The 69347-nt window shown below is 47.7% G+C and overlaps 6 protein-coding genes across 13 annotated transcripts; 1 reads left to right on the top strand and 5 right to left on the bottom strand.

Moving 5' to 3' along the window:
- Nucleotides 1-469: 469 nt before the first annotated feature.
- Nucleotides 470-4129, bottom strand: LOC147256714 (toll-like receptor 7). The gene is made up of 3 exons (XM_086212507.1): nt 4045-4129; nt 780-3743; nt 470-685 (listed from the first exon to the last, which is right to left on the bottom strand). The coding sequence occupies exons 1-3, from the start codon at nt 4045-4047 to the stop codon at nt 470-472; spliced, it is 3183 nt and encodes a 1060-aa protein (XP_086068633.1). The 5' UTR covers nt 4048-4129.
- Nucleotides 4130-12002: 7873 nt separating this feature from the next.
- On the bottom strand, nt 12003-16148 carry LOC147256715 (toll-like receptor 7). 2 transcript variants are annotated; one of them, XM_086214939.1, is made up of 3 exons: nt 15976-16148; nt 12650-15528; nt 12003-12555 (listed from the first exon to the last, which is right to left on the bottom strand). In XM_086214939.1, exons 2-3 carry the CDS (start codon nt 15368-15370, stop codon nt 12349-12351), a joined length of 2928 nt encoding a protein of 975 aa, XP_086071065.1. In that variant the 5' UTR covers nt 15371-15528; nt 15976-16148; the 3' UTR covers nt 12003-12348. The 2 variants fall into 2 exon arrangements, with proteins under 2 accessions (XP_086071065.1, XP_086071064.1); XM_086214938.1 differs by having other exon boundaries at nt 12650-15613.
- Nucleotides 16149-16306: 158 nt separating this feature from the next.
- On the bottom strand, nt 16307-25406 carry LOC147256716 (acylamino-acid-releasing enzyme-like). Of its 3 annotated transcripts, none has more exons than XM_086214941.1 (23): nt 25257-25406; nt 24124-24253; nt 23924-24050; nt 23744-23831; nt 23549-23624; nt 23143-23234; nt 22463-22537; nt 22214-22351; nt 22026-22117; nt 21896-21936; nt 21227-21348; nt 21034-21094; nt 20852-20949; nt 19807-19858; nt 19607-19695; nt 19355-19493; nt 19004-19087; nt 18783-18863; nt 17787-17875; nt 17375-17565; nt 17037-17139; nt 16861-16967; nt 16307-16778 (listed from the first exon to the last, which is right to left on the bottom strand). In XM_086214941.1, the coding sequence occupies exons 1-23, from the start codon at nt 25263-25265 to the stop codon at nt 16673-16675; spliced, it is 2190 nt and encodes a 729-aa protein (XP_086071067.1). In that variant the 5' UTR covers nt 25266-25406; the 3' UTR covers nt 16307-16672. The 3 variants fall into 3 exon arrangements, with proteins under 3 accessions (XP_086071067.1, XP_086071068.1, XP_086071066.1); XM_086214942.1 differs by lacking the exon at nt 25257-25406 and adding an exon at nt 24895-25084; XM_086214940.1 differs by lacking the exon at nt 25257-25406 and adding an exon at nt 24636-24783.
- capza1b (capping actin protein of muscle Z-line subunit alpha 1b) lies at nt 24987-29724 on the top strand. Its single transcript, XM_086214948.1, has 10 exons — nt 24987-25231; nt 26525-26588; nt 26684-26735; nt 26885-26948; nt 27030-27236; nt 27311-27390; nt 27537-27615; nt 28007-28078; nt 28195-28257; nt 28381-29724. The coding sequence occupies exons 1-10, from the start codon at nt 25193-25195 to the stop codon at nt 28519-28521; spliced, it is 861 nt and encodes a 286-aa protein (XP_086071074.1). The 5' UTR covers nt 24987-25192; the 3' UTR covers nt 28522-29724.
- On the bottom strand, nt 29408-41433 carry cttnbp2nlb (CTTNBP2 N-terminal like b). Of its 5 annotated transcripts, none has more exons than XM_086214943.1 (6): nt 40125-40498; nt 39486-39593; nt 39226-39312; nt 33399-33650; nt 33003-33110; nt 29408-32023 (listed from the first exon to the last, which is right to left on the bottom strand). In XM_086214943.1, exons 1-6 carry the CDS (start codon nt 40233-40235, stop codon nt 30737-30739), a joined length of 1953 nt encoding a protein of 650 aa, XP_086071069.1. In that variant the 5' UTR covers nt 40236-40498; the 3' UTR covers nt 29408-30736. The 5 variants fall into 5 exon arrangements, with proteins under 5 accessions (XP_086071069.1, XP_086071071.1, XP_086071070.1 ...); XM_086214945.1 differs by lacking the exon at nt 40125-40498 and adding an exon at nt 40976-41433 and having other exon boundaries at nt 29409-32023; XM_086214944.1 differs by lacking the exon at nt 39226-39312 and having other exon boundaries at nt 29410-32023; nt 40125-40496.
- A 603-nt stretch (nt 41434-42036) lies between these two features.
- On the bottom strand, nt 42037-47785 carry LOC147256719 (cytochrome P450 3A27-like). Its single transcript, XM_086214949.1, has 13 exons — nt 47631-47785; nt 46070-46163; nt 45928-45980; nt 45460-45559; nt 45274-45387; nt 45094-45182; nt 44692-44840; nt 44477-44604; nt 44015-44093; nt 43335-43495; nt 43038-43264; nt 42796-42958; nt 42037-42715 (listed from the first exon to the last, which is right to left on the bottom strand). Exons 1-13 carry the CDS (start codon nt 47699-47701, stop codon nt 42626-42628), a joined length of 1518 nt encoding a protein of 505 aa, XP_086071075.1. The 5' UTR covers nt 47702-47785; the 3' UTR covers nt 42037-42625.
- Between the last annotated feature and the right edge of the window lie 21562 nt (nt 47786-69347).

The raw sequence follows: 69347 nt of genomic DNA on the forward strand, positions 1-69347 counted from the left end.
AGACTGGGAGGAGGCCTCGCTGCCAACCCAGGACATGCTAGAGGGATTTTACCTCTCGGCTGGCCTCGGGCTGCAGACCCCGATAGGGGGAGGAAGACTGATGGACGGATGGATGGAGAAGTGAAATATTAGAGCTTAATCAACAGGTACACAAATTGTCAGTGAAAAGGGCCTTACGTACAATATGTTTGAGTTGCCTCCAAATCAAGTCCAACATCTCCATAAAGACAAGACTTTACTTATTACAAATCCTTCAAAGTCATGTAATAAAAATGGAGGGAGGCCAAAAACATGTTGAACAACTGCAATTTCAGACTGAAAAAAAAACACAGTCAATTAAGTAAAATATGAATCACATGAGTTTTAATTTTTGACATGGCAAAATATTTGTCACTATATATCAGATTAAGATAACAATTATGGATGTATCATCAATATGAAATGGTTTTAAAAAGCCTGGTGCTTTGTGTTAAGTATTTAATATGAAACTTTGACTCATGTTACTGTCATAGAACATGAGGTTATCTGATGATAGTGCGATTCTGAACTGGTTCCAGAAAAGAGGCTGAGCCCTGGGGTTTCTCGGCCAGGACAGCACAGACTTCCTGCACAGCCTCTTCCTCAGCTGGAGGTACTTCAGTTTGGGAAACATCTCATCCAAAAGAATCAGCACAGCTACATCCACCTGGTTGGGACAGAATCACATGGGATTTGTTTTGTTTTGTTTTCGCCAAAAAGGGGGAATAAGATACATCTTCAGAAAGTTTAAAGTAACAAACCTTCTCATCTAGAAGCCTCTGCTGCACCATGAAGAAAGCCTGGCGAATCACACCGTTCACTGCCTCCCCCCCAGGAACACCACTAGACAGCACAAACACCGTCTTCACACTGTTGTAGACGGCACTATGTAGATTTTCAATGCATGGCAGTCCAGGAACCCAATCCCTCTCTTCCAAACAGAGACAGAACCTCCTGTGACCGGAGTTCTCCAGGTGGATAGTTAACTCGTTGTAGATCCAATCTCTCACCGCCTGGTTGCTGGTGTCAAACACCACAAAAGCATCATAGCGATAAGGTGAATCGCTACCAGCCAGCTGGGAGTAGCCTTGATGTCCTGCCCACAGCACCTGTAGGCAGTACCACAAATCCCAGCCGTAGAGATGCTTTAGCAGGGGCAGAGCAGTGAAGAACACAACGGCCAGGGAGCTGACCAGGAGGGCTAAGCTACCATATATATCCTGGCAGGAGCGCTGGTCCATGGACAGTATACTCTTGCCCAGTTGGGACTCTGGGTACTGACAGTGTACCTGTGTGAACAGATAAGGAATCTGCACAGGTGTAGTTCGCAAGAAGTCGGCAAACCAAGATGTGTCACAATCACACCTTAAGGGGTTGGCATGCAAAGTTAGTTTCTTAAGGGCAGGACTATTTTTAAAAGGGGTGGGAAAAAACTGTTGGTTCAGCTCTTTAATCTGATTGTTGTTCAGATACAGATATTGCAAAGACGGCGCCTTGTTGAAGAAATCCTCTGGAATCAAGTGAAGTCGATTGTAACTGAGGTCCAACAGGGAAAAGTTGGCTCCAAATTTGATAACTGTATTGGGCAAAAAATACAGGGAGTTATGACTTAAGTTCAGGTGAATTAAATTGGTGAGTGCTGAAATGTTCCGCCATGGGAAATATTTCAGCATATTGTCACTGATTCTGAGGGACTCAACACTTCCTGGGAGGTTACACAGAACCTCCGCGGTGATCGATTTTAGGCCGTTCCTGGAGATGTCCAGGTAGATGAGGCTTGAGAGGTTTTGGAAAAAATGAGTGTATTTGTCGTGACCGGAATCCCACATGATATCCAGGCGATTTCCATAGAAGTAGAGGCACTTCAAGGAGCTGCTAAACAACCTCTGATTAATACGCATTCCAATGTCATTGTTTGCCAGACTTAAAACTTCCAAGTTGATCAGGTTTTGGAGGAAATCAAAATGATGGCCCATCCCCCACATTTTGAAGTGAAACTCGTTGTTACTCATGTCCAATACTTTCAGAGTCTTTCTAAGCTCAATGAAAGCTTCTTTGTGATAAAGGTCAAATCTATTGTATGACAATTTGAGGAAGACTAATTTATTCATACCCTCAAACAACCCACGATTCACCGTCTGGCTCATATAATTGAAGGACAGGTCCAGACAAACAACGTTTTCCATGCCTTCCAACAAATCTTTGCTCAGGGACATAATCTCGTTTTGAGACAGGTCAAATGTCAGTTTATGTTGGCAGAAGAGACTTTTAAATTCCCATAGATGTGGAAATGGCGATGAATCGTCCTCTGACATTTCCTGCACGTTCGATTCCCAGATGTTATTTCCAGGTGCAACGTTCCGATCCATTAGAATAAGGGGTGCGTCATAAAATTCATGCGTATACAAATTCTGGCTCTGACAACTGTGCTGTGACCTCATCTCAGACGAAGGACTCGCGCAGCATGGAAGGAAACTGAGCATGTTCTGGGAAAGGTCAATGGAGACGAGGGACGGGGAGTGACCCAGGGCTGTCAAGTTAAGGGTATTAATGAAGTTCATTCTTAGTTCTAATCTACTTAGATCTGGAAGTTTGGACAGAACCTCAAAGCTCTCCTTGGAAAGTGTGTGGAAAAAGTTCCCACTCAGAAGAAGAGTTTGTAGACCAGATATATTGCCAATAAATGGGGAAAGGTTCAGTTCTGGAAAACTCATCAGTGGTTCATAGTTGTAGATGAGGCTGATCCAAGTGAGGCCATTCAGCTCTGCGAAGAAGGTACCATTACTTATGGCGTAAGCCAGGAGGTTGTCAGAGAGGTCCAGTCTCTTTAACTTCTTCAAAGGTCTGAAAAGCCCCTCTGGAAAGGTTCTTAGAGAGTTTCCCCTCAAGCTTAGATGGACCAGGGAGCTGTTCTCTGAGTAGAAGGAGTTTGAGTGGAGGTACATTGGGAGATTTTGTGGACAAGGAAAGCAGGGCCTGGCTGCGTGGTCACAACGCTGGCAATTCCACTCTAAATCCAAATATTTTAAGAGAATCAGATGAGCAAATGCTCTGTCTGGGATCGCTGTGATTGTATTCTCTCTTAAATCCAGTGTCTCCAGGGAAGGTGGCAACCCTTTTGGGACAGCTGTGAAATTATTATAGCCCAAATTGAGATTCTTGAGTTTTGGCAGCTGTCTGAAAACCCTCTCGCTGATGTAAAACGTCTGGTTGCAGGGGTTTGCATAAAAGCAGTTCTTGGTGAGAAGGAGCGTCTCCAGATGAGGAGTGTTCAAAGGGCGCGTGATGGTGAAGATGTGATTATTCTGGAGATCGAGAACATGCAAGCTTTCAGGTAACCAGGGTATGGAGGTCAGACTGTTTCCTGCCAGGTACAGACACTGAAGCTTCTCTAGGCTCTTGAAGGCGTAATAGTGGATCTGTATTTTGCACAAGTGGTTCTCCAAAGTTCTCTGTTTATCAGGTCGGCAATTTCCTGTCATTTTCAGAGTGAGAAGGTTTGGTACTCCTGAGAAAGCATGTGGACCCACTTGCTTGATTTTGGTCCAGCTGACATCAAGTGACTCAACAGTGGAGGACTCAATGAAAGGGACATGGCTGAGTGGCCTGTCAGAGCAGTCGACTGTAGTGGTGTTCACATCTGTGTCACATGGGAAGAAAACGGTATTTATGGTCCTCACAAATGGGAGAAGCTGAATAAGAACCAGGATATTTTTCACAAGAGCCTGAAAAAAGGAAACCAACACATTTCAGTGGTTATTAGTCATCTGAGCTGAAGCGACGAGTTTTATGTGATCAGTTATTACACACATACAACTTTCACGAATGTTACTCAAACAGCTCAAAATGTGACTGCTGCTTTGGTCAGGCTCCCTGTAATGAAACTCTTTTGTTACAACCATGAATTCCTGCAATGAGCAACTCTGTAAATTTCAATTCAGCTGCTTAATCAAATTGCCTCCTTTCATACAAATATTTTTAGTTGATTCATGCATGATAAATCTGAAAAAATGTAATATTACTTACCATTACGGCTGTTGTAGTATGTTGAAATTTCTGTTTTAATCCAGTGTAGGAGACGATAATTTCAGACTAGCAGCTGGATGGACTTTTGCAGAAGTGAAAGAGTGCGGTGGTGCGAATGACTCCATGATGCACATCATGTGACACACTAAAAAACACAAGCAGCTGGATGACTTTCTTTCCTCAGTGACTGACAATATATATACCTCATATGCAACTTCATTATGCGCAAAGATTCTGTTCGATCTAACACAGGTAGAGCTGGGTATCACCACTGACCTCCCGATACGATACGATTTCGATACACTAGGTCCCAAGTCAATACGATTTCCGATACGATTCGATACAAGATACAATACGATATTTTAGTTACAATACCAATTTTGCTTTGGTAATGGAAGAGATTCTCAAAGGACTAATGCTGTAAATTCAATTGTAAAAATAACCCTCTAACCTGCTGCATCATTAAATATTAATATTTACATTGAGAACTGACCATTAAACAATAGTTATACAACATCATGCACTTTTTATTTAAATATACGACCGTCATTCAAAACAAAAGGGCAACTAAGACTTCCACAAACCGTCAGCAGCTCAGCAGGATGACTCGCAGTGTGGTGAGCTTCAATCGCCTGCGTTTGTCAACCTGGGACATGAGGGACCAGTGACTGTCAGTGGACTGAGAGGTGATGGTCAAGTAGGAATCGTAGCTCTGCTTGTCCAGCTGTCACCAGCGATGGCAACTCTCTCTGCTGATTTCATTGCAGTTGCGACGTTGTGTTTAACTTCTCTGAACATCTTTGGGATTGTGACTTGACTCAGTTGTTTCCGTGTCAGTAGCACATAGCGTGATTCCAGTGTGGACGGGGGTCTGAAGCCTACATTTTCTACCTCACAGGATGGTCTGAGGTCCTTGCAGATCAAAATTGCCAGAGCCGAAGTGATGTTCTCTGCACGTGGAGGCGTGGACGGAAACTTGGTCCCAAATGCTGTCTCCAGCGAGGGTTGTTGCAGTGACTTGTAGTTTCCTGGTTGCTGAGTGTCCTCTGGGTGATGCCTTGTCACATGGCTCCAGAGATTAGTAGTATTTCCGTTGTACTTAACTTCTTCTTTGCACATTTTGCGCACAGCATTATTTTTGTCAAGTTGGGCGCAGTTTTCTCGCTTCTTAAAGCTGAAGTGCTGCCAGACTTCGGCTCTTAAATTTGCCGCAGATTAAAGTTGCGCTTCCGCCATCTTGTTGTTCTCTGGTTGGAGGCACATGGCCTGGATCTCGCAAGATCTGATCATCTGACTGCAGTAACGTTGCACTAAGCACTAAATCACGCCAGACTAAAGGGGCAAAAAAATACAAAAAAATAAACGGGGAAAATCGAATGCATTTTAAAAGATATATACTGGGATTTATGTATCGATAATCTAATATCTAATATCGGAATATAGACATTTTTAACCCACCTCTAAACACAGGTAATATTTTCACCATCACTTTGTGTGATGCATTCTGAAATCCATCATGTCAAGAGAATTTCTTTTTCAGTCAACAAAAAAATAATGTGGTGAGCAACAACAGTTTGTAAAATTAATTTGAATGAATCCTTTGCTTTTGTAAATGGACTCAGTTTTATAGAGCGCTTTTCTACCTTAGCAGCACTCCAAGCTCTTTACAGTGTCGTCTCATTCACCCATTCACACACACACACACACTGATGGTGGAGGCTGCCATGCAAGGCGCCAACCTACTCATCAGGAGCAATTATCGGTTCAGTATCTTGCTCAAGGACACTTCGACATGGTCACCGGGGTCAAGGATCGAACCAGCGACCCTTTGGTTGCTAGACAGCCACTCTACCCCTGAGCCATGCTGCCCATGTTTGTTCCAGTTTTGGTCTTTGAACTTCGTCGCTATGCTGACCTTTGACCTCATGTCGATTTAGACATGGTGCAGGTAAACCCCCGACTCTGAGCCGGCTCTAGTCCTGAGCAGCAGACTCATGTCCCTGCAGCCAACTATAGGCCGATATCCAACCTCCCCTACATCTCCAAGATCCTTGAGAAGGTTGTCCTGGAGCAGCTCCATGAACATCTGCACAGCAACGAGCTCTTTGAAGCCTTCCAGTCTGGATTCAGGGAACACCATAGCACGGAACCAGCACTGGTCAGAGTCTCTAATGATCTTCTCATAGCTTCAGACAGAGGTCTTGTCTCTGTGCTTGTCCTTTTGGACCTCAGTGCTGCATTTGACACCATTGACCACAGCATCCTGCTACAGAGACTAGACCATGACATTGGGATTAAGGACCTGTCCTAAAATGGTTTAAGTCCTACTTATCTGACAGGTTTCAGTTTGTTCATGTTAATAATGACCATTCAGAGTACAGCAGAGTTACATATGGTGGACCACAGGGTTCAGTTTTAGGACCGATTCTCTTCACTCTTTACATGCTCCCATTAGGTGACATAATCCGGAAGCACTAGATCAACTTTCACTGTTATGCAGATGACACACAACTTTACTGGTCGATGGAGCCAGACGACACAAGCCAGCTTACTCATCTGCAAGACTGCCTGAAAGACATTAAATCCTGGATGTCTTCTAACTTCTTAATGCTAAATTCAGATAAAACTGAGGTAATCATTTTTGGACCTAAACACCTCAGGGACACACTCTTGAATCGGATCTCTACTCTAGATGGCATCACCTTGACTCTGAGTACAACTGCAAGGAACCTTGGGGTCATTTTTGACCAGGACCTTTCCTTCAGCTCCCACATAAAGCATGTGACCAGGACCGCCTTCTTCCATCTGCAGTATCGCTAAGATTAGGAACATCCTTTCCCAGAGTGATGCTGAGAAACTGGTGCATGCATTTATCACTTCTCGGCTGGACCACTGCAACTCTCTCCTGTCAGGATGTCCCAACAACTCCCTAAAGAGTCTCCAGCTGGTCCAGAACGCTGCAGCCAGGGTTTTGACGGGAGTTAAGAAGAGAGAACACATCTCTTCACTTTAGCTTCTCTCCACTGGCTTCCTGTAGGATCTAGAATCCACTTCAAAATCCTTCTGCTGACTTATAAGGCTCTCAGTGATGAAGCTCCATCCTATTTGAAAGAGCTCATTAGTCTCTACTGTCCGACCAGAGCACTCCGCTCCCAGAATGCAGGTCTTTTAGTGACTCCCAGTATCTCTAAAAACAGACTGGGAGGTAGAGCCTTCAGGTACCGGTTCCTCTACTGTGGAACCAGCTCTCTCCATGGGTCAGAGAGGCAGACACTTTAACTACGTTTAAGTCCAGGCTTAAGACCTTCCTCTATGACAGAGCCTTCAGTCAGGACTGGTTCAGGTAGCTCTGAACCATTGATAGCTATGCTGCTACAGGCTGAGACTGCTGGGGGACACATCAGGTTACATGGAGCCCTTCCCTCCTCCCCTCTCCTCCCCCCTCTCTCCTCCTCTCCTCTCCCCCTCTCTCCTCCTCTCCTCCCTGCACATTTTTGGAACTGTCACTACCACTACTTGTTGCACTTTGCAGTTTGGCCTTGGTGTCTCGCAGTCTCTCTGTGTTTCCACAGATCCACCAGAGCTCCAACCGCCGCCTGCATCACCCCCCCACCCCCAGCTTTTATTCCCAACTGTTACACCGGCCTGCGCTCCCCTCCTATGAACCAGTCTTCCATCCAGTCCCCCATCAAGCTGGCTTGCTCTCCCTGCCTCCCCTCCCATGAACCAGTCTACCATCCAGTCCCCCATCAAGCTGGCTTGCTCTCCCTGCCTCCCCTTCCAGAAGCTTCCTTCTTCAACTGTTATTAACATTTCCATGTTTCCTCCATTCTGTGTTATAAACTGTTTTCTTGTCTGTACCAACATCTCCTGCACGTTTGTCCCTCCTGGTGAGGGATCCTCCTCTGTTGCTCACCCTGAGGTTTCTCCCATTTTTCCCTGTAAAGGTTTTCTATGGAGTTTCTCCTCAGTCGATGTGAGGCTCTGAGGGCAGAGGATGTTGTTATGATGCCATGAAGCCTGGAGACAAACTGGTGGGGAAAACAGGCTACAAATAAAATTGCCTTGCCTTACCTTGCCTTGCAGACGGACTTTGCTGGTGCTAGTTTGGTGATTTCCACAAATCTGGAAACATGGTCCACTTCTAATATCTGGTTGTGGCCATGGGGAGTGAACATGTCTTCTCCCAGGTTTGCCAGCAGCCCCACGGAATCGGCTCGCTCCTTCTTGTTTTTCCTACAGTTGCCGTTTAACTTTTCGCTTAACCCTGGCCACCAAACTGAATTTCTGGCACACACACTCCCTGCACCTAACTTCCCTGTGGTATCCTAGAGTAGTTTCTTAAAGAGGTAGTTCACCCGAAAATTTAAAATTCAGTCACTATCTACCGACCATTATGCTGATGAAGTGCTACCAAAATTATAACATTAAACTTAGAGAGGAGCATTATTTCTTGCCACAAAGAATTTTTCAAGCGTGTCTCTTATGACACGCCTCTCTGCCTCTGCTGCTTGTCCCAGCAGTACATCGCCTGTTCTTACCTCCATGCATTAAATAGTCACCTCATTAGCTTCAGAGCTAACACGTAGAACGCTGGCTTGCCAGACTCTCTTGAACATTGTGCCATGTCATTCTTAAACATATCATTCAAAAGAACAAGTATTTCGGGTGATTGGACTGAAGTGACTCACTTACTCAACAGTGGGTTCATTTCTCAGTCCTGCAGTCTCAGGACTCAGACTCCCAGTCTCAGTGGTGGGTGAGGCAGTGAGCATGCAGTGTTGGTGTGATCCACCAGGATTTATTCTTGTGAACGAATTAGTCAAGTCACTCACTGAATGAATGCGTCCCCTGAGCAAACGGAAAATGCAGCCGGAGGTTAGATGGGCACTTATGGGGGTTAGTGTTCATGAGCTGAATCCTGATGTGTTCAGCTATGTTGCTGTTCAGTGTGGACGACGACACCGTTGGAGCTCTGCTCAAGCCCTGACAGATTTGGTGAACAAATATTTGGAAAATATCATTTAATGAACTGATAGTGATTTGAGACAGTGAAAAATACAGCTTGACACGTCACGACTTAAGCTTGGTTTATGCTTCAGCGTCGACAGCGTCATTGGGCATTCGAAGGTCTGCGTCGAAGGAACGTGTTGCTCTGCAATTCACCGCCAAGCCGCTGGGGGGTGGGGTGGGGGGGGGTGGCTGTGTCTTTGTATGGCTTCGGGGGCTCTTGTCGGATTCCAAAACATAACTATTTACAACAGAATGTCCAGTGCTTTTCTTTGTATGACTGTTTGCTTTCATGAATCAAACTGTAAACTTTGAACATGACAAACTTGACTTCTTGTGGCCATTTTCTTCCGGAGACACACATATTTGTCGTGGAGGTTCGGTGACCTCCTCTGAGCGGACCAATCACAGTTCTTGACGTTCACGTCAGGATTTTTTGGAGGTGCACCTCAGGCTACGCCGTGGAGTCCGCGTCGACAGCGTGGGTACGGCGTGGGTACGGCGTCGCTGCGACGGAAAAAAATGGTATATTTTTCCACCCTTTAGGCCTGGAAAAGTTGAAATGTTCAGGTGGCTGAGTTTTGATTGGGTGGCCATTGCTAAGTTTGTAAATCATAAAGTGCAGGTACAAACGAACCAACGTAAACAGAAGACATGTTGAGAACAACATACAAATGCCAACTGGCCATGCTGGGGGACTCACAAGCCTCAATTTCAAATCATATCCATGGTATAAAGGTTATGACGATAATTTACAATTATTTTAGGCTGCTAAGCGAAACGCAGGCGAATGCCCGCATCACCACAGGTGGAACTTAGAGTCTACAGTCAGCAACTCATGTCAACAGGTCCAACTTGGAACACAAACAAAAAAGAGCTCACAATAAATCACACGAATCTTCCGATATTATTACGGTATTTAGAGATCATCCCATCCCTGACCTGTCACTGGACGTCCCACACTCTTCTCCCTCAATGCACTCTCCTCTCCTTCTGAATCCAGCTGTCAGCGACCTGATGTCGCCATTCCCGCTACTTGTACCGGCTATTATCGCGGGCTAGTTGATGCTGGGCTACCTGCTGTTGCTCCGGCCGTTGGTGGTCCACCTGGCTGACTGCTAGCGCTGGAGCTGGCTCCTGCTGCCACTGGCGGTGAACCTGACCAGCTGCTGCCACGGTGCCAGCCTCCTGCCCCGGCTAGGCTAGCTGTAGGTGAACCTGGTGAACCTAGCTAGCTGTAGGTGAACCTGGCTAGCTGTTGGTGAACCTGGCTAGCTGTAGGTGAACCAGGTGAACCTGACTAGCTGGAGGTGAACCTGGCTAGCTGTAGGGGAACCAGGTGAACCTGACTAGCTGTAGGTGAACCAGGTGAACCTGACTAGCTGTAGGTGAACCTGGTTAGCTGTAGGTGAACCTGGCTAGCTGTCGGGGAACCAGGTGAACCTGAGTACCTGGAGGTGAACCTGGTTAGCTGTAGGTGAACCTGGCTAGCTGTCGGGGAACCAGGTGAACCTGAGTACCTGGAGGTGAACCTGGCTAGCTGTAGATGAACCAGGTGAACCTGGCTCGCTGGAGGTGAACCTGGCTAGCTGTGGCAGTGCTAGCCTCCTGCTGCAGCTGATTTTGATCATCGTGGCCACTGCAGCTGCCCATGTCGCCGCTTGTGGAGGCTTTTCTGCCTCGTTTTAAGCGTCATGCAACTCTTCCTTCTTTTTCAATAAAGACAGCGAATATAATTGTCTTTGACATGTTGGCGTTGCAACAGTAACAATTTTTCCTCTCTGCTTCCTCCACAGATGCGGCAAATTTTAAGTTTGTTAGTTTGTTTTTCCTGTGTCAGGGTGTGGTTTGTTGGCATCAGTGCATCAACAGATCTCCGACTCTTTCAAATGATGTTAATTCTTAAACAGCATGAAATTCTTTGGATTTCTTCTGTAAATTAATATGTGCACATTATTGTTTTATTTTTACATTCTAAAATTTTTATTCATATATATATATATATATACACATACATACATATATATGTATATATGTGTGTTTGTATATATATGTGTGTGTGTGTGTGTGTGTGTATATATATATATAAAAATATATATATATATAAATATATATATATATGTAAAATTTATTTATTTATTTCAACACGAGAGGTACTGGATCTGCCCAAATAAGTATCGGAACACAGGGAGGCCAAGACCCAGCAGTGCTGGATCTTGTTCCAGCAGGATCTACCTCAAATTAACCCCTGGTGGCGCCCTTCAAGGCAGACAAGGCTGTCCAGGCTGCTGCTGCAGCTTCCTCCATGCCTGGCTAGCTGCGTTACTCCTGCTAACATTAGCTTTGCTAATGCCGCTGCTGCGTCTTACTTGCTTACTTTACATGATTCTGTCCCCAATATCAGCAAGTCACACGTTGCTATGTCAATGTCTCTTAATACTTCTCATACGTTTTGCATAATGCTGTAGACAGACAGACAGACAGACAGACAGAGAGGCAGACAGACAGACAGACAGACGCCTCCTTGGAGGAATTCATCATCAACAAGGAAACACGTGGTTCAGATGAACTCCCTTTAACTGTGCACGCTTGCTTACTGATGGCTCATTGGAATCATTGTTATTAAAAATCTTTTCCATATTTGTATCTCAGGAAAGCTTTTAGTTTTATCCAGCTAGAACTGAGTTACAATAGTGGATAAAGTTCTGGACAGCAGGGTCCTGTAGCCGTGTGAAATAAATGGTGGTCTGGCCTGAAGCATTGGAGAGCTTTGTAACAGCTGCAGCCTTCTTTGTTTCGCGTGATAGACCCAACCACCAGAATCATTATTTCTGTGAGAGTTTCCACTCTCAGAAGAGGCACCTTTCTGTCTTTGAATGCACCAGCAGATGTAGATGAACTCATGATCAGTTTCATTTTCTCACCAAAGGGAAGTGAAACATCAGGAGGAAACCAAAAGGTACATAACATCATTTGTTGTGCATTTACTTCGTAAAATCAAGTTTGTTCATATATTCCATCATCAGTCGTCAGTGTGTACAACAACACACTTCTGTGTTGAGACCCTAACACCTCTATGGAGTTGATTAACCCACTAAAAACTTTAAATACAAAAAAACTGAAGGAAACCTCAAGACGTTGGAAACAGAGTGACATATAATCAACAGATTTTCATAAAATTGAAATACAAACACCAAGAGTTATAAAGTCAAATTACAGATATCTCATCAAATATTCATCAGGTATTGTGACATCGTAAAAAGAGTGTTGAAAAGGGGGGAATGTTGAATGGGCTTAAATGAAACTTTGACTCATGTTACTGTCATAGAACATGAGGTTATCTGATGATAGTGCGATTCTGAACTGGTTCCAGAAAAGAGGCTGAGCCCTGGGGTTTCTCGGCCAGGACAGCACAGACTTCCTGCACAGCCTCTTCCTCAGCTGGAGGTACTTCAGTTTGGGAAACATCTCATCCAAAAGAATCAGCACAGCTACATCCACCTGGTTGGGACAGAATCACATGGGATTTGTTTTGTTTTGTTTTGGCCAAAAAGGGGGAATAAGATACATCTTCAGAAAGTTTAAAGTAACAAACCTTCTCATCTAGAAGCCTCTGCTGCACCATGAAGAAAGCCTGGCGAATCACACCGTTCACTGCCTCCCCCCCAGGAACACCTCTAGACAGCACAAACACCGTCTTCACACTGTTGTAGACGGCACTATGTAGATTTTCAATGCATGGCAGTCCAGGAACCCAATCCCTCTCTTCCAAACAGAGACAGAACCTCCTGTGACCGGAGTTCTCCAGGTGGACAGTTAACTCGTTGTAGATCCAATCTCTCACCGCCTGGTTGCTGGTGTCAAACACCACAAAAGCATCATAGCGATAAGGTGAATCGCTACCAGCCAGCTGGGAGTAGCCTTGATGTCCTGCCCACAGCACCTGTAGGCAGTACCACAAATCCCAGCCGTAGAGATGCTTTAGCAGGGGCAGAGCAGTGAAGAACACAACGGCCAGGGAGCTGACCAGGAGGGCTAAGCTACCATATATATCCTGGCAGGAGCGCTGGTCCATGGACAGTATACTCTTGCCCAGTTGGGACTCTGGGTACTGACAGTGTACCTGTGTGAACAGATAAGGAATCTGCACAGGTGTAGTTCGCAAGAAGTCGGCAAACCAAGATGTGTCACAATCACACCTTAAGGGGTTGGCATGCAAAGTTAGTTTCTTAAGGGCAGGACTATTTTTAAAAGGGGTGGGAAAAAACTGTTGGTTCAGCTCTTTAATCTGATTGTTGTTCAGATACAGATATTGCAAAGATGGCGCCTTGTTGAAGAAATCCTCTGGAATCAAGTGAAGTCGATTGTAACTGAGGTCCAACAGGGAAAAGTTGGCTCCAAATTTGATAACTGTATTGGGCAAAAAATACAGGGAGTTATGACTTAAGTTCAGGTGAATTAAATTGGTGAGTGCTGAAATGTTCCGCCATGGGAAATATTTCAGCATATTGTCACTGATTCTGAGGGACTCAACACTTCCTGGGAGGTTACACAGAACCTCCGCGGTGATCGATTTTAGGCCGTTCCTGGAGATGTCCAGGTAGATGAGGCTTGAGAGGTTTTGGAAAAAATGAGTGTATTTGTCGTGACCGGAATCCCACATGATATCCAGGCGATTTCCATAGAAGTAGAGGCACTTCAAGGAGCTGCTAAACAACCTCTGATTAATACGCATTCCAATGTCATTGTTTGCCAGACTTAAAACTTCCAAGTTGATCAGGTTTTGGAGGAAATCAAAATGATGGCCCATCCCCCACATTTTGAAGTGAAACTCGTTGTTACTCATGTCCAATACTTTCAGAGTCTTTCTAAGCTCAATGAAAGCTTCTTTGTGATAAAGGTCAAATCTATTGTATGACAATTTGAGGAAGACTAATTTATTCATACCCTCAAACAACCCACGATTCACCGTCTGGCTCATATAATTGAAGGACAGGTCCAGACAAACAACGTTTTCCATGCCTTCCAACAAATCTTTGCTCAGGGACATAATCTCGTTTTGAGACAGGTCAAATGTCAGTTTATGTTGGCAGAAGAGACTTTTAAATTCCCATAGATGTGGAAATGGCGATGAATCGTCCTCTGACATTTCCTGCACGTTCGATTCCCAGATGTTACTTCCAGGTGCAACGTTCCGATCCATTAGAATAAGGGGTGCGTCATAAAATTCATGCGTATACAAATTCTGGCTCTGACAACTGTGCTGTGACCTCATCTCAGACGAAGGACTCGCGCAGCATGGAAGGAAACTGAGCATGTTCTGGGAAAGGTCAATGGAGACGAGGGACGGGGAGTGACCCAGGGCTGTCAAGTTAAGGGTATTAATGAAGTTCATTCTTAGTTCTAATCTACTTAGATCTGGAAGTTTGGACAGAACCTCAAAGCTCTCCTTGGAAAGTGTGTGGAAAAAGTTCCCACTCAGAAGAAGAGTTTGTAGACCAGATATATTGCCAATAAATGGGGAGAGGTTCAGTTCTGGAAAACTCATCAGTGGTTCATAGTTGTAGATGAGGCTGATCCAAGTGAGGCCATTCAGCTCTGCGAAGAAGGTACCATTACTTATGGCGTAAGCCAGGAGGTTGTCAGAGAGGTCCAGTCTCTTTAACTTCTTCAAAGGTCTGAAAAGCCCCTCTGGAAAGGTTCTTAGAGAGTTTCCCCTCAAGCTTAGATGGACCAGGGAGCTGTTCTCTGAGTAGAAGGAGTTTGGGTGGAGGTACATTGGGAGATTTTGTGGACAAGGAAAGCAGGGCCTGGCTGCGTGGTCACAACGCTGGCAATTCCACTCTAAATCCAAATATTTTAAGAGAATCAGATGAGCAAATGCTCTGTCTGGGATCGCTGTGATTGTATTATCTCTTAAATTCAGTGTCTCCAGGGAAGGTGGCAACCCTTTTGGGACAGCTGTGAAATTATTATAGCCCAAATTGAGATTCTTGAGTTTTGGCAGCTGTCTGAAAACCCTCTCGCTGATGTAAAACGTCTGGTTGCAGGGGTTTGCATAAAAGCAGTTCTTGGTGAGAAGGAGCATCTCCAGATGAGGAGTGTTCAAAGGGCGCGTGATGGTGAAGATGTGATTATTCTGGAGATCGAGAACATGCAAGCTTTCAGGTAACCAGGGTATGGAGGTCAGACTGTTTCCTGCCAGGTACAGACACTGAAGCTTCTCTAGGCTCTTGAAGGCGTAATAGTGGATCTGTATTTTGCACAAGTGGTTCTCCAAAGTTCTCTGTTTATCAGGTCGGCAATTTCCTGTCATTTTCAGAGTGAGAAGGTTTGGTACTCCTGAGAAAGCATGTGGACCCACTTGCTTGATTTTGGTCCAGCTGACATCAAGTGACTCAACAGTGGAGGACTCAATGAAAGGGACATGGCTGAGTGGCCTGTCAGAGCAGTCGACTGTAGTGGTGTTCACATCTGTGTCACATGGGAAGAAAACGGTATTTATGGTCCTCACAAATGGGAGAAGCTGAATAAGAACCAGGATATTTTTCACAAGAGCCTGAAAAAAGGAAACCAACACATTTCAGTGGTTATCAGTCATCTGAGCTGAAGCGACGAGTTTTATGTGATCAGTTATTCCACACATACAACTTTCACGAATGTTACTCAAACAGCTCAAAATGTGACTGCTGCTTTGGTCAGGCTCCCTGTAATGAAACTCTTTTGTTACAACCATGAATTCCTGCAATGAGCAACTCTGTAAATTTCAATTCAGCTGCTTAATCAAATTGCCTCCTTTCATACAAATATTTTTAGTTGATTTGATCGAATTCTATTTGCAGCCTTGAACGGTCTCAAATATTTCATTTCAGCAGCTGCACTCCATGTATGATGAATCTAAAAAAATGTGATTCTACTTACCATGACTGATGCTGTAGAACTAGGAAATTGGTGTCTGGGATTAAAGGAAGCAATCTTTAATCCATTTGAGGAGCTCAATGGTGACCAGTGTGGAAAAACTCCAGGAGAAGTGAAAGGGTGGCCAGATGCAAATCATGGGCCCCTTCTCACAGTGCCAGCAGCATCAGAAACAAATCGGCACCTGGACTTTCGAGTCAGTTCCTTTTTTACCCATTAGGTCCTAATAAAGGACATACATACGTCATGCATGGCCTCCTCAAATTTTCTTTTGAATCCTCAAAAAACAAAACTGACACTCATCTTGAATGTATTCACAATCACTTTATTGTGAGACCCATTTTTAAAGAGAGTAATTTAGAGAAAACAAACCTGTGATAATTCGCAGACATGAGTGATTCTCATCCTATAATTGTGGTTACGCAGTGCAAGAGAACAGTGGCAATGAAAATAATCAGAGGAATCAAAACTGCCTTTCTTTAAGTCGTGTTAAAATTGTGATCAAGTGTTGCAGCTCATCCTGTACTCACTTTTGTAATAGATAACCAGAGACAGACGCACAGTTACACAGAGCACATTCTGGCTGGAGAGCACCTTCAATGCTTTGGCTTGGACCTGACAGCCTTGGACAGATAACAAGGACCCTTCAGTAGCATCCTGGTATCTGTGGCTTGCATCAGCATTGTGCCTTGGAGCAAGATCAGGAATCCAAGTGCTGAGTGAGCCACAGGGCGATGTTCATGAAGCCATCAGACTCAGCATCCACCTTGGAGAGGGAGTGGTTGTTCCCTGGGTACCACAGCAAACTACACAGCAAACATCAGAGCATTGGTGAGTGAACAATCAGAGTTGAGCAGTGCACAGCTGACATGAACGCGAGCTGCTTACCGGACCGGGACCTGCTTAGCTTTCAGGGCTCGGTAGTATTCGATGCCTTGTTTGTTTGGTACGCGCTTGTCATCTTCGCCAAGAGTGAGCAGTACAGGTGTCTGTACCTGGATGAGCCACCCATGTTAGTACATGGACCAGTAACACAGGGAGTCAAGAGAGTGGCATACTGATACCTGTGTGACGTGTTTGATGGGGGACTTGTTCAACATCTGTTCCCAAACAGCAGGATCGGGCAGACTCTCTGTGCTGTAGTCGTAACCAGCCTCAACCATGCACCTGCACAAAAAGCAGCAATATCAGTCTTTTCTTCTTGCAGTATTTCCCACTTCCTTCCCTCACAATGACGAAGACACACACTCGTAATCCCACTCACTCGCTCCCAGCTGTCAAGGCAGGAAGTCACGGGTGCCAATCATGATCAGCCACAGATGTGGAGCTGAGCCATACTGTCAGTCTCGAATTTGAAAACAAACATCAGCAAAACCAGCAAAGCATTCAATCCAGTAAGTACCAGTCTGGGATGTCTGTGCTACCCATCATGGAGGCCAAATTGATGACAGGGTTGCGAGCAACGCAGGCCTTGTAGAAGCCTGGATACTGGCCAATGAGATGACAGGCCAGGAAACCACCGTGGGAGCCCCCAACAACTGCCACCTTCTGCATGTCAAAGTCGCCACCATTGAGAACATTTTCCACAGCAAACTAGTGGAAGAACACATGGAAGATAATCAGATGACATTCATAGTTTGCAGGATAGAAAATCAGAAGTTAGGAGTAAAAAAACTTCAAATGAATTCACTGGAGCGCTTCAGTCGCTGCTGCCTGGTGTAGGTCTTGTGTGAGGATGAAGACTTCACCAAAGACCTCCCTGAGCTCCTCCAGAGGAGACAACATGATAATCATCATAAGTACGGTGCATTTACTTGAACATCTTTGACATCCTGTGTGCCGACGTTGCCAGGCAGTGAGAGGATACTGTCCTGGCCATATCCCAGAGAGCCGCGGTAGTTCACTGACAACACACAGACAAAAGTCTTACTCCCAGCGCAGAGTCAGTCAGGCTTCGTCAAAGAAACACAGAGCAAGAAGATCGCAGCAACACCATCTCAGGCACTTGACAACTGAAGCTTTGATTGACAGCCTTTATGTATGTTGCTAGATATTCAGTGTGTATGGAATGATAAATGGACGCAATCTATATGGCGCCTTTCTACCTTTGCGTCACTCAAAGCGCTTTACAGTGTCGTCTCATTCACCTGTTCACACACACACTCACACACTGACGGTGAGGGCTGCCACACAAGGCCCCCCCCGCTCATCAGGAGCAATTATGCGTTCAGTATCTTGCTCAAGGACACTTCAACGTTGTCACCGGGGTCGAGGATCGAACCAGCGACCCTTCTTTACCCATTTCTTTAAAGCTTGCAGTGCCAAAGAAATTATCAAAACTGACTGTGTTGTTGGTTCAATTCCCAAGTCAAGTGGAGAAAAATAATGAGGAGCAAAGAATAAGAGAAAAGCCCAAGCAGCTCCATCCCAATCAAAGTACACAAATCAAAGATGACTTGTGGATCTGGTGGAGAACAAAGAATGTAGAGGCTGCAAACCAAGAACCAGCAAGCCTGAACTCCTGATTCATGACAACCAGGATGAAAGTTTCAAGCTGACGCACACTTGAGTAATAGTTCTCTGGGCAGTGAGCAGGTAACACAACATTGTGATCACATATGCATGAGAGTGTAAAGTCAAAAATTCCTGCTCTCAGAGAGGAAGTCAAAACATTTACCACATGACAAACATCGGGAAGTGGCAAAAAATATTTGATCCTTACTTTTCCTGGTCTAACAGCCAAGCAGAGAACTGCCCTCTGTCCTCTAAGCAGGTGACACATCAACAAATCCTGTGAACACTGTACTTACCCAGTAATATGGCGAAGCCCATCCTACAGAGCACAGAGGAGGGCAGAAGCCACTCGGCTACTGTCACCGAGTGAGGACCCCCTACAGCAAAGACAAACATACTGCTGGGTCATCGCTGGCAGCTTCACGTGGGCTTACATTTAAAAAATTAACATGTCTGTTGAACGGAAACGTGATGTCACACAAACAATGACTACACAACAGTGGTGAGAGGAACCAACCATGAGGAATCACAACAAGAGGCAACTTCACACCGTCCTTCACCTCCTTTGGTTTAATCAGCAAAGCTTCAAAATCAAGGCCAGCTAGAATAAAAAAAGTCGACAGTCACTTTAACATGACACGCACTTTCCTACCGTCAAGTCTACAATCGATCAAATGACCGCTTGTCGATTAAAAGCAGCACATTTCACTGAAAGGGGGCAGGTGTTTCCCCTCAATTATTGCTAACAAAGCCAGGTGGCTGTCAAACTTAGAAAAGTTTTAAATATAAAGTCATTAATCAGTTTAGTCCACATGTCCAAGTAAATACAACCCATTTCATTAGATGCTTTGTAATTTCTTGTTCTTACGGTACTGAGGGTTGTCTTGTTCTGGGGGAGGGGTGAACTTCATGATCTGCCAATCAATATCCGGCAACTTCTGAGAATCTTCCAGGGTCACCCAGACCACCTCCTCCTGAGAATCCCTGGCTGGAAGGAAACCCACCCTCTGGACGGAGTAAAGAGAGGAGAGGTTAGACATTGTTTCCTCCATCACATCGAGTTCCTACCACATGTACAATACAAGAAAGAAAAGAAGAACCTCTCTGGCACTAAACCTACCAGACTTGGGGGGCAGTGAGGAGAGGAACAGCTGACCACCATCAGATCCCTCTCTATGGTCAGCAGGCACCAGCTACCGACGTCAGACTCTACACACACACAACTTGACTTTAGAGCAGAAGACATCAGCGACGCAAATATGAGTAAGCCAGACAGCGTTGACCTGAGCGCCACAGACGGCACACACACGTAGGACTCACTCGCAGTCAGAGAGGTGACGCTCCCCACGCTGATATCGACCATCAACAGATCCTTGCAGAGACACAGGGACAAACCTCCTCAGTCCAAGCATTTCACAGGGACACTTCAAGTGTATCAGGAATGTTGCCTTTGCGTTTTATTGGAGGGGAAATAGACCCTCCTGACCTTTTATCGTTATGTTGCAGTCAAAAATCTGGGTTGAAAAAAATTGGTATTTGATCTGCCAATGACAAAATGTGTGAAAAATATCACCATTGGGTGAAAAAGTCATGTTGCAATTATTGTGTCCATTATTCATGATTGAGTCGGACCAAATGAACGCTGTCATGAGTCCACTTGCTTGGTTACCATGTAAAAGGCACAGATTGCTGATCCTTTTGAAATGTGCTTTTCTCACATAAGCATCTTAGTTGTGCAGTTTTCAAAATACCATTTTCTTATACATGAAATGGACAGGAATTTATTTTATATATATATATATACACATATATATACACATATATATATATATATATATATATATATATACACATATATACATATATATATACACACACATATATATATATATACATATATACATATATATATACACACACACATATATATATATACATATATACATATATATATACACACACACATATATATATATATATATATACATATATACATATATATATATATACATATATATATACACACACACACATATATATATACATATATATATATATATATATATATATATATATATATATATATATATATATATATATATATATATATATATATATATATATATACATACACACATACACACACTACAGTGTGTGTGTGTATACTTTTACAAAAAAAGCAGTTCCTGCTGGATTTTGGCAGCTACTGTTCAAAAATACTAATTGCATGGGATCGTTTGGTGGTTATGTAATTGCACAGGCTGACATTGCAGTTGTGATGTCTCCAAACATTATGAGGGGTTTTATAGTAGGAATGTTCAATTGTAAAAGCCCTGGTATTAAGCCATTCTCCAGGATTTTTTACCTTGCGGCTGCACTGAGGACACGCAACGATAATCCTCTGACTATCAGCTGACCAGCACTGAGGGGACAGCTGAGCGCTGTAGACACCAGTGAAACCATCTGGAGAGACAACACAACACACTGATACGTCCAGCAGTCACATACAGAGGAAAGGTGGAGATTAAAAGTCCCAGCAGTCCTTACCCTGTCCAGGTCGCTTCACTACATCCACCACCACCGAGGTCTTCTTGGTGTACCAGTCATACTACCGTTTCATGGGTGGAGCAGAGGAAAGAAGGGGCAGACATGCTGCTGTTGACTGCTGTATTTTTGCTTGAACGAACCTACAGCACCAAGAACCCCCAGTACCCTCATTCCAACAACAAGCCTGGCTCACCATGCACAGCCTGCTGCACTGCATGTGTGGTCCATAGACGGAGCACTCCAGGTAGACAATCCGACACTGATCTGGGCTCAGCCGGGGAGAGCACACTCCACTGGTGCCTGCTGACAACTGCTCTGAGGGACACAACAAACACAATCCATGTGGATACGTGGGACTGTGCAGTAGACAGGAGGCAGGGCCTCATGTCTCACTCCCTTCAGGTTGGAATAGAAATGGCAGTGGATGTCGTGACAGAGTCGCGCCGGGATGAATACTTCCAAAAAGAGAAAGGTTGGAGGGGACTGTTCATGTTTTGCCTCGAGATTCGGTTCAAAAATGTACATGAACACAAATCACAGTGTTCTGCCGATGTGCAGCCCTTTGATTAAGTTATCTGAGTCAGTCCGGCCCTCTGGGAACAAATGCTGCCTGTAACTGCAGTCCATTTTACACCTACACACTGGTTATGCAGCAGGAAATAAGTGAGTCTGAGGGGACAGTTGGATCACAGTTCTGAGAGCGCGACTCTTCGTGTCTCGCTGCTGTTTGAGCCGATACCTCATCAATAGTTCAGTCACAGCTCCCTGTACTTGGTGTGTAACGTCTGCTGTGCAGGATCGAAAACGGATGTTTGGGGAAAAAGGTATTACACATCTGATTTAAACAGAAGTCTCCTCTTACCACATTTCCCACCAGTTAGATCCACATAGAACAAAGAAGACCTGACGGAGAAAGAAGAAGCGTGATGACACACGGGGGGCTCAACAACACCATTTCTAGTCAAACGTAACGTCTGTGCTGGGTCAGTCACCTCCTGTTGGGGCAGTACTGCAGGCCGAGTCTGAAAGGCTCGTGCCACCAGCCCACAAACACCACACCCGTGTCATTTGGCGCCCAAAATGCCTGCAGAGCCACAGAGAGGAGAAGCAAGCACATGAGCCACCGACAGGTGCACAAATGATCACATGAATCCCATCCATCATTGCACACTGCACCAACCTGTCCTGGGGAGATATTTTCAGGCACTCCCTCCAACACAGAGACGTTGTCACCCTCGATGTCTAAAACACAAAGCACCGGGCTGCTCTTAGAGACGAGTGCCTCTCCCCAGTCCTCATGGAAGACAAACTGCTCCCCCTGCAGGCCCCCGAAAACACAACAGCTTCAGACAGACAGAAACAACACCAAAGTCCATCAAATCTTTGACCAGCGAAACTGCGGCATTCCAAGAAGATTAGTTGCATTCACTTTTACAGCCTCCTTTCTCTCTGATCTAAGAGTGTCGTCCTCATCCGCAGCAGAAGACAACTCCGGCGATTCAGTCTGCCATCACAAAAACAGACAAGGAAGAACCGTAGTTATTACTGGGCCGGCTCGGTACACCACGCCCACAGCACTCACTCACGCCTGGAGTTTGGGGCTCAGTGGTCACCAACACCTGATCACAAACTGCACAGAAAATCAGCTCTCTTTAGGTTTCAACTCCATGAGTCAGGAGTTTTCTTTTGAAGGCAACACCTGCACACCTGAGGTGTTCTCTCAATGTCACCAAAGTTACAACAATATGATATAGATGTGCAAATCCTGAAAGAAAGCAAGCAGATATATTAGTACTAATACACAGATGTCTGTATATTAGTACTAATACGCAGATGTACGTCTGTGTATTAGTACTAATACGCAGATGTACGTCAAATGTTTGGAATCAGCCAAGTTCTGCATGTTTTCCATCAATGTTACGATGAACATACAGAACGTCACTCTCAAACACGCTCACGGCAACTTGTACAGGCGTTGGTATCCATGTAGGCTGGAGCTGGAGCGCCGTTCCGATTGTGACATCATTTAAAATGGACCAGCTAGTGGGTAGAGCAGCGGTTCTCTGTTGCAGTGATTCCATGCTGATCTGATGTTACTGAGTGACACACCTGGAAGAAAGACTCCGCCTTTGGTCTCTGTCTCTCCGCCACATACAGGAGGTGGGTCTCAGAGTGGGACCACACCAAGCAGCCAAACTGCTCTACGGAGGCAAAACACACAGCGGTTGTTACCTGGACAGTCTCGAGTCCTGAGAACAACAGAAGATGAAGTTGCGCATGTTCACATAAACGGCCCACTGACAGCAGCAGCAGCTCCTCAGAAGGCCTGGTGGTACAAACCAACAGAGCCGTCACGCTCTTTTTGAACGATTTGGATTTTTTTGGTCCTGTCAATCACGCTGGCTTTCTCTCCATGAATGAGAGGGTCAGCCGTCATGCTGTGTTCCGTCCAGGGAACGTGCTTCAACAGGAATGATGATATTGTTTGGAGGGCCGGCTCGCTGAGGGAACTCACCATCTTCATACACTTTGCCATGCTTCTTTAACGCGGTCAGATTGATGCTCTTCATCTTGATGTTTTTACTCCAGATCTAAACGAAGGTCAAAGAAGAAGCAAAGTAAACTATCAAGCACACAAAGAGGTCACATCACGTAGAACAGTGGGAACGGCGGGACAGAAAACATCTGTGAGGTTAAGTTGGTTGCAAACCTCCAAAAACTGTTTGTCCTCCCCTTTAACTGAGCACTCTCTGACCACAGCCTTCATCAGTCCTGAAGGGGCGTCTTTACTCAGCAACCTGGCAGGAGAACAACGTGGGGTTCTGCAGTTACACTCGAGCTGATTCTACCTCCCAGTGATTGAAGGCCTCCCAGTGAGATGTCTACATACTCTCCTCTGATCTCAGTGCAGCTCCCCGAGGCTCCAGAGAAGACCACTGACTTGTCATCATGAAACACGATGTACTGCCGGCAAAACTTGACTTTGTCATTCCTCTCCAGGTCGCGCTGGCTCCATTCTGCATAGAAAATAACATGATGAGTGCCCATGATCGTCCAGAAATAAGAACATCTGCACGCACGGACACAAACCTGTGTAGATGTTGCTGTATTTGCCTCCATACTGAGAGGTGATGACGGGGCCAACATCCGCCCTGCTCAGGGAGGGGAAGAGGCTGAGCTGTCGGTACAGTCGGGCTATGTCCTCGGGGTTGGTCATCACCTGACAACACGCAGCACAACAACTCAAACTACGGCTCAGCGGTCGCCACAAAGCCCCGTTCACGTCCCGGCCGGAGACGCGGCTAACGAACCCCCCCACTTCTGCCACTCACAAGTCTTCAGCCTGCGTACAAACAAGTTAAGCACTAGCAAACGTTGGTAATGCGACAAACCAAGAACCGGGCGAGCGAGATTTGACGGATTTAATGACCCGGGAACTTCCTGTAGCAGTTGACAGCACCAGACAATCGAACCTCTGTTCAGCTGCCAGCTCGCTAACGGCAGCGTTTCATTCCGCTACGAGCAGAAATCACGAGAGCCACGTTGAGGACTTCAGGCTAGCGGACAAATATGCAGGCGGTTCGGCAGTGGTCTAGTCGAACCTGTGACTCCATGGTTGGGACGGTGTGTGTCGCTGCTCCTCACGCCACAATGAGAGTAGAGACACCGATCACAAACGCAGGACCTGTTCGAACTTCCTGTTGTCCTGTACAAAATAAAATACTCTCGAACGAAATAAATCCCGTAGCCAGAAAAACGGTCCAATAAAAGAACGAGTTGATGGTGATGATCAATGATGATCACGTTTAAACATGTAGTGAACGACTGCGAACAATGTCCTCACACTGAGAATGTGCTTACCTGGAAATAAATTAGACCGTGCTTTTATTTTGTAGAAAGATTCTCTCTCTCAACGGGAAGTAGTGAGAAAAATGGCTCTGTTGTTAACGCCCTCTTGCGTTGTAATTATTTCATATTGTACCTATAAATAATTGTGAAACTCCTAAGGCAGTTTAGCATGAATCACAACTAACCGCATGTTCTCAAGACACACCGCTTGTTACTGTTCACACCGGCTGAGTTTCCGGTAGAATTCTGACGACCACCGCCGAGCCGCTCTGTCAGTCAGCCCTGGTAGGTGGGGTCACAAAGAGCCAAGATGGCTGACTATGAGGAGCAGCTGTTAGATGAAGACAAGGTTTGAATACTCCTTGGCTCTTTACCGATCTCATCTTGGTCTCGTTTCCAGGGACGGCCCCCTGGTTGTCGTTTGGCGAGTGTCGCTGGCGTTTCGGGAGAAAAATGTCCGCGTGAGTCCACGCGTAGACGCGAGGGACTTGTTTGTCTTTTCCAAGCTACCGTTAGCTAACCAGTTAGCCAATGGCAGTGGAGGATTTCAGCGTTAGTTGAGCTCGTGAAGCTGAACGCTGATGGATGCTTTTAATGTTTCGACACTTGCACTTGAAAACTTTTCAGTTGTGCTTTGAGCAGGTTGCTGCCAATGTGAATGTTAATTCCCGAAAGTTGGGTTGCAATGAAGTATTCCATACATGCAATGTGTGTGTCCGTGTGTGTGTCCTGGCTAACATTAGCGGCTAACGGTAGTTTGCTCCGGATTTCTGGGTCAAACAGATTCAGTTGCAGGTCAAATACTTGCTAGCCTCACATGACTTGAGATCGACATTCTGGCCCGCACGGCTCTGCTGGAGCCTGCCAGTGACACCCTGGAACATCAGTGGCAGGAGTTGCATTACCAGTCGCAGGCAGAGACTTGGAAGCCTGACCTTTGCTGAACCCTACATGGCGATTGTTAGATAACCATCAAGAGTGACCATTTTGAGACACAATCACACGTTAAACTGAGGACAAGATCTGATCGTCAAGGTGGTCACTGTCTCCTCTGGATGCATCGAAGAAGTTATGGAGACATTTTAAGTGATATGAATATTCTGCCCACGCCCAAGTCTCCACTCACTCATTCACGTGTCACTGTAGTGACCGGTGTGTGCACTTTGGCACGATCATCTTGTGAAAGTGGAAAGTATCTTCGTGCTCTCATACTTGGAGACGTGACGTCACCTCTGACCTGCGTGTGATGTGGAGTCTGGTCAAGTATTTGAATTGTCTTGTTAATTGCGTTTGATATTAACTGTGAATCTCATTCAAGACGAGCACAGACACGCCTTTCCCCTCAGTGGACAAATTTCAAAAGGTTCTTTAGTGTCAAGCTGCCATCACATCATTGTACACAGTTGAAGTCAAACATGGGCGCCACACCCAGCTCTGAGCAGGCGGGCCGCGGAGCCAAGATAGCACATTTCAACTTTTGTGATCACGGAAATGTCCTGGTCGGCATCCACATCGAGTTTGTCTGTGGAGAAGTGAAAGTCATGTGAACTGTGAAGTCAGATATTGGTCTGCTGCACTGATTGTGCAGCAAGTCATGTCTTTATGTTGACTGAATTAACTCACGTTTAATTGGCTCCCAAAGGTCCGCATAGCGGCCAACTTCGTGACTCATGCCCCCCCAGGAGAGTTCAATGAAGTCTTCAATGGTAGGAAGCTGCTGTTAGTCACTAAGGTGCTAGTAAATCAGCCCTGGAATAGTTGATCGATGACGACTACTAACCCTTTCTTTTTGTCTCTCTAGATGTGCGGCTCCTTCTCAATGATGACAACCTCCTCAGGGAGGGGGCGTCACAGTGAGTAACATGACAAACATCAGATATCTGATCCCACAGGGCAGCACAGCCGAACCTTAAACGCATGATCAGGGAAAAGCTGCATGTTGAGAGCTCTTGAATGTTTCTGTATGAATGGTGACCGACGCTCTGCGGCCCTCTGTGTGCAGCTCCTTCGCCCAGTACAACATGGATCAGTTTACGCCTGCCAAACTGGAGGGCTACGATGAGCCGGTACGTCTCAGCCAGGTGTCTGTTCCAGAAGAAGTGTGTGAGTGCCAGACCTTCTCAGCAGGTCCTTGATCTTCTCCGTAGGTCTTGATTACAGAGCATGGTGACTTGGGTCAGGGTCGGTTCCTGGATCCACGTAACCATTTGTCGTTCCGCTTTGACCACCTGAGGAAAGAGGTGAGCGATGTGCAGCCGTGCGAAGGAGAAGCAGCCCTGAAGGGCTGGAGGGATTCCTGTGACACCGTCCTCAGTGCCTACGTCAAAGAGCACTACCCGACTGGCGTCTGCACGGTAAGGATCCAGACAGTTGTCTAAGTATTCCAGACTGCCCATTCTCACTCCTACTACTACTGTTTGTGGTGCAGGTATACGGGAAAATGGTTGACAGTCAGCAAACCATCATAGCCTGCATTGAGGGACACCAGTTTCAGCCCAAGAACTTCTGGTGAAGTCCAGTTTATTCCCGCTTCTTTTGTGTAGAATTGATGACTCACATTTCTGTTTTAGTGATGCAAATACTTGAGCTCTCCTTACATTCACTGATGCTGCTGACTCATCGTAATAGAGAGCTCTCCTCATGTCTCCACGCAGGAATGGCCGCTGCAGGTCTGAGTGGAAGCTCACCATCGGCCCGTCTGCTGCTCAGGTGGTGGGGGTGTTGAAAATACAGGTGAGTTAAAGTCAATGTTCCCATCTGCATGCGTGCCCGACCGATTTATCAGCCTATCCGGGGTCAGCCACAGATATATTGTATTAGCGTATGGGTTTTCCAATGTGCACCAATATTGAAAAAAAGTTTTTTACTTGACAAAAAAATGCAGGAAAAAATGGTGATTCAAAAAATGGTGTAACTACTGTGTCCAGCAGAGGGCACTCTGGAGCCTCTGCCTTGTTTAGTTTAGTTTGTTTTGGTCTTATTGTAATGGCCATGTATGACGATGGTTAATATGTCTCAATAAATAATTTTTTGTATCATAAATCAGCCTTCTAGCTTTACATGGTTGTTATGCTTCAGCTCTCAAATCAGTATGAGGCTGTAAAGATGCAGCTTCTGTCTCCAGGTCCACTACTATGAAGATGGGAACGTGCAGCTGGTCAGTCATAAGGAAGTGGAGGAGTCGATACCAGTATCTGTAAGTTGGCACAAGGACACCATCAGCATGACTGAACTCGTCTCTGTCGTTGTATGTTGGTCACATGTTCGTCGATAAACGGCGATGACTGACTGACTGACTGATTGATTGAACAGGATGAAGTCCAGACAGTCAAGGGATTTGTTGAGATTATTGAGAATGCTGAAAATGACTACCAGGTAAACCTCCTCTTACTACAGCTATTTGAGATCTTTGATAATACACCTTATATACCTCTGCTAGAGAAAAAGAGAGAATAGAGTATCCAAATAATCCCTGGTTCTCTCCACGTTTGCCCTCAGACCGCCATCAGCGAGAACTACCAGACCATGTCTGATACCACCTTCAAGGCTCTGCGTCGCCAGCTGCCTGTCACGCGCACCAAGATCGACTGGAATAAAATCCTAAGTTACAAAATTGGCAAAGAGATGCAAAATGCCTAGTGGGAGGTCAGGGACTGACCGGGGAGGTGCAAGCTCCTCTGGTCCCCCAACCCACCGAAACATACGCAAGGACTTACCAAAGCAAAACTATACCAGTATGGGGCAAGAATTAACAAAACAAGTAAATGATAAAACCAGGAGATCTGCAGACTGCTAGGCACAGGTCTCGGCCTGCAGAGGGAAACTGTGCTAACGGAAGATAATCACAGATTGGGAAAGTGGTTACTTCGGAGTGTGTGTGGTGTGAAAGAGGCGTGACTGTGCAGGGCTGTGCTCGGGACTGCTGCTGTGTGAAGGAGTACATCTGCCACCGTCTAAGGAATCCGACCTCCATAAACGGTGTCAGAAGTTTCAACAAGAGAAGTTCTTTCTTAAAAAGAGCTGACCTGCAACCATCAAGTCACAGTGGTGAATTCAGCACAAGAACCAGGACGCACAAGGCAGCCGATGTGAGAACTAAAGCACACCGTCACTAATCAGGGTCGGACAAGACAGCTGGACTTCCATGGCAGTTGTTTCAACATGGCTCTCGTGTGGCGGATCAGTAATGACCCAGAACCTCCACGTTAGTCATGAGACACGTCACCATCATAGGAACATGGTTGCATCATGTAGCAGTAGCGTGATCCTCAGCAGAGCTCTGTGTGTGTGTGTGTGTGTGTGTGTGTGTGTGTGTGTTCCACTGACGTACGTCTCCACCCATGCAAGCTACTATGACTGAAACACGTTAAGCGACCTACGCTTCTGTCTTATGTTGGCAGCACAACCTTCATCGCTGTAAAACTTTTCCTTTGTGAAAGGGAAACATTCATATTTACCAAGATTTATTTGCCAAAATCTCTTTCCTATGGTAAAGACCTCCATCCTACCACCCATGTATGCAAATTTCTATTTTAATACGCTGGTTTTTGTTGGAGTCTTATAATATTGCAAATATTGTTAATTGTTACAAATTGTGCATTGGTCAATGCCAAGAGAACAGCAGTTGCCATGTAAGGCAAGATCATATATGTATATGTCACATGACTCATAAGGCTACATCAGACTGTATGTTACATGACATCCAAGCATTACTGACCTGGGATCAGTGACTTGTTAGCTGTACTCTGTGCTGTGTTCAACCCTGACACGATACTACATCATGTGTGCCGATCTAGTTCAAGACTGTACTGCCCCATTCTGTTGTACGAATAAATGAACTAAATGTCATCGCTGGAATGCTTTCATTTGTCACGGTCAGTAGACCAGTGGGTCCAGAGGGGAGCAGGTCCAGGGACAAAGCATGGGAAGGTTCAGGCGTGTGCATGTTTCCTAGAGTCAGTACAGGGACCCGCCCCTCACAAACAGCAGTGGAGCCATAGCGAGAGAGGCCAAGTGTTTATTTCTTCCATTTTCTTGCATTGACAGCTTGGTAATTAGCTGAAACAGAGGTGGAGGCGGAGGAGCCGTCGACAGGGGACCAGCCTTTGTCTGCTGTGGTTTGGGTGAAGTAGTCTTCAACCCTCCCTGAAGATGCTGACATGCCTTCATTTCCAGTATCGCAGGTCAAAATCTTATCAAGACAGTTCAGTGTACGACAAACAAACGTGAGGCTGTGCATTCGGCAGTGATTTCTATTTGTGCAGGACAAAGTTGGTGGACCAAAGTCTCCAAGAATTCAACTGTGCAACTACTCCCTATGCTGGGTGGATGAGTGTCCGCTACTCACTCGTCATGCTCATAATTATTAACTCTCTACTACTTCAGCAGTTTTGCATCAGACTTTTTACTCCTTTATTGCTCCCAACATTTTTTTTTCTTTCAAAAAAGCAGGTTTGAACCACGGTTTCTTAAAATGAATTCAAACGTATCTTCTTTCACTTGGAAAGTCGATGTGGAGCCGTAGACGGCGAGCCGCCATCGCTCCCAGCAGGGCTGCAGTTTCAAGGGTTCAGGGTAGGAAAGTACTGATGTACTACAAGAACAGAATCTTCCCTCAGTCTCTAAATAAATGGTTTCAAAATATCAAATTTTAAAAAGTTTACAAAAGGATGGAGACAGACGAGGTAAGAGGAGTTAATCAATACAAGGATCCATAGTACGATAAATGTCATGAGGAGTTAGTCTGACTGAAGGTCCATCGTCACACAGGGCAGAGTCCTAAGCCTGTGTGCCACCATGATGGAGGACATGTTGACGCAAGCTCATTCAGCAGTTCCAGTGTTCTGTGTGTCTGTTAGCTGCTAGAGGACACAAGCAGGTCAGGCTCTGCTGCTCCCTCCTGCCCACAGTTCCCAGTCCCACAGGTCCCAGTCAGCTCTGGGAAGATGCTGGTCTGGCCAGAGTGACTTGGGGAGCCTGGAGTTGGACTCATGCCAGGCTTCTTTGGAGGGATTGGAGGGGGGTGGCTCCTCTCAGACCGAGGCGTGAGGGGGGAGCGGACGCCTGGTGACAGAGGCCCTGAGGAAGGAGACCTCCCCCCAGGAGGGGAAGCTGCCAGGTTTCTGTAGTCGGTGCCAAACGGCGAGCTGCTGATGGGTGCCAGCTTGACGCCGGCCTGCTGGCTGGTGAAGCGGGACAGCACCTGTGTGACAGTGTTGCGGGCTAGCTGTTTAGCTGCGCTGTGTTCTGGTGGAGGGGTGATGGAGGAAGTGGTGGGGGAGAGGTCTCTGGGGGACAGGGGGCCACCATGCTGCTGCTGCTCCAGCTCTGCCTGGGTCTGGAACTTGTGCCTGGCAGCCTGGAAGCGCTGGTTGACCCCAGCGTGGTAGGAGGACTGATGGAAGCCTGGGCTGTTGATGCGCTTAGCCAGAACAGGTGAGGAAATGGGGGAGGAGGAGAGGGAGGAGGAGGCTGTGCTGGACGGAGACTGAGGATGAGTATGGGGGTGAAGATGAAGAGGAGCATGCAAAGTTGCTGCTCCTCCATTTTCAACCACCTCTGTACTTTCTGCTGCTCTCCCTTCCTGAGTCACCTCTGTGTCTTTGAGAATGTGATGCCCGTTGACCTTTGACCCTGAGGTGGATTTAGGAATGCCAATCATCTTTCCATCTGGCTCAGTCTGAGCAGAGGTGGACACAAGCTTCATCTTGGAGGGGGAGTCCTTCACCCCTGCCTCCTTCACCTGGTCTCCACATCCTCCAGTTTCAGCCAACCTCCTCCTCAGCTCCTCAATCTTCCTCTCGAGTTCCTCCCGCTGTTCCTCCTCAGTTCTGATCCGGGCTTTCAGCTGCTCTTGTTCTGCTAGCAGCCTCTCAGACTGAGCCCCCAGCTGGGCTGCCCTGCTCCTCTCATCTTCAAGAAGCCCCTGAAGCTTCTCGATGGCCCCGCTCTCCTCTTGGAGCAATGACTGGAGCTGGGAGACCTTCTGGGCCTCCTCCTGGGCCTGGCTGCTGGCTTTCTGGAGCTCCAGGGTCAGAGATGAGGAGAGCTGCTGCTGCCGGGACAGTGATTCCTCCACCTGGCTCACCGCCTGAGCCTGCTCCCTCTCCAACCTCCGCACGGCTGCATGTTCAACCTCCAGCTGGAGAGAGACAGCGAGAGACGGAAGTCAGGCGGCTTCTCCAGATTTGACCACAAGGAGGCAAAATAGCACAGACAGAGAAAGTGAACAGCTTCATGAAACGCACATTGAATTGTAAACAGAGTGTCTGAGACAAAATTACATAAACATATGAGATATCTACAACCAGTCCAAACAGCCTTTTAGTAAATTCTTCAAATTGACATTTATTGATGTATTCATACAATCTAAGAGTCATAACTATATTTAGTTATTCTATTCTATATTTCTATTTTCAGTTCTGTCGAATAAAATACACCCACACTTAAATTAGACCCGAGTCAAACAAAAGCAGAATACAGGAAATAGGAGTAAGGAGTGCGAGCGACTTCAGGGTGAGGAGAGACGCATGAAGAGCAGTAGTTGGAGAAGTATGAGGAGCTCATGTTTACAGTTAACATGAGGTCATTCTGCTTCAAGAGATTTGATGAGTAATAGAAGGAAATGGGAGGTGATGAAATACACACTGGTGTGTGAGCTGAGGGCACAAAACACCGACGCAGGCAGGAAAGGCCGGGGGACTCTCAGGGACCCTGACTTACATCAGAGCCTGCGGTTGTGACACACGTTAGTCATGGACAGCCATTATCTCAAGTTTCCTGGGGCTGTACGACTGTGTGGCTGCCGGACACTAAACAATGGTGTGCCCCCCCACTTCCTATCAAACAGTTATGTACTTGTGGGGAGCGAGGCCTGTGTGTGCCTCTGTGCTGTGAAAGGCCAAGCCCTCTCCACCCTACCGAGTTACACAATGGAGCTCCGCTGATGCTTTCTTGCTCTGTCTCTGGGTTCTAAATCTCAGCTACCACAGAGAAGGACACGGTGCAAACGAACTGCCTCTCCTAGCCGCCATGCTAATTAGCTGCAAGATGAGTTATAGGCGCTGCTTTGGCATCTTTACCAAACATGAACTACATCATCATCTTTTATGTCGCCACACCTGCTGCAACAGTTTGTCTCGCTCCATCTGCAGCATCAAGGTGAAGTCTTCACTCTGTACAGAGTCCTGGAGGCGGCGCCGCCTCTCCTCCTCCAGATCAGCTATCATCTGTCAATCACACAGACAAATGGAACAGTTGGGTCACATGGCAGAATTATGGAGGGCGTCTCCTCCAGTAGAGCACACTGCTAGGAATCTGAAGCAGAGATGCAGCCTCCCAGCAGGCCCCTCAGCCCTCGGTGTGTGGCGTGTGTCAGCTTCACTTCCCCCCAGCTACATCTGCACTGGCTGAATCATGCAGGGTACACACATGCGCGCGCGCTTATTGTTGAAGCTCCAGCGTCACAGAATCATCCACACACTCTTGTCGCTGTGCAACAAGTGGGCGTCTCTCACCCTTCTGTGTCTGCTCTCAGTTGCCGTCAGCTGTCCCATCATCCTCTCTTGCATCTTCTTGCAGTGAGCCATGACCAGTTTGAGTACTGCCAGGGGGTTCGGGCCTCCCATCCCAGCCTGCACATGCGTGAGAGGCTGGCTGAGAGGGTGTTGATGCTCTGCTGATTTGCTGTCCCGCTGCAGGGCGAGAAATGGATCGCTGAGGTCATACTGGCCGTAGCGTTCCTGGATAAACGCATCTCTGTGCTGAGCCTGATGGATGCGCACACACACACACACACACACACACACACACACAGTTCCATTAACTTATAAGCTGACCTGTAATGTAACTTGAGAGAGGGATGATTAAAAAGAAAAAATAAAATAAAGTGATGGAGTGTGATCAGGGGTCACAAGACATGGGGGGGGGGGGTCAAAAAAGACGACAAATAATTTTGAAAGGCTTAATCACAACAACTACAATAAAATCATCAGTTCAAACATGGCTGTGTCTGACAGGCCAGTGAGTGAAACACATTTCAACCAGGTTCAAGCACCTCCGACAAACGACCAGTGTGTTTGTGTGTGTCACTGCTCGGATTGGAGAGGATGCAGTCTTCTCTCCACACGGCAGCACAGGAAAAGTGTGTAAAGATGATAACACACAGCCCCATCATCGCCAGTGCCAAGGAAAACGCCCAACAGCAATTTATACACACACACACACACACACACACAAATAGATTGACCTGTAGTACAGAGTGTGTGTGCAGGAAATCTGTGCAGTGATGATATTGTGAGTGGAAGCACAAGCAGATGGTCTCCCCCCCCCCTCAACCACAACAAAGAGGTGAGGCATGGCTGTGCACCCCCCACCAGGGGCAGATGTTAACTCCTCCCTGGGGGGTGACGGGGTGAAGGACCAGGCCATGAAATCAGACTGCAGCCTGGCATTTTCTCATGAAGCAGTTCAGTTGTGCCTCAGCTAAAAAAGTGAATCTCACTGAAGAATGAAATCCTGAAGGAAGGCTTGTCAGCAGACCTCTCTCTCTCTCAAACACACACACACACACACAGCTGACGGTGCTTGTGATGTCAACACCACATGTCTATGGGACACCCTCTGCTGCCCCCGCCAGCATCAGACACCCCACTCCTCTGGCCTCCATCAGCATCCAGCCCAAACACGCATGGCACTGCATTCCTCTGGCAGTTCATCATCATTTCTCAGAAAATCTCTTGACTTCCATCTCTTGTCAGCCAACACACACACACACACACACACACACACACCCTGAGGGTATCTGTTAGGAGGCTGTACTTGAGTCTCTGTCACCGAACAAAGAATGTGACCCTCAGTGACGAGCTTACAGGACTCACACAAAGACTCTGTCTCAGTGCTGTCCGTCTCAAGCTTTGTCTCCATGTCTGGTCTGGGAGGCTTCACTCAGTGAGAATGGGTACAAATGTGTGTGTGTAGTGTTGTGTTTTTCCCCTGGTACATATAAACGTCCGTGTGTGTTCAGTCGTATCTGTGTGTATCTCCAGCTGTGTACAGGTTGTGTTTGCAATGAACACGAAAGCAAAACGAGACAGAATCACAGTGCCGGAGTTAAAATAACCATTTCAACAGACGAGGGCGTGTGTGTGTGTGTGTGTGTGTGTGTGTGTGTTGGCTTTGCCTAGGATCTGGTCTCTCATGGTTTTCTCAGGATAGTTCTGATCATAATTACAGAGTCAGCTCTCCTCTATGAGAGGCCTGCGAAGCTCCAATTTCTGTGCTACCAATAATGGCAAATGTCCCTCAAAGTAGACGAGCCAAGGAATTAACAATACTATTAATTTACTTATTCGCCCACTGCTTCATCGCCATTGAATACAGGTTTGGAATTGAATCAGGGACGTAAACATCAGCTACAGGGCAGAGCAGCTACAGGCTCTCAGCTTCAGCAGCCTGGTTTCTCGGCAGCTAATGTGTCTTGGAAGACAACCTGATGCTTTTCACCTGGATGGACTTCCTGTCAGGCTGTTAATGACAGCCTCCAGGCACAGTCATTGCCTTATGTGAACTGAAAAGAGCCAGAGAGTCAGGTTTCCTTGGTGAGCCCCTGTATAGACCGTCCCACAATGGGCTCTGCAGCTGGCTCAGAGAACATTACCACTGGGAACAGAACCAGGAGCTGAGCTCCTGTTACGAACCTACAGCTGAGCATTTAATTTGGCTAAAAAAAACAACACCAGAATGGACAAAGCTGCAATGTATGAGCTCGCAGGTATGTGTTCCAGGTCTCAGTCTAACCAGCTGGGTCCGGGGAACATGCTCACCTCCTTGGTCTAACAGTGAGACATCAGGACCAGGCCTGCCGGGGTCCGAAGCCTCTTTCACAGAACTCACACTTAAGAGACTCCATGCAAGCGTCCTCACAGCAAGAGGACACCGGACAACACAGAAGTCCTAAACAACAACACGACCCTGTGTCCAAGAAGCAGTGGGAGTAGAACATCAGAGAGACTTGAGAGGAGATGAAGCTAAAGAGACCAGAGAGTAGAAAGGTAGAGAGGAAGTCTGCAGGGAAACTGGCGACCATCTTTGTGCTCTACTGAATCATGAGGAAGTAGCTTGTAGTAATGGTTGTGAGTTGAAAAGAAGCCTGAGCAGGTGAGCAGTCACATGAGCTGAGGAGGCTCAAACACACACACTCACACACACACACACAAATTCCTTCATTAAGAGATTATGGACCAATCTAGTGGGGAACTGCTGAGGAAACGTCCCCATGAGATTTAATTGAGTTCTGGTATTAAGACAAGCGCTTCAGTCTGCAAATTACCATCAGAAATAATAACACGCCAGCCAGCGACACGCACGTCTCGCTGGGCTTAAGTACTTGAAATGTAGTTTGGTGTGACAGCAGTTTTACTCCCCCGACACTAACAAATGACTCGCTGAGCACAACATATCATTACTTGACAGATGAGAGTCTCACTATTGTCGCCGCCTCATTCAGGGTTTTTTCCTAAATAAACGCTGCTGCTGGATTGAGTCTGACAGGAGCGAAGTCTGTGGGCTGTATAGGCAAGGCAATTTTATTTGTAGAGCCCGTTTTCACCAACAGTTTGATTCAAAGGGCTTCACATGGCATCGTAACAACATCCTCTGCCCTCAGAGCCTCACATCGACTGAGGAGAAATGCCATAGACACCGATCGACAGCTCCCGACCAGCAGGGGGCGACTCAACGGGTGGCCTGAGGCTCATTATAGGGATTCAGAGCAAAGTATAAATGCATGATTAAAGGGCGTGGCTAACTTATTCACACACACACACACCCGGTCCAAATATGGTCAATCCAAGCTGAAAAACCAACAAAAAAAATAAAGATGGTGACAATGGTACACTTGTGCCACACATCGGTATTTACATGCATGCTGACTCCAATAGATCTGCCTAGAATATCAGACAAAGCAACGTCATGATCACGCTCTGGACACAAATGCTAAACTAATTTGAAGTGCAGTAATTTTTTTGGGAATCTCAGACTGGCTCCTCCCCTCAGAGCTCTGACATCACAGGTGTGGTCAGAGCAAATACCAGCCGAGGGAGGAGGTCACTGCCATTGCAGATAAGACTCTTTGCTTTCAGGCTGAGTTTACTGATAAAGGAGATAACATGAAAATGCATCCGTGTATTAGCAGACGTGAGGTGTGTGTGTGTGTGTGTGTGTGTGTGTGTGTGTGTACAGACCAGACTTGTCAACATACAATGTGCAATAAAATACAGGCGGTAACATCTCCAGGTCGGGGAGCTTCCCCTCATCTCTGCAGCACCGACCCGTGTTGCCACTCGGTGGTTTGCATGTTTCTCATGGTGTCTTGGCAACGTGTCCAAACACAGCAGTGATTCTTGCAGTAACAGAACAGTCAGTCTTATCTGAGGAGGCGGCGGCTTTAGCCAGACTCTATTGTTTATGGAGTCGGGAAACACATCATCCTGCAAAAATAGACGAAGCATTTAAGGATTACAGGATATGACATCATATAGAAAAACAGAACAAGCCATGCTGAACGTGGCTGACAGTACAACCACACAACTCTGATACACTGTCTTAGTAGCGGCGGCGAATCACAGTTGTTGCAATGACGATCATCGTTACTACGGTCCTGACGGCGCCTCAGAGCTCGAGTCGAGGCTCTGAACGCATCGTCCTATCCAGCCTCAGACAGTGAGGCCTCTCAGAACTCAGCTGACAAAGACAGTGTTCAACTCGACAGCCACGCCACCCCTGCTGGAATGTGACCTGGTCCCGGTCCCTCAGGTAAACATGCTTCTTTGTGTCTCTGGTGACGAGAACTAAAAACAGTACGGTCTGTCGAGACAAGCCCTGCTGATGACGCCATCCCCAAGTAAACAAGCACAGTCAGTCAGAGTTGGCGAGGGAGGGGTTAAAAAGTGCCTCAGCACGGTTGTCCCGAGCAATCTCCTGGAATCTCAAGGACTCGCAGCTGAAAGGAGGAAATATCCAAAGTTGGACGAGAAATGGAGGGGGGGTGAAAACATCTTTGTCTTCCTCAACTGCCCCTGAAGGCAAGCAAACATTACTGTCACAGCACGTTAGCAGATGTATTGAGACGCGCTGGGGCACCACAGAGGAAGACAGACATATTCCTCCTGGGCGCCAAACCACTCAATGACACACCTGACCTTCCTGTCACCCTCTGACACGCCCCTCTGCAGCCACACACAATCCTCCAGTCCTCTGACCCATCTGGAGCTCTGGCGTTCGGGGCTCGAGCCTCCAACCGGCCCACCAGAGACCACAGGAGTGTGTGAGACGGGACAAGGCCCCCCCGCAGTGTGGCTGTGTGTGAGGAGGAGAGACGGAAGACGGGAAAGATGTACACACACACACACACACACACACACACACACACACAGGAACAGGAGCGACTGTGACTGAGTGTTTCAATCTCAACCCGTGGGCGTCTCATCTGGACCGTGGCCATCAAGGCGCTTTGAGCTGCTGTGGTTGGAGCCGCTTCCCCTCAGGCGCCGAGTCCGCTCGTAGAAATGGAGGTTTGGCCCCTTATGGTGCGTCGGCTCTCTGCAGGAGTTAGGCCGGCTTCAGTCAGCCACAGCTCCACCGCTAATGGCCTCGCATGAAGCGACGGCGGCCCAATGGCGTCAAGGTCACGCATCATACGGGCGACTCTTAACAATTTATTTGATCTTTTTCTTTAGTCAGCAGACGAAAGTGACACAAACATCTCTCAGTCATCTTAAGGCCTCTCAAGCTAGCAGCCATCAACAAACAAGCTAACACATTCAAAAGAGGGAAAATATCAAAGAAAATTGCCAAAGATGCCTCACAACTGTAAACCACAAGACAGAAACTGCCATGTGAACCACGTGCAGCACACGGGTGTGCGCGGCATGATGTATACAGAGGTGGCGGCGCCGGAGAGGTCTGACGTTTACATGCTGCGCATCTAGAGACTGAGAACGCATGAATGGTGAAATCTGACAGCTCGCGACGCATTTGACAGATGCTTCCTTCACGCTGTAAGACTGCAGGAGAGTGCATCATGTGACTACTTGTAGTGAGATGCTCCTCGGTTCGGCTCGCATCCACCAGTGTCCCCGCTCAGGAAGGAAGTGGAGGCTCGATTATTGCGGCAACCAAAACTGTGGCGCTGCATTTCAGACGTCCAACACAAACGACCATGAGATGATTTATTCAGCTCCAGAGCCAACGCTCCAACAGGCCCTGATGTTTCTGACCACAAGTGTGAAAAACTAGTCCCTCAAGACACACACACACACACACACACACACACACAGCTCTGACCAGCAGTATGTCGGTGTCTATTGTCTCTACTGGCCCCGTTTCCTCAGTTTCCTGTTGACGCCTCTCCTCTCTGCTGGCTCTTTCTTTCTGGGGTGTAACATTGAAACTGGTCAGTTTTAGTGTGCGAGAGATCTGGAGTCAACACTGATGCAGCGTGTCGCTCCAGTCACGCACTGAATCTGAGGTGTCCTGTGTAACAGTCTGACTCTGTGTGTGTGTGTGTGTGTGTGTGTGTGGGGGGGGGGGGGGGGTTGACTTACCCTGAAGGCATGGATGACCACATCCTGGGCCTCCAGCTCTCCCTCCAAGATACTGAGGAGAGTCAGCAGCTCGGCTCGGCTCAACGCCTCCACATTCATCGTCTCCCCCTGACCAGAGAGGAATATCATGATCATCATTATTATCATTATTAATATTGATTACACATCATAAAAGAAGCACTGGAGTATAAACTGCTGATCAGAAAGATCCAGTCAAGAAACTAAACTCCATGTTACTGATGGAGGCCAGCATGTCTGCGCCAGGGTCACGGGTCCGATGCTGGTCCCATCTGGGCTCCAGCTCTGGCTCCTCAACAGGAAGTCATTAGCATGTTGGGCTGCTGAGGGACTGAGGAGGGCAGTCTACTCCAGCCCCCCCCCCCCCCCACACACACACACACACACACAGCTGCCAATCTCCAGCCATGTTTGGAACCCCTCAGGTCTCGTCTCCCTCCACCCACCGTCTGCTTGACCGCTGTGAGTCAGTGGGCCAGACTCAAGAGAAACACTAACAGGTGACATCATCATTTCTACCAGAGAATTCTCCCCCTGATGAGCTCAGGGAATGAATCAGTCAGACAACGATCAGTCCGCTCTCATCGTTCTCTCAGAACACACAAACAAATTAACCCACACCAGTAAGAACCAGCCACTTGAGGAACCAGGAACCAGGAAGCCGAGACGCCAGCAGGCGCAGCCCTCAGGGTGTCCCCTACGGTCCTCAGGCATCAGAGTTCTGTTCACCATCCAGCTACAGAGGCCCGGAACTCTGAGAGTCCTTCCAATGTGTCCACACACACGCACGCGCGCGCGCGCAAACACACACACTCACTCACTCACACACACACACACACACAGACACACGGCATCTTCTATTTCGTGGGTTTGTAGAAAAGCACTCCCAACATTCCAGGGATTCCCCACCGCGGGAGTCTTGCGACCTGGGAGGCTGCTGGTTCCGAGAGGACCAGCGAAGGCAAATACCTTCACAATGGAGGTGCTGGTGTGTGTGTGTGTGTGTGTGTGTGGGGGGGGGGGGGGCACCTGCCGCCTTTGTCTGACTCAAGGGACGGTCAACATTTCACATCTGAGCAACACTTCGGTTCAGTTGGAGGGACCACGTGACACAATCAGGGGAGGCTAATCAATCAAAATCTAATGAGCTCGATGTCCGCCTGCAGGGATAATGGATCGATCGATACAGGATCAATGCCTCTCCGGTACCCCCACCCAGAACTCGAGAGAGGAACTCGTGAGTACAGCAGGTACCACTAGTCATCGGAGTACAAATACTTCATCGTGAACGTAAATGATATCCAGCTCTTAGGCGTCAGTTTCACCCCGGACTGACAAAGCCTGATGGAGTCCAAGCCAGACCGGGTCACAGCCCTGCCCGGGACCCTGCCCGCCCGGGCGAGCCCGACCCGCAAGACCCGTTTCATCCCCGGAAGTCGCGACCCAACTCCTCGCGGCCTCCGCTGACGTACCTTCATGCGCTCCGGTGGCCGCTCGTCGTCCGCTGGTCCGGTCCGCGTTCCTCCTCCCGAGCGTCCTCCGCTGTCACCTCGGGTCCTGCTGCCAGCAGCGACAACAAACGCTCGGCGACGGAGCCGCCAGCCAATGACGGACGAGCAGGGCGGCGCCCTGACCAACCGCGGCCGCAGGATGTCGTGGGGGGCGGGGCCAGAGGCGTTCCCGGGCTGGGGGGTAAACCTCTTTGTTCCGGACGTCCAGCCGGTCTCCGCCCGGTTGCGTGAACCTGTGCAGCTCCTCGCTGTCTGCGAGCGCTCGGCTCCTGCGCCACGACAGCCGACGCTGCTCCGCCTCGTGCACAGACCTTCACATCCGGACGGCTCCGCGCTCGATTTATTTGATCAAAATCAAGTTTCATCAAAACCGAGGAGCGAGGAGGAGCGCGGCTCCGCCCTCGAACGCCTCCTGAACCGCTCGCGATGCTCCGACTCCCCTCAACGGCCAAACGGCTCTACTGCAGGCCCGCCGCGTGCCATCGCGCATGCTCAGTGCACGTGCAGGCACGCGCTGGAGTGGTGCAGGATGAGTTTTGTGGTGAGGTCCAGGAGCAGCACCGGGCCAGGAGGGATCACCCTGTGACACACAGGTGTTTGAGATAATGACGAAACTAAAAACTGCAGCGAGGTGGGGTGACGTGAGTGGGAGGAGGAGGACTTCATGAACCAGAACCGCTCAGTCCACCTGCTGCTCACTGACACGCGAGGGCAGAACCGGACACCACAGGGACCCACAGCTCTTCACCGGTGACACCGAACCTTCGCCATCAGCCTTCAGTCCGAGCTTCAAACAAAATGAGCTCATCAGAATTTTCTTTACTGTGGAGTGACGGCACCATGATGCCATGGGCTCAGTGGCATGGCAGTGGAGCTCATTTATGGAGAAAGCTGCCAGCGAAGGTGGAGAACAGTCGTAGAGGTAAAAACTACAACTCGTTCATGTGTAGTAAAAGTAGGCATCGCCACTGAAACGTAGCTGGCGGTGGGGTGAGTCAGGGAGAGGTGAGGGGTCATCAGCACCAGCAGCACAAGTGTTTTATTGAAGACATGGAAAGTGAAACACACCTGCGATGTCATGACAGGAACACGCGTGTGTGTGGGGGGAAGAAGGAGAACTGAGCGCAAAGCTGCCCCTCTGAATGCGGCCCGGCGAGTCCATCTGGTGGAACGAATACTGGAGCTGAGCTGTGGCGCAGAGCCAGACACAAACCTTACACACCAAAGAGTACTGTGACAGGAGGTACTACTACATGCAGAGGAACCGTAGTACTGTGGGTTTTGCTCAGGGCTGTCCTGGAGTCTTGACTAGAGACACGGTGGAAGTTTGACAGTGATAAATATCCTTTAGTAAAAAGGTGCAATGTTTCCTTTGAGATGTTGGAAGTACAAAGTCCCCAAAATATGAATATTCCAGTCCAGAGCAATCAACCAAGTACATGAGTACAAATACTTCGTCACTCTGCACCCTGACCATAGACAGAGGCTCTCTGACTAGTAGTACTAGTACTTGTTCCAAGATTAGTAAGTGCACTTGAGTACAGACACACTCATCAGTGTGAAGGTCAAACATCCTCCTCCTGCTGCTCCTCCGACTCTTCCTGCTCCATCCTAGTCCTCAGCAGCAGCTCGGGGCTCCAGCTTCAGCCTGATGGGGTTCTTGGGTGTAGTAAATCCATCGACTGCCAGCTCCATTGGAATCTTGAACAAAAACAAGCCACAGAAAAATGAAATAATCCACTTTGACGTTAAACTCACCAACGCTGAAAAGGTCTCCTCACATCCGTCTCCTTGCAGGGCACGAAGCTGAAGTTCTGCAGGATTTCCACCAGAGCCAACTTCATCATGAGGAGAGCAAAGCGCATGCCGATGCAGTTCCTCGGCCCCGCCCCAAACGGGAGGAAGGCATACGGGTCGATGTTGTCCTTGTTCTCTTTGCTGAACCTGAAAACAAGAGAACAGAACAAATGTTTTAGGATAAGTAGCCTAGGTCCAGGCTTTGGGAAACGGTGCCTTCAGCTACCGTTCAGGTTTGAAGGCTTCGGGGTCAGGCCATAAGTCCGGGTCACGGTGGAGAGTGTAAACTGGGATCATGATGACGGTTCCCTTGGGAATGGTGGTGCCATTGATCTCCACAGACGCCTTGGAAACCCTCTCTAAGCGGTTGCCGATGGGGTAGAGCCTCATCGACTCGTTCACCACCATGTCCAGGTACTCCATCTGCATCAGGTCCTCATAGGTGGGCCGGCACTACACAGATGTGCAGTACAGTTACTTTCTGGCAGAGAAAGAGTTCCTGGGGGAGCAACACCAGCGGTACCTTGTCTGGGAACGTTTCATCAATCTCCCCCTGCAGTGTCTTCTGGGTGTGAGGGTGGGTCGCCAGGTTGTAAGCGATGAAGCCCAGTGTGCTGCTGCTGGTTTCATAGCCGGCAAAAATGAATATCATGGCCTGAGAAAGGATCTCGTGATCGGTCAACCCTGCAACACAAACATGCCATGTCACACAACACGGCTTTTACCACGGACGCGCTCCGGCTGAGTCAATGTGCCCAACTGTAGGACAGCAAGTTGTCTTTGGACGGTTGTGGAGTGATGTTGACCTGTTGAAGTCTACAGGCGTGACTGGAGCAGGAGCTTCTGATGTCCAGGAGGAGAGGAAGGAGATGCCAGGCACGGCACACAGATAAGCATCTGTGCGTGCACGTGTGTGCGTGTCTTCACTGCTACTGTGTGGTATAATGACCTGCTGCTGTTGTGGTGTTCTGTCTTTCCTGGGATGCCTCGCGTGCGGACAAAGAGTTCCAACAGTAAGCCTCAACGTTCTTACTAAACCACCAGAGAACAAAGCCTCACCTCAAGAACACGCAACTTTCAGCTGGAGTGAAAAGAAACACATTTGATAACTTTGACCCTCCACGACTGAACACACACAAGAGAAAGTAGGACAAAGACACTCCTGCAGGAAGTCCCTCCGGTCATTCAACTTTGTTGCGCTACCTTTGTAGGAGCTGCTGTCCTCTTTGTTGTGCTCTGACACCTGAGAGTCCACCATCAGCTGCAGGAAGTCAACTCGCTTCTGCCAGAAAAAACACAAGGATTGTGTTTCAGGGAAAGACTGTGAACATAAAGGCTCTATTTAAGTGTTCTATGGCGCTAGGCGGTTCGCGGATGGTGCCATGCAGCGCTAAGAGGCCGTGATCAGACACCTGAGTATTCACAGGTGTGTTTCAGGTGTGACATCACTCAAGCACTCAGAAAGGCTGGTGTCATTTCCTCTGAAGCCCTGGTTGATCCAGGACTGGGAGTGACGCTGTTTCAGTGACGCTCACACTTCACCTCAGCTGAGCGCTGGAGAAACACACCTCCGCCAGATCACGCCGCGCCACACTTAAATAGGGCCCCAAATGATTTAAAAAATGGTCAGTGACCACCAGAGTTATTGTTACTTCACTAAATTACTTTGTGGTCATTTCTGTTCCGTTCTGATTTGATCATCTTTAGAAAGTTGTAGAAGAAAGTTGTAACTTCAGTGGGGAAGAACGAGAAGTCCATCTTCTCAAAAATGGGCCTCAGGAATGGAAAAAGAACTGAAACAAACAAATGAAAACTTGAAGTCAAATCCGAGTTAACAAGAACAAACTGGCCATCCTGTAACAGCAGGAAGCGTGACGCACCTGTGAGCACCAGGAGTGGGTGCATGAAGTTGAACTTGACCATTCTCTTAATGTTTGACACGAAGGGATCAGAGGGATTGTTGATGGAATCAATGTCCACACTGAAGGCCGTGCTGGTCACCACGTCCATGCTGAAGGGTCCAAACACCCTGAAACACACAAGGATCCCCGCAACAACGGTTCGTCTCATCATCACACAACACGACAAAGACAAAGCAGGAGACTCACACGAGACAGTTCAGAGACAGATTACAGGAGAAGATAAAAGACCCACAGCTTAGAAATGTCGGCATAAGAATGATAATATGATGTCTTGATGACATCAAAAGACTAAAATAAAAAAACAGTAAAAAGAGAAGAGGAGCCTCATGAAAAGATGGACGGAGGCGAGTCGGCACTCACTCTTTAACCTCGATGACCTCGTCCTCTTCCAGTTTCTTGCCAAGCCTCTTGATGAGATTACTTGAGTGCTGCAACATTATCGTGTACATCTGCCCAAAAGCACATGGCACTGGTAAACATTTCCTCAATGTCCGTCAGTATCGCAGCGAGCCGTGCGTGACTCTGAGAAGACCTGTGCACCTCTTTCAGTCGTCCGCTGGTGAACGAAGGAGAGAGGGCGCTGCGGATCCTCTTCCACTCATCATCTTCTACAATTGACACTGCGTCACTTAAGGGTCCATTGAGGCCCAGGTCCTGAAAGAGAGGAACCTTTGTAAATGATGTTCTTTAACCCTGGTGTTGACCTTTGACCTGGTGGTGTCTCACCCGTCTGTTGGTGAAGATGGAGTAACACTCCTTCACCAGGACCATTTTGATCAGCGCCGTGTCCATGATGGCCAAAACCGGCTGCCTGCCATCGTAACTCCTGATAGTACAAAAATACTGTCGTGATTCTGTTAGAGTACACACACACACACGCAAACACACCACACGCATACACACACACCACACACACATATACACACGCATACACACCACACGCATACACACACACCACACGCATACACACACACCACACACACATATACACACGCATACACACCACACGCATACACACACACACCACACACACATACACACACATATACACATATAGACACACACACCACACACATATATACACACATAGACACACACACATACAGACACATACACACATATATACACACACACACACAGACACACACACACATATACACATAGACACACACACACACACACACACACACTTACCCCCATATTTTTCCGTACTTCTGATAACATTTGGTGTCAAATTTGTGGACGCCCTAACAGATGAGCACAGAGTGAGTAAGTAAGGGAGGCGTGAACCTTCGCCCCAGTGTGTCCATCAGGTGAAGCAAGGAAGGCGTGTCACCTGTCGGTACTCCAGAAAGGTGCCAATGAAGGGTAAAGGTCTGGGCCCCCGGACGCCCAGTTTCTTGAAGAACCCGTACGGAGCATATCCATAGCTGGGGAGGAAAACACGGTGAGCTAACAGACCTCTGACTCTTTATACTCGTCTCCCGTAGAAGCGGCGTCACCAGCTTCACCGGCGGTGGATGGTGGAGGAAAGTAGAAGTATCTGTGCTTTACTCAAGTACCGATGTTACTCCATTACATTTCTGTGGACCCGTCAGACACTCTGAGGAAAGGATTTTGTACAGAGTCAGACTTCAAACCTGCTGGAGATTCAGATGGCGATCGAGCAGTGGGACACGCAGGTTCAGGTAGAACGTGAGCTTTTAGTTTTCATACTTAAATAAACTCAATATCAAATATGTCTCTAATTGCTCTCAATTCCAAACTGGAACTGAAACTTTGACCGGACTACTATTTTACTTGGTATTTCTACTTTTACTTGAATGATGACTCATCCCACATGGATTTGGATGTGTCTCACGTGTGTCGCTGGAGCACGTTGGTGGACTGCTGATGATGACGATGATGCTTCTTAGACTTGGTACTTTGAGCGCCATAAAAGCCTTAAATCATGTCGGCCGGTTTGTTGACGCCATCAGAAACGGTTCAGGAGGCAGACGAGGGACTGGTTGGCCTGTGGAAGGCTCGCTGCTATCAGACCAAGACAGCAGCGTGGAGGACGCCTCCATAACCGTTCTGTTGCAGGTCATCTCAGAGATGCACATTTCACTTCCCTCAGTTGTGAGGACGTTGTGTAACATCTGCACAAGCTGGGACCAGACGGAGGCATGGAATATCATATATATATATATATATATATATATGTATATATTTTTTTTTGGCAGGACTTTTCAACGCCTGAGGAAAACGTTCTCAACAATGTCAGCAAAAATATGAAAAATAAGCAAAAATGTATTGAAGAAATTCACGAGAAGCTCCGTGGTTTGATGGAACAGAAACACGTTACAAGTCACTAAAGTCACTTTGGTCTGAACCAGGAATACAGATGTTTGATGTTTCATCGATTTGAACACGAAACACGAGATGTTCCCTGAAAGTAAAATTAGGAACTAAATTCTTGGTTGTTTTTAATGTATGTCACTCACTAAGAGTATCTGTCAAGAACATGTAGCTCCACCGCAGGGTCTGGAAACACACACACACACACACACACACACACACACAGGGCAAACTCCAGGCAGTTACGCAACCTGGAACCTCAGCCTGAGACACCCTATCAGTGCTCTGTATCGAACGTGGCCTCATAACTTCTCTTCTCACAATGCAGATAAAAGTTGAGGGAGCCAAAAGTCCCGTGAGGCGCCTGCCGACATGCCGCGGCCGCAGGAGGCTGACAGGTGACCCTCACTCCGGGGGAGGCGTGAGACGACACGCCGACTGACTGTTCCACGTCGGCAGCCGCTTTAAAAAACAGCCAAACACCAGTGACACAAATCACTTCCGCCCTCGTTCACCTGCAGGAAGCAACTGCTGGTTAGGAGACAAACGACACCTACACTGCCAGGAGAGTGAAGACGATCGCTAGTAGAGTCCAGGTCTCCATGGAAAAGTCCGGCAAGCAGCGCATCTTTCCTCCTGGGCGTCCTGCGGGTGACTGGGAGGGAGCAGCCAAGAAGGAGGTGTGCACTCTGCCCTGGAAAACAAGCTGTTACGTAACCTCACGTCCCCCATCGGTCTACTTCCTCTGGCCCTGCCTGCTACTCTCAAACTGCTCTGAGACAACAGGTGACAGTTTGAGAGTTTCTGTCTTCGCCTGAATATTCCGTTCTCTCTTTCCTCAGACGCTTGATGACAGCAGAATCTCCTCAGCTGACGTCAAGCCTTTCTTTCCTTTTCCAAACCAAAGCCGTCAGCAGGAAAGAGAGCAACAACAAATGAGGGTGAAGGACAGACACAGGAGGGAATCCGTCTGTGTGACATCCATCATCTTGTCTTGATTCACATCTTCTCCAGTCTCAGCACAATCCCAGCGCTCGCCGCCCAGTCACAACTAAGTGAGCCTGCCAGCAGGCCGCACGCCTGTTGTCGGTGATGAGCCGGGACGTGGAAGTGTGGACACGCAGGAGCAACAGCGGGGCTGAGCTTCTGAAGACAGAACATAACATGTAGATACAGAGGAGCCAACCTCATCTGTCACTTAAAACTCCATGATTTGTTGCTTTACACTAAGAAGAGCACCTCTCAGTGCTGTAAGTCCATCCAAAGCAGCACAGTCAGTACAAGAAGGCCCTGAACCACAAGTTCTGTCAAATAGAAGCGTGGTGCCTGACGGTTCACCCAAACAGTTCCAGCGGCCAAAAGGAATCCTATTCTTTTCCAATAAAATTCAAACACAGCGTTTTCCATATTTCCATCTGTGTCGGCAACACTTGATCTGGATCCAGCCAAACCTGGTTGAAAGGGGGCGGGGACTCTGCTACATGTCATTGAAGGCTCTCAGCAGATTTAACCAATCACGGTTCAAGCAGCTTTTCAATAACTGAGGTGAACACAGGCGTGAGTCCAGGACAGCTCATGTCCCTGGACCTTGTCTCTCCTTTATCTAATCCTCCGCCAGCAGCTTGGAGAGGTGAGAACCTACCTGGCTACGCACACCTGTCTGTTTGCAGGTGTATCGCACCTGCGAACACAATGGGGAAAACACTGTTATGAGCAAAACTGCAGGTGACACGCTACACGTTAGCGTACAGCGGGCAGTAGTGTACTGGCGTTGCCGTTGAAGATCAGCTGTAGCTGATGCTCACGAGGGAGGGAGGTTGACTGGGCCCTCGGCCTCCGCGCCGGCCCCACAGCCTCCGCGCCGGCCTCCGTGCCGGCCCCACGGCCTCTGTGCCGGCCGCTCAAGCACCAACCTGCACTGTCAACTACTCACCTTTGGAGTCTTCCTGCCTCAGTGGAGCTGAAGTCAGAGCTTAACAACTGCTGACATGCAGTCAAATGTACCATGAGATATTCTGCCAGAATGATAACGAACTAAAACAAAAGTACAGTCACACACATTTATGACAGACGTGTGCCGTCTTTATGCCAAACTTTTAAAAAAAAGCGTGCCTTCACTGACACCTGGATTTACATTCCACCTCCCAAACTACACTGATTGGACCGTGGTTAAAATCCCACCCATCGTCCATTTTCTGTACTGGAGCCTCAACCAGCTGACACTGGGTAAGAGGCGGGGTTCACCCTGGACCGGTCGCCAGTCCATCACGGGGCCATCAGGATCAATCAGGGGTTCAGTGTCTTGCTCAAGGTCACTTGGACATGGTCACCGGGGGAAGTGGGAATCAAACCAGCGACCCTTTGGTTGCTCGATGGCCGCTCTAGCTCTGAGCCGCGCCGCCCCCTGATCAAAATCCCTTTTAACAAAATTAAGATGGTGCTGCTTAGGTTCCTCAATTGAGACTCCAAACAGTTTCACAACTACAGGACGGACGTCAGGCTCCTTGTCCTCCACCAATCAGTGGCACTGATGTCGTCCCTTCAGAGACACAAAAGCATCGAGGTGTTTCTGCGCCCCCTAACACTCGACTGGGTGTCCTGTTCACACAAAATCTACCCAGCCGCCATTTCTTAGGATGTGTTTTTCTTCTCTGTAATCATAGAAAACAAATGAACAGAAGAAAAGAAAGAGCAATCCATCAACAAGTCACAAAAGGAGCCCCTGTCAGCCGCGTCGCTAGGAAAATTATTGCAGTGTGATGTGCCGAGGCAGGAGCGACTGAGAGGACAGAGTTATTTTTCCTCATTTCTTTTCTTGTACTCCAGCGATCCTGTGTGAATGCATCAATGTCACTGCTTTGTGTGTGTGTGTGTGTGTGTGTGTGTGTGTGTGTGTGTGTGTGTGTGTGTGATTTTGTAAGTATCCCTCCATATGCAGCCCCACACTGAGTGGCAGCAGTGCCGTTGCTCGGTGTTGGACTCGGATCAATCTTGTGAACGAAGAGGCCGTGGAGACAGATGGGTATCGAAGAAAGGCCACGAAAACAGAGAAAATCAAACGAGGAGGTCTGAACCCGCCAGAGGAGGACGGACGTGTCTGCTGAGTCCAACATCCCTGACAGTTGTCTTGAGTTGCTTCTTTGCCAGCCAGTATTCAATGACATGCTTTAATGCAGCTCACCATTCAGTGTAGGTCGATGATGAGAGTCATTAGATTGCAGTTACATAATTATTGATGCTATTCTGAGGAGAGGGGACATTAAGAGGTGTGTAATAGCGTCTGGGCGGCCAGTGTGTCCCCCACATGTTAGCTGGGGAATCTTAATTGACCTACTAATGAGGTCCAAGCGCCTCCTGTCAGCTCTGCACACCCCAGACTCTGTGACATTGAAGCAGACGTCTGCCTGACCGCGTGACGGCAGACCCAACGAGTGATGAGACGCACACTCACGTGGACACCTCATCTTTAGTTCCTTCACTTCATCTGATGTGCAAACTTTTTTTTATTAAATTTTCCTCACTCTCACAAATGCATCTAATACATGAGGAAGCTCTCAATGCTAATTGCGCCCTTGTGCGGTTGGCTGTGACCCCCCTGGCTTGCCTGGTGGTTTGCCCACAGCCTGGCGAATGTCACCTTCGATCACCAGGGAGTGTGTGCATGTGTAGCTCTCTCTCTGTCTGGTGTCAGCAGGACATGGTGAGTCATGCCGGGGGGAATGGCTGTCCCTCAGTGTGGTCAGACTGAAGGATGTTTCATGCATGGACGGGAGGCCTGGGAGGGACTGGAGGGTGCTGTTGCTGGAAGTTAGAGGAAGCTGTAGATCTGAGTGTGGTATGGATGCATATTAGCTGATATTCCCACACTATTGGTCTACTCTGTCTGCAGGGTCTTGTGTGTGCTCACCAGCAGAGGGCAGTGCAGGGTAGCGTTTGTGATGGTCACGTCACGCAGCAGAGTTTAGCTGGAAGTGAGATGTAAACTGCTGCTTGTCTTTCTCTGATAACCTTTTCCTCAGGCATATGGTGTCTTAATTTTACAGCATATTTTGCCAACTCTGCCACAGTTGGCTCAAATGAAGTGAAATGAAATGCTCTTTCCAATCGGTGTTCTGTATCTTTTGGCAGCTGCGTAGCTTTTTTCTCTGCAGGCTGGCTGATGCACCTTTTGCCAATTATTTTTAGTCCTCTGAGCATCAGTGTGGATGCCAGTGTCTCACAGGAGGAGCCACATGGCAGCGGGGGCTGGGAGTCACGCAAGGACAGTTAATGGCAGTCAGGCTGGTGCAGTGTGTCTGTGCAGCAGCAGAGCAGGTAAAGGGATCCCACCCAACCCCCACCCCCCAACCTCCACCCCAGGGAGCTGAGTAACATTGAGACTGTGTCCCGACTGTGCTACTGCAAAGTCACACACCTGCATCGCCGTGACAGCTCGCCGCAGAGTTTACACAGTGCTCCTTTTTAGCTTCACGTATTTATATGATGGAAAACGGCCTTTTTTCCCTGTCCAGAGGAGAGGAGTGAAGTCAAAGGGTCGAGAGATGGAACCTGTACGAACAAAGAGACAGGAACTGATGCAGGTGAGTGTGACCAATCTCTCCCATCAACTCAGATAAGAAATCAAGTTCTTTGTCAGGCCTCCACTTTCAGTGAGTTATGGCTGCTCATCCAAGCGAGCTGCAGTCACTTTTCAGGGAAAATCACCAAGAAAGAAGTGGTAAACAGATTAATGGTGTGCGCGTGCACACACACACACACACACACACACACACACACACGTGCGTGCACACACAGGCAGACGTGCATATACACACACACAGGCAGACGTGCATATACACGCACACACAGGCAGACACGCGCGCACACACGGTAGGTGACAGGGTGATTTAGTGGCTTTTAATCATTCACAAATTGCCTGTTGTTTCTTTCTCACAGCTGCTCTTGATAACACTGGAACACGCCATGACAGAGGAGCCTTCTCCGGTCTGATGCCGGTCCAGACTTCCCAAGGAGGCTGACTGCTTGAGAGTTCGTTGCTCCTGTGCAGCACGCAGAGGCAGAGGAAAGCTGGAAGGGATCAGTGAAACCTTCATAGATCTCCACTTTAAAAGAGGGAGACGATGAAGGCCGAGACGCCATCGCTGCCATCAGTGCTGTGTGCTGAATCGCTGAATCCACTAAATCCACTTGCTCAACATTTGGCTGCCTTGCCAAAGGATTTCTGAGCGGTCCAGAGCCAGTTAGTTGTAATTTCAAATCCCAGCATCTTGTAGTGCCAAGCTGATGTTAGAGGCAGCCTGAGGGCACTGAGCTTTGGTCAGAGCTCAGTCCTTTGCTGACTGCTGTTTTACAGCCCATTGCTATTAATTCTAAAAATGCAGTGTTTACAGAGCAGCAGCAGTCGGCCCTCAGGAACAAATAAGGTTATTTGAATAGAATCATTTCACTGCTTCCCCGCATTTACTGCAGTCGTTATGGAGGTAAAAATACTCCCATTAAACATAAGTGACATACAATTAGTCAGGAACAAGAGCAACATTAACAATGAATCCCAGGGGAACCTGTTAAACTGGTAAAGTCAAGTAAAATCAGAATTTGGACCCGAACCTGTGACCGTACCTGACATCACCTGACAACGTCTCCATTAGGCACATTGAGGCACCGACTCTAAATCAAAGCAAAGTTCCCGGCTGGTTTGTGGTGTTACACTAACAGTGAAGCAGAATCATCTGTTTGTGTGCTTGTGTTCTACCAGGCAGCTGGACACCCACGGAACCCTCAGATATCCTTCCATGGGAGCACGGAACCCTCAGGTATCCTTCCATGGGAGCACGGAACCCTCAGGTATCCTTCCATGGGAGCACGGAACCCTCAGATATCCTTCCATGGGAGCACGGAACCCTCAGGTATCCTTCCATGGGAGCACGGAACCCTCAGGTATCCTTCCATGGGAGCACGGAACCCTCAGGTATCCTTCCATGGGAGCACGGAACCCTCAGGTATCCTTCCATGGGAGCACGGAACCCTCAGGTATCCTTCCATGGGAGCACGGAACCCTCAGGTATCCTTCCATGGGAGCACGGAACCCTCAGGTATCCTTCCATGGGAGCACGGAACCCTCAGGTATCCTTCCATGGGAGCACGGAACCCTCAGGTATCCTTCCATGGGAGCACGGAACCCTCAGGTATCCTTCCATGTGCTTCTTGAAGCTCAAAGTTCGTTGTTGTTTTGCACATTAAAAAAGCCCTAAAACAACTGGTTCAAAAGGAGTGGCGGTCACTGATGACACCGTTCTCCATCATGCACTGCACGGCTGAGGGAGATTTCTGCTTCTGCATGTTCATCCTAAGCAGCCCACACTGAACATGTGTGTGTTCCAAGCAGATTTTTAATGGTTAGGCAACGAATGTCGCTGAGTTCCCGCTGGGTTTGTAGGGTGATGTTTCCTGATCGCTGCAGCTCTGGAGGCATTTGGGAAGTTGAGAATTTCTAATCTCTTAATCCATCTTTGGCTTGTTTTATTTTTTTATTTTGAATGTTTTGCAGGTTAGTTGGACAGGCGCCGAGGTTCAGGATGTCACAGTGACTGGCTGTTCACTCGCTGAGATTATTGCACGCAGCCCCCCCCCCCCCCCCGCCACACACACACACACACTCACACACACACACACACACACACACACACACACACACACACACACACACACACAGCTGTACTAAAAATACATTTGTCCCAAATTCAGTTGCTTCAGCCTTCAGACAGATGCACGGAGCAAAGTGCAGCCCTACTACGGCATATTTGGTAAATCTCATTTGGAAGTGAGGGCACGTGAGGAGGAGTGCAGCCGCTCAGAAAGACAAACACTTCAAGGGAAGATTTGTCGAAGAGCGGCCACTCTGGCCTCAAGTGATCATTTCAAAATACAAGATGCAATCCATTTGCCTTGATTTCTCCAGATCAACAGGTGGCTGCTTTTAAGAAGGCAGAAACAGAACAGAAAGCAGAGCGGCAGGCCTTGAACAGCTGACGTCAGTGAGGAGAGGCGCCCCATCAGACGGATGCTCATCGTCATCATGCTATGTTGCTGAAAGTGAGCTATGTGAACGCATTAGCCTCGCCTGTAGCTGTGACACAGTAACTGTGACTGCATTATGGTCCTTATTTCTTCCTTGATTAACATATTTATTTAGACTATTGAATGTTTTTAAAATGCCAACTCATGTAACCATATTTTATGGATCTTGCTCTGAATGACAGGCGTTAGCATGTTCCCGAACAAAGGCACAATTCCTGTCCTTCAAATGCAACCTCACGAAATTTGTCAGGTTGGCATTCAGAGGTTTTCATTTAGGAGTCCAGGAATCATTTGGGTTCTCATCGTTCTTCAAGTCACATCAGTAACTTAAGTAGGGCAGCAGCTTTTACCGCTAGAACAGAGTTAGAGGATTTATATCGAACTGATTCTGAGAAACTGGTTCATGCATTCATCTCAGCTCAGACAGCTGGAATACTCTCTTGCATGAAGTAGCGAGTTGGGCTCAGTCAGAACGCAGCAGCCGGAGTCCTGCCACGTATTTAATTACAAATCAAATCACTTGTTGACTGCAGGTTCAAAGCAAAATCAACAACAAAAAACCTGTACTACAGCTTTCATGACACTTGAATGTTTGATTTCTCATTTAACTGCTGAGCTGCTCACTGACACCAGCTCATCAGGGGGTAAACAAACGCTGAGGACCTTTCCTTTTCATATTCTGCTATCGTCTGTGTGTGTGTGTGTGGGGGGGGGGGGGGGGGGGGGCTGTCAGCAGGTGTATACAAAATCTATGAGGCTGACTGTCCCCAAAAATCCCTTTATATATTTTTATCCCTTTTATAAGATCCCTTTATATACGGGACAGGGCGGTCACAGCACCACCAGGTTTTACACTTCCAATGTCCTCTCCTAGTGGGTCAAACAGATCACCTCAGAACTTGGTAACTGGTAGAACCTGCAAGTGCAGGCGGCCATGATTGATATTTGACTGTTGAACAGGAAACTGTAGTAACGAGACTCCACATGGTCAGACCTTTGATGAGAGTCCTGGGCTGCGTCCGAATTGCCAAGTAGCAACCTACGTCCTCCTGCTACGACCTACCGCTACGTCCTACTCCTACAACCTAAACACATTCAGACACCCTAGAAGATTGGTGGTGAAGCACGACCTCTGCTGGCAGAGCACAGATACAGCAATTCGGTAGACAGCACCAACGAAAGCCCCACCTGCTGGCCTGACTGTGGTACTGCACTCCACTCTGAACGCACCTTTCACTCATTCTCTATTATTTAGCACATTAACACACCTTTAGTCATCAACAATGACTATCAATGTTGATGTTCATCAGAATGGAGACTGTTGGTGGCACAAACTTGGCTTGAGGGTCCACAAGTTTTTAGGGGGCGAAGAAGAAGTCCGCGGTGCATTGTGGGCCATAGGTTGCTCCGTAGGATGCACCTGAACTGACCTACAATGTGGGCGTGTTTAGGCTGGAATTTAGTTTGCGAAGTAGGTCGCTACTCACGCCAGTTGTGGTTTTGGACAGCCTGCGACCTGCTCTGAGACCTACCATCAGACCTGCTTGGCTTGACGCAGCCTGAAGTAATCTACAAGCCGAATTTAAGTCATGGTGCCACCTGCTGGTTACAGGAAAAAACAACTTTTTTTTCCACTGGCAGGGAACTACTGTATGTGTTCTGAGTTCTGCTCCTCTAACATGCGTGGAACAAAGTGTCTGACCATCTATAAAAGTGACTTTTTTCAATCTTTGGTTCATCAAAATTTGTGGTTGAGACTTTCTGATTATGTCTGTAGCATAAGCATGTATGTGGATGTACAGCACACTGAGGGCACGGCTCCTTTATTGTCACTGTACAAGCAGAATGGAACCTTGTTTGGAGCAAACATGCAGGAGATAAAAGTAGAAAAGTAGCGTTGTGTGTTTTCTGAGGAACAGTGACAGAACACGAGAACACTCACAGTTCTTTGTGTCAGCGCAGCTGTGTGGGGGCCAAACAGCTTCACCAGACCAAGCACAATTAAGTTGGCACTTTGATCCCAGTGTGATACACGCAGCTGATATTAACAGCCATCTCAAATGTCCGACCCCCTGAATCTGATAAAAGTCTGTCTGTCTCAGCCTGCGTCCCTCCTGTCTCTCCTCGCTCCTGTGTGTGTGTGGCTGGTGTGTGAGGGTCTATTGAGATGTACAGGATGACACAGCTGTTATCGTACCAGAGCCCCCAACCGTGTCAGTCGCTCTGACATTGATCCTCGTTTAGGATTTTCAGAAACGCACAACGAATATGAAAGACACTCCAATCGCACAAGCACACACAAACAAGTGTATTCATCACATTGTGGGGATTTCAATCTGGGTGTCTTTATGTGTGTGCGTGTATTTAAGATGACACCCGCATCACTTTGCCCTCTTAGGTGGACCCTTTAATCCCAAAAGGAGAGAACAGGAAGGTCCTTTAAAAGGCTTTCGATGGATTCAGGCTCTGCCGCTTGTGCAACTCCGACATGATTTAGCGAACTAGGAAGTCTCCTCTTCCTTCTTTAACTTTACAAGCAGGGAGCAGCAAACACAGCAGATGAGAGAGGTTCTGCCCCTCCCGGCTTATCTTGTTTGCTTTTAAGAGCCAGTGAAATGCATGATACTGCCTGAGAGGAGAAAAATGTAAAATGTGCTTTCTATTAGTGGTGATGACGTTCATATGTGAAGCCATGAGTCTGACGATGGAGCTGCAGAGGAACCAGCACTGTGGTTACAGCATGAACATCAGGCTACACTGGGACCAGACAACAGGGCTGTCGCAGCACGAGCACTCCAGAAGTAACAGTCCATACAAAACAACAGTGTGGGTAGCTTATTTGTTCAATTTCACCACTTTTGCATCCACAGCAGTAGAAGTCACCACCCTAATGAAAGATTGGACACACACGCACACACACACACACACACACACACACACACACACACACACACACAGTGGCGGCTGTCTCATCAGGAAGAATCAGAGATTCACAGGTCACAATTTTTTTCCTGTTTCCAAATGTTCACTCATCAGGTTTCCTCTTACGAAGGAAACTTGTCTGTGGCAGATGAAGATATTTTGGAGTCTGTTATTTACGAGCATGAGGCATCAGACTGTTGGTGATTGCAGAGTCAGGACGAAGTTCTGCAGTTGGACCTCTGCATCAAGCCCCCCCATACTGGCTAAAAGGGTCAGGCGCTGTCCTTTCAGTGTAGCGTTGATGTGACGCCGACCTCCTGCTTTACATGATCTTGCCTAAACCCTCTGATCATCAGACAGCTCTCGCTGTTCGCTCAGGAGACGATGTTGACGCGCCAGGGGACAGTGTGGTCCTAGCTGGAGGACACTGCTCTGAAAATGAGATCCAAGTTGTACTTCAGCAAGAAACGGTCACCTGTTGAGTCGTCTCACACACCATTCTCACCAAATCTGTGACTGTCAGCATGGAAAGAAGTGCATTATTGGAAAAACGTATAAATCAAAGCCCCATGACAAATGCCCGGAGGAGGATGGGCTTCATCAGACTCCTGCCTGGCCCGTCAGAGTGGTGATGGACCCACGCTGCCCACGGACAATATTCCATGCTGACCCGCCATCCGTCATCAGCATTCCCACACTTGGGGAACATGTGCTGCAGCAGTGCATGGAGCCATGACACACAGGGCTGCATGCACATGAAGTATTCATCGGTGTGATGGGTGGGACTCATTGATACACGTCTATTGATGACAAAAATGATGGCGTTTTACCAAAGTAATGTCAGCAAGGATGACTCCAACGGTCCAACGCCTGGTTCTTAATACCAGGCTGAAATGTGCCTGAAGGAGTCTTGATGTTAGCCAAGTCTTGCTGTTTGTATGTGTGTGTGTGTGTGTGTGTACCACTACTTCTTCTAATTCTGTTGAACATGGTGCAGTGCACAATGGCAATCACTGGTGTGTGTGTCAGATATAAGGCCATGTTGCTGACTTATTTATGCCTCTCTGACACTGCGCTGCCTGCCTGTTAGAACTGCCTGAGGTGTGAGAGAACACAGGAATACACACATAAATAATTGAAGGCTGCAACACCAGATACACACACACACACACTTGAAATCATACAATACAAGAAGCAGATGTAGAGCAAACAAACACACAGGACTCAGCAGAGAACCAGTTAACATGCAGCAGACAGTTTCACTCTGCAGAGGTTCTACATTTTTCACATTCGTCTTAAAACAATTGAAAGATGCCCAGACAATTCCTTCAATCAATTCTAGAACCTTGACAGCTGTCCTGGTCCACCCCCTTTACAGAGGACCGTCACAGGTGGAGTCGCCAGCTGCCATCGACTCTTCACCTGACCTGGGCTTTGCTCCCCCAAGGGTCGATATGGATGACAACCACGCCGTGGGTACCGCGGGGAGCCGGCCCGGCGGCCCGTGTTGGTTGGTGTATTGCTGCACAGCCTGGCACCCAATTATGTTTCATCTTCTACCTTAAACAGACTTGGAAGAGCATTCACATGACACACACAGCTAGAAAGGCATTGTTTTAGTGGAGGATTCAAAGGCAAAAACGATACAAGAACAGCCACCGACATGAGGAGAATATACTTTGTATTTTTTATTTTATCTTTATTAAAGAACAGAGGTTATAGAGCACCATGCAATTTTAATTATGTCAAATCCAACAAGAGTATCATCATCATCTGTTAGGCAACACAGCTCTCAACACAACTGAGCTTGCCTGAGGCAGGGAGAGTCACAGAGCCATGCACATTTGTTCTTTACCGTTGCCTGTGTTTTATTTGTTGTCAAGTGTGACTTTCTAACCTTTACTTGTTTCCATTGTATCTCATATTTCAGTGCACTTTTATGCAGTCCGACCACATTCTTCAATGGTTTCTCTTTGCTCTGCTCAGTTGCATCACTCTTTAAGTGTCACTGCAGGCACACAGAGCCCTGCATGTACCATACGGTGAGCTGATTACTAATTACCAAGCCTCCTGCTTCGCAAACCTCACTGTTACTCACTCCAACACACACACACACACACACACAGATGAATCACACTGAGCATTTAAACATGTATAATTTCCAGGGCTATGTAGGAGGCTGGCAGGGCTGTTGCCAAGTTTAATCTCAGTGTTCACAGTTGCAACAAGCAGACTGGTTTCTGATGCGATCGTTCTCAGGCTGTCAATAACGAAGATCAAAGGATAAAAGCTGTCTTCTTTATAGAGACATCAGTCTCTTGCAGCCCGCAGGAAAGTCTGTGCTTCCGTGACCAGAATAAACGAGATGCAGATATAATCAGTGAATGACCCAGAGCCATCTTAGTGCAATTATCTCTCAGCAACCCTGACTTCTACAAAGTCTGCCCCACTTCAAGTGTTAATGAACCCCACTTTTTAAAAACTCTTTTCCTGTTCAACAATCGTGATTACATTTTAAAATGAAGATGTAAAGGTAGTGTTGACAAAGCAAAATGCGGCTGAACAAGCGACCTCACAAACAGGGCACAGGCATTGACAGCTTTCACTTTGCAAGAATAAAACTAATTCAAGCTGCAAGCAGCGTTGTGAGGGCCTGAGCCCTGGCCTGAACCCCAGGGTGTCCTGGTCCAGGGTGGAGGCCTTGTAGTTGAGGAGTTAGAAGCCTGAGTCTGATCAGAGAGTGAGAGCAGAGCTGAGAGCTGGCCCTTTAAGAACCCCTCCCCCACTGCTCTGTCTTTGATCTGTGTTAGAGTGAGAGCAGAGCTGAGAGCTGGCCCTTTAAGAACCCCTCCCCCACTGCTCTGTCTCTGATCTGTGCTAGAGTGAGAGCAGAGCTGAGAGCTGGCCCTTTAAGAACCCCTCCCCCACTGCTCTGTCTTTGATCTGTGCTAGAGTGAGAGCAGAGCTGAGAGCTGGCCCTTTAAGAACCCCTCCCCCACTGCTCTGTCTTTGATCTGTGCTAGAGTGAGAGCAGAGCTGAGAGCTGGCCCTTTAAGAACCCCTCCCCCACTGCTCTCTTTGATCTGTGCTAGAGTGAGAGCAGAGCTGAGAGCTGGCCCTTTAAGAACCCCTCCCCTCTGCTCTGTCTTTGATCTGTGCTAGAGTGAGAGCAGAGCTGAGAGCTGGCCCTTTAAGAACCCCTCCCCCACTGCTCTCTTTGATCTGTGCTAGAGTGACAGCAGAGCTGAGAGCTGGCCCTTTAAGAACCCCTCCCCCACTGCTCTGTCTTTGATCTGTGTTAGAGTGAGAGCAGAGCTGAGAGCTGGCCCTTTAAGAACCCCTCCCCCACTGCTCTCTTTGATCTGTGCTAGAGTGAGAGCAGAGCTGAGAGCTGGCCCTTTAAGAACCCCTCCCCCACTGCTCTCTTTGATCTGTGCTAGAGTGAGAGCAGAGCTGAGAGCTGGCCCTTTAAGAACCCCTCCCACACTGCTCTGTCTTTGATCTGTGCTAGAGTGGAGAGCAGAGCTGAGAGCTGGCCCTTTAAGAACCCCTCCCCCACTGCTCTCTTTGATCTGTGCTAGAGTGAGAGCAGAGCTGAGAGCTGGCCCTTTAAGAACCCCTCCCCACTGCTCTGTCTCTGATCTGTGCTAGAGTGGAGAGCAGAGCTGAGAGCTGGCCCTTTAAGAACCCCTCCCCCACTGCTCTCTTTGATCTGTGCTAGAGTGAGAGCAGAGCTGAGAGCTGGCCCTTTAAGAACCCCTCCCCCACTGCTCTGTCTCTGATCTGTGCTAGAGTGAGAGCAGAGCTGAGAGCTGGCCCTTTAAGAACCCCTCCCCCACTGCTCTGTCTCTGATCTGTGCTAGAGTGAGAGCAGAGCTGAGAGCTGGCCCTTTAAGAACCCCTCCCCCACTGCTCTGTCTTTGATCTGTGCTAGAGTGAGAGCAGAGCTGAGAGCTGGCCCTTTAAGAACCCCTCCCCCACTGCTCTGTCTTTGATCTGTGCTAGAGTGAGAGCAGAGCTGAGAGCTGGCCCTTTAAGAACCCCTCCCCACTGCTCTGTCTTTGATCTGTGCTGGAGTGAGAGCAGAGCTGAGAGCTGGCCCTTTAAGAACCCCTCCCCCACTGCTCTGTCTCTGATCTGTGCTAGAGTGAGAGCAGAGCTGAGAGCTGGCCCTTTAAGAACCCCCCCACTGCTGCTGTCTGTGCCAGAGTGGAGAGCAGAGGAGGATGGGGACATTTGTGGTGTGTCAAAATCAAATAGCTCTGCATGTGTTGCTGGTTGAAGAAAAGATGAGGCTGGGATCTTCAGGTTGAAGCTCCGCCACGAGGGGTTCTCCCATCAGACACAGGACCTGCTGCTCACTTTGCGAGTGTGCTTGTAGTGTATTTTGTTTTGTTTTGTGTGTTGTGTTCTCTTTGCATTTAATGTCTGTCAGTCTTTTATTCTGAAGCACTTTATGACATCCACCCTTGAAATACAGTAGAAAATTATTGACACTGAGAAAACAAGACAAACAACAGTAAATGAGCACAGACAGTGCAGGGCAGGAACGTTTCTCCCAGATATAAATCTGTCCATTGGAGAAAGGTGTGCATTGATGATTGATGGAAGTTCAAGAGCTGCTGTCTACAAGTCCATCCATCAGCTGCTCGGGGATGTTTTTCTCATCATTTTACCAGCATGAGAGAAACTATGAGAGAGAGAAAGATGGAGAGATTGCAGATTTCAGAGTATAGATTGCTATTCTGTGTCACACTCATCTCTCCATGACCAAATCTATTTCCTCAAAGGAGCCTGGAAAAGCTTTTAGCTGGCGTTTGAATGTAGAGCACAAAAGACACAGTCATGCTGTGATCGAAGGTCAGGCTGCAAAGTGTCATGTGGAGAACTGAGCCTTTGTGAGGTGATCTCAACCCTCTGCTCGGCCAGTGCGACCTTTCCACCTTGCAGCTTCTCTTTTTCCTGTCTAAGGCGGCCACATGGATGTCCGCGCCTCAGCACCAACATGGTCCATAGCTCTGGCCCTCCAACACCGAAGTGACGTCTGGCCCACAGGTCGGGTTGTAAATCCCAGTAAATGACACATGGAACCTGGTCTGTGTGCTTCATGTGTTTGTACTGCGCCCTCGGCCGCCCTTCAGCAAGTTCTCTGGGAAACCCTGAAGAAACACACGTACCTTTTCATGCACTGGAGTACAAACAAACACACGTTTCATCTTTGAGAGAATGGGAGAACTCATGGGAAATCAGAGCAGGAGGAAAGAGAAGGTAAAGAAAAGCAATCAACCAAGCGGAGACATTTGGACTGAGCTGTATTTTCCACCGTCAGCCAGACTGGACTTCTCGAGGTCTCATTAAGAAGTGGAGCCGGAGCACAGGGCAGGGAGATCACACGCGTGCTGCCGTCCAGTTCAAATGGATTCACTGTTCCCTTCAGTAACTTAATTCCAGGTGAGTTCTGGTTCATTTAATTACCTCCTCTGGAGAGGCTGTATCTTCACCTGCGCCTGTTGGTTTGCCTGTGCGGCTTTTAGCAGGATAAGACAAAAACTGCCAGGAGTATTTTTTCCTAAAGCGTGGAGGAAAGATACAACATTCGTAGGCAGATGTGTGCAGGAGCCAAGCAGCCCCAGTCCTCTACGACTCCCCCTGGAGTTGGGAATTTAAATTGACATGAATTTGATTGATTTGAATTCAACTGGGCTTCCTTAATTGTTTAAAGTGTTAGAATGTCTGCATTCCAAACAGTTCTGATTAAGAGTGAACCCAGAATGGACGCTCTCAGTATGGACATCAAGACACATTGCAGCAGAAACGCTACAGCTAACAGGCAGCCAGGGTTTGATGATCAGAGTAATGGCACGCACGTGTGTGTGTGTATGGACACACTGGGTGACAGTGGTTGATGCGATCCACTAACCCTAACCAAGTTAAACTTAAATTAACTAAATGGAATCTAACCAGCCCAGACGGCGCCCACGTCTCTCACATTAACAACTGACACATCGCCGATCGTGACCGGTTCACGAGCTCGGCTCATGCCAACGATCTCACTCCCTTCTTCATCAACGTTAAGGGGTTCAAACTTATTGTGGCCTGGTAAATCATCTCAGTGAATTTCAACCACAGGAAACCGTTGCTCTGCAGATGCAAGGGCAGCAAGACCTGCATTCGTTGTCATTGTCGTCGTTTTGAGTCCATGAGTGTTACAGATCGTTGAGGTCAGGCAGGTGGCGACCCAGCGTCAATGAGTCTCAGTAAAAGTCAAACCACTGAGCCCGCAAAATGACATCAGCCGTTTATTTGATTATTTCAGCCTGTGCTTTTCTTGCTGTGTTAAAGGTTCCCCACTGTGGGATCTGCCTGAAACCGGTCAAAGACCCAGAGGTCAAGTCGTACAACTCGGTCTGTAACCTTGGGCCCTGGAATGTGCCTTGTCCAGCTGCACTGGTCATATTTCTCTTCATCTGCCACAATCATTCTGTCACGCCACAGCGCTGGACTGTGACGTGAGCACATTGACAGCAGGGGATCCGGTGCCATGGCAACACATACCAGAGTGACATGTCATGGTTCGGTGGGCACTGGACAGCGAAGGAATCTCACAAATGCTTTAGCTTAGGGTCCGGTTCTGTCCGTCCAATTTAGGGAAGCAGTGCACAGAGCTTGTAGAGAAGAATACAGATAAAAATCGTTTGTAGACCAGAAGATAAGTCTCTCTGTGAAATTTGTCAGTTGCCAGTTCAAACTTTTGTGTTCAATAGAGCAAACATCTCGCTCCGTATGAGTGCTGTTTAGTAACGCCAGCAGTTTGGCTCGAAGGACGCTGCTCTGTTTTCTTGGTCCAGACTGAAACCTCCCAGTAAAGTATTTTCCTTGCCGTGATATTTCACCTAATGACTGAAGCGGTCACCCTTTTCCTCTGGAGGCGTCAGGAGGTTGACGTTTCTGGCTTACAGTGAAAAATACCCAACTATATCGGAAGGGCAATTATTGACCTTTGTACAGACATTCTCATTCTTCACAGGAGGAACTGCGGTCACTTCTGGCTACCTGAACTTCTGATGGTGACAGATTGATGGTCAAAACTAAATACGAACAGCATTTGAGCTATAGATGCATGACGATGCACCAGCTGGGCTTCCAGTCGTGGCAGGTGCTAACTGGCGCACATCAAACGGGGAACCATGTCACGCCGGCGATGCAACTTCATGTTCGCTGGTTATCACGGTGAACATGTGTGTTATCATTGACCTTAACACACCACCGTGGTCGCCCCCAGGAAATCTGCTCTACTTCTGCTGCCAGGACACAGACAAAGTGTCCACCTGGTTATAAACCAACAGAGGGACTAAACGAAGCTCTGGAGGTCGGGTTTTCTCGATGTTCCGAGCCGATCGCCACCTCATTCATGTTGTTGAGCTACAATGAACCAAGCAAGGAGTTTCATAAAACCCTCTTCAGTGTCCGATGTCTGAGGTGTGTCAGACTTCCCTGTTCTGACCACAGCTGCACACAGACGCTTGCTCTTGGCTGCATGTCCTCTGCTGCATGTCTGTTACACCAAATTTCAACAACCAATGAAAGCGCATGTTCGCGTGGGAGAACCCTTCGTTAGAACGAGGACATCAGAACCGAGGTCACATCGGGATATTCGATCGCATTTCTGCATCTTCACTTGTACTGAACATACACGGCACACCCGAAGTAGGCTGCACCGCCGCTGGATTAGAATTAGTGTTTTAATATTATAAGAGAAACTGGCACTACATACGTGTAGAGGCATACACGTCTGAATGTTCGATACATGTAGGGATCTGCCGGAAGGTACATTCACCGACAAGCTCCTTCTGCTCACTTCCGCGTTCGTCCTCAGTCTCCAGTGCGGCTGCAGGTCATTGGTCCTGCAATGCTGTGAACTCTGTTCCAACCAGACAGATTTTGTCACATCACAATCGTTTTTTGTAGTTTGCAAAGTCTTAAATAAACCCAGGAAATATATTTGATTTTTTTTTCTTTTGACAAGAATGTCCCCCAAAACCAGTAAAGTGCAGCAGCAACACGTGAATGAAGTCTCACGTTCAGAAAGAAGACAACCGTCGACAGATTTATTTTCTGGTGGGACGTTTCATCGCTGTTTGCAATGACATGGGCCTCAGTATCACATCATGACATTGTCAAGCCAGCCAGCGTCTCTGTCAGCAAATCAAACACGGTGCTTTATCTAACTAATGAGAACATGGCATGTGTTGTCCTTGGCAGGCCATTCATTTCCCCCAGCACAAAAAAGAAACAACAGATAAAACTGTCACAGCACCTGAGGAGCCCAGACAGACCTGTTAGCCGCTTCGTCAGAGCTGCAGCAGCAGCACAGTCCTGATGGAGGCTCCGATGACCTGTCTCATCTAATTCAACGTTCTTCCTAACCTCCTGCTAATGTAATGTTTGTTTCATTTAAGTGCCTGTTTGTCAATTTACCTCAATTTCAGCGTGGATGCGCCGTCACCGGCTCGGTTTCTGAGGAAGACGACAGCTGTGTTGTAATCAAATCAGCAACATTATCATTCAGGATGTGTGGCTGGAGATAATTGTCATAACATTTAGCAAAAGGTCCCCCGGCTCATCTGATAGGAAAATGTTGATTGTGGTGGAGAAATCTAATAATGATGAAAGGATGTAATGGCAACATCTCAGAGGGAAAGAAGAGAAGAATGCAGAAATACAATGAGCTGCTATACATGGTTTAGGAAATAAGAGCACTTGAAAGATCGCTGTCAGATCTCCCCCAGGCTCACAGCCGGCCGCTCAGGTCCACCACATCGGCTCGGAGAGGACGGGCATCCTTCCTTGGCAAAGCTCGCTAAAATAAAACAGACTGCAGGCATTCACTGCAGGAAGAAAGCTCCTCTCAGCTTTTAGCAACTCACGTTCTTACAAATGATGAGAGAAATGCAGCTTACGGAGCTAAAAACCATGAAAGTGACGCACTGTGTATTTAGGTACTCGCAGAGCGAAGTAAAGATTGAATGTGAAGACGTTAAAAGTCTTTATGTGAAATGTAACTCGCAGAAATAAGAGAATCCAGAGCTGAGGCGGGGACAGAAGCAAAGACTCACTCAGACTGAGGACACTGGGCTTAACGGACACTGGCACTTGTAAAATCCAAGACAACCACACCAGTAAGTTCTTGTGTGTTGCTGTTGTCTACCTTTTGTGAGCTGGTGTTCATGTGAAAAACAAGAGAAAGCAAAGAGACAGGCGGATGTAAATGAAGCAGAGTATGGAAATCGCAGTGAGTTGTAATGCTGGCTGTTGAGCAGCGTCCTGGGCCCTGCCTCCTCTCTGTACCATGAACACTGATGGATGTCTGGAGAGCAAGAAGGTGAAGGCTGCTACATCTTAATAAGACGACCAGCTCTCTGCGGCGCACTGCAGTTCATGTAAACGTCATGAGAGTTAATGTACTGATTTCATGGACAGAAACTTCCCATTTTGGTCAAAACACTCAGGGTGACTTCTGAAGTCGTGAGTTTCAGTTGGAGGTCCAGTTCATGCAGTACTGAAGTACGGCCCTTTGTACAGCACCGCCCCGCGTCTCGAAGTCACGTCCTGTTTACAAGACTCACAACTTCAAGTATTTTCTGTGCTACTTGTACTTTCATGTCATGACATTTGATACAAACTTGTTTTAAACTTGGGAATTCAATTTGAAGTTTTCGGTGAATAACAAAAAATAGCTTTGGAAAGCACGAATGCATGTGAAGTGATTGTATTACCTGGATATGAAGCAGTTGACATGACAAACACTGAAAAGCGCACAAAAACACTGTGCGTTTGAAAGGGCAACTTTTGGAAAAGCCCATAAAATGTGTGTTCATCGTTGCTTCCTCCACACCGACGAGGAGAACAGAAGAAAGCAAAACTGGTCTAAATGAGGGCCACAGGACAGATGACCCCCACCTCCAGATGAATAGAAGAACAAAGGTCAATATCTGCCAGTGCTGACGTCGGTCCACTGCCATCATGCAACCCCACTACACACTACACACACTAAACGTGTGTCCTCTCTCCAAGAGTCTGAATTAGCAGCTCACCAGGAAGACCTGACAGTCTTTCTGATTCCTGGCCCCTTTCATCAACCGCAGCAACATCAACGAGTGCAGCAACCAAACAGAAGTGCATCAGCATCAAGCAGCATTTGAGCCACATCAACTTTACCGTTCTCTTCTTGTCAATCAGCATCACATTGGCTGTAATCTCCACGAGGAGTTACAGGACTTCCTCCTTGTTCCATCAGGCGCTGATTTAATGAGACTGTACCTGTAACGCTTGGAGGATAACAGTGAGAATCAAGCACGCTGCTGCTCCAGCGAGACTCCCTCTGTGCAGCCAACTTCTTTCAATCCAGTGAGTGGGATAAATCAAAGGCGTTTCTAAATTTAGCCCTGACATAGAATTAGTGAGACGTTCTGTAGTAGAAAGCAATGGGCTGGTGGTTACTAAGCAACTGGTGCTAGGCAACCTTGTTGGTAAGCATCGATTGTGCTTTAGGGGAAGTTGGGGGCTGGTGGAGGGTGGGGTCTCTTCAGAACCTTGAAAAAAAATCGTTCTGCTTGGAATTATCTGCGTTTGGAGCTGCTTTTCAGGGAAACTGGGGGATGCGTAAGCCTCGGATGGCGTGGTGCTCCTCTAATAGCCATTTTGCTGGCTGATCAGCTGGGACATCGTGTCTCTGATGGAAAATAACTTGCATCATGACACAGATGAGAATAATAACCGACTTGCCATGTCCAACCAAACGAGCTCCTTTCGTGAAGGTATTTGTCATCATCTGCTGCAGAACTGATAATGTCATCAATTACTTTCTTAAGTGGGGAGTGACTCTGCTGCACACTAATGAGGCCTTTGACGTGGAGAAGAGAGCAGGCACTTTACTGCCTCTGCTGCTGCGTGTGCGTGTGTGTGTGTGAGTGAGTGTGTAGTTGAGGCCAATCAAACCAATGATGTGTGTGAGTTTGACATGGCGAGGACAGTGAGTGTAATTGTGTCTCTCTAATATTAGAGTTCAACTCCCTCGCGCTACAGAGGTTTGTTTATGCTGCAACATCTTGATCAGGCGGCAGACTCAGGAACAGACTCAACTTTTATGTACACGTGTACAAATATACACACTGTAAATGCATATATACACACATATATAACACACAATCTAGTGTACATGTACTGTATAGTGTGTGTACACACTATACAGTATCTACACACACACTATAGAGTGTGTGTAGATATACACTATGAAACATAGCTATATAAACACACACACACACACAAGAACCTTCTCCACCTACATGAAATGCTACAGACCAAAGAAAGAGTTCAAGAAAGAAACGTTGTTGCCATGTTCATGAATCAAATGACAGGCTCATTTGATTCCTATTAAAAATTCACATTTCTGGGAGGTCACACGTATGTAGAGACATAACGTTGTTTGACACCGAGCTGTGGAACAGGGACTGGTGCCTCCGGACAGGGGAGCAGAGTTAGACACTCTCACACTCACTCTTGTACTGTATTCTAAGTAGAAAGCTTGTAACAAATGAAAGCCCAGATGTACTGAAGCAGTGTGTGTACTTCTACAATTTGAAACTCTCAATCACAATCATTACTGATAGCTACACTGTCACGATCCCTGTCTCGTGCTTCCTGTTTTATTTTGTAGTCATGTCCTGTCTTCCTGTCCTCCCTCCTGTGATGACCTCATGTGTCTCACCTGGTTGATTGCACCACCCCTTGTATTTAACCCGTGTGTTTTCCCATCAGGTTGTGGGGTCATTGTCGATGTCGTTTGCTGTCGTTGTTTGTTGTCCCCTCATTGTCACATCAAGCCTTCGCCCTCACGCCACGTCTCAAGCCTTCGCCCTCACGCCACGTCTCAAGCCTTCGCCCTCACGCCACGTCTCAAGCCTTCGCCCTCACGCCACGTCAGGCCCCCAGTCACCCAGCTTCAATAAACCTCTTTTGTGCACCTCCCAAAATTGTCTGCATTTGGGTCTCGCACACCATCCTCAACCCCCAAAACCTGACATACTTCTTTGCTTCACCACAGCTCGTGGATTCAGGGTTCTCTGGCTGAAAAACCCTTCAGGGATGAGGGACACCCCAAACGTATATATTAAGTTTCGCTGATTTGATTCACATGTGACATTTATTTCTACTGAAACAGCTACAAGCAGCCAACATGTGAACACACCAAGTTACTGATGGATGAGTCCAGCACC

The sequence above is a fragment of the Aulostomus chinensis genome, chromosome 9, assembly GCF_037954235.1.
Source record: "Aulostomus chinensis isolate RoL2024-O1b breed Wild chromosome 9, RoL_Achi_v1.0, whole genome shotgun sequence".
NCBI classification, from domain to species: Eukaryota; Metazoa; Chordata; class Actinopteri; order Syngnathiformes; family Aulostomidae; genus Aulostomus; species Aulostomus chinensis.

Coding starts and splice junctions, on each gene's coding strand:
- LOC147256714 (XM_086212507.1), bottom strand. Junction 686..779: donor AGAGGCTTCTAGATGAGAAG/GTTTGTTACTTT, acceptor TGTCCCAACCAG/GTGGATGTAGCTGTGCTGAT.
- LOC147256715 (XM_086214938.1), bottom strand. Junction 12,556..12,649: donor AGAGGCTTCTAGATGAGAAG/GTTTGTTACTTT, acceptor TGTCCCAACCAG/GTGGATGTAGCTGTGCTGAT.
- LOC147256716 (XM_086214940.1), bottom strand. Junction 19,859..20,851: donor GTCCTCAGTGCAGCCGCAAG/GTAAAAAATCCT, acceptor TGTCTCTGCAAG/GATCTGTTGATGGTCGATAT. Junction 17,876..18,782: donor GGGCTTCGCCATATTACTGG/GTAAGTACAGTG, acceptor GTGTGTTGTCAG/TGAACTACCGCGGCTCTCTG.
- capza1b (XM_086214948.1), top strand. CDS start 25,193: ATGGCTGACTATGAGGAGCAGCTGTTAGATGAAGACAAG. Junction 27,237..27,310: donor ACCCGACTGGCGTCTGCACG/GTAAGGATCCAG, acceptor TTTGTGGTGCAG/GTATACGGGAAAATGGTTGA. Junction 27,616..28,006: donor TGGGGGTGTTGAAAATACAG/GTGAGTTAAAGT, acceptor TTCTGTCTCCAG/GTCCACTACTATGAAGATGG.
- cttnbp2nlb (XM_086214943.1), bottom strand. CDS start 40,235: ATGGTGAACAGAACTCTGATGCCTGAGGACCGTAGGGGACACCCTGAG. Junction 39,313..39,485: donor TGGTCATCCATGCCTTCAGG/GTAAGTCAACCC, acceptor GTTACACCCCAG/AAAGAAAGAGCCAGCAGAGA. Junction 33,111..33,398: donor CTGAGAGCAGACACAGAAGG/GTGAGAGACGCC, acceptor TGTGATTGACAG/ATGATAGCTGATCTGGAGGA.
- LOC147256719 (XM_086214949.1), bottom strand. CDS start 47,701: ATGCGCTGCTTGCCGGACTTTTCCATGGAGACCTGGACTCTACTAGCG. Junction 44,841..45,093: donor GAGGTCATCGAGGTTAAAGA/GTGAGTGCCGAC, acceptor TGTGTGTTTCAG/GGTGTTTGGACCCTTCAGCA. Junction 44,605..44,691: donor CCCACTCCTGGTGCTCACAG/GTGCGTCACGCT, acceptor TGTTTGTTTCAG/TTCTTTTTCCATTCCTGAGG.